The 72,089-nt window shown below is 36.9% G+C and overlaps 1 protein-coding gene across 1 annotated transcript; it reads right to left on the bottom strand.

Annotated features, from left to right (window-relative positions):
- Positions 1–11,210: 11,210 nt before the first annotated feature.
- Positions 11,211–47,631, bottom strand: LOC131051242 (ATP synthase subunit delta', mitochondrial). The gene is made up of 2 exons (XM_057985662.1): positions 47,181–47,631; positions 11,211–11,837 (listed from the first exon to the last, which is right to left on the bottom strand). The coding sequence occupies exons 1-2, from the start codon at positions 47,451–47,453 to the stop codon at positions 11,493–11,495; spliced, it is 618 nt and encodes a 205-aa protein (XP_057841645.1). The 5' UTR covers positions 47,454–47,631; the 3' UTR covers positions 11,211–11,492.
- Between the last annotated feature and the right edge of the window lie 24,458 nt (positions 47,632–72,089).

Consider the following 72,089-nt stretch of genomic DNA (forward strand, 5'->3'; position numbering starts at 1 on the left):
CACAAGTCTAATTCTGATCTCGGTTACAAATTATTTCTTGTCTTTTGTCTATGATGCGCTACAGAATACACTGTACGCGCTACAGAATTCCCTGGATGCGCTATCACACAAACCCGACGCATTGTGTTGTTTTCCAAATGCGTTGTATTGTTAGGTTCCCGCGCTGAAATCTACAGGAAAAATTTTTTAAAAATCCATGCGCTGAGGAAGGGTTTCTAAGCATTAGGAAATCAGTCCAACGCACCAAACAGTGTACCGAATGCGCTACAATGTTAATCGGATGCGCTAAGGAAGATTCCCCACGCGCTAATCCTCCTTTCCCACGTACCTGCAAAGATGGTCAAATTCAAAAACCGATTTGATTAATGGGGTTATGCCCCACGGTGGGCACCAGAAATGTATGCGGGAAAAGCGGTTCAATGAAATCCAAAATGTGAAAATATTTCAAGGACTTGCCCACACACCCATGGGACTCTTGGTGCAAGTTATGGAGCTATGAAGGATAGCTCAACTCCCCAAGGTGTGTTCCTTGGTTCTTTATCTTACAAGGTCCCTCAAGCCAATGCCTTTGCTCTCAGATCACTGAGCAAAGTGACTTAGGGATTACTAATGCAAGAATGAGGGATGCTTTAGATTAAGTCTAGCATGAATGCATCCTATTTATGCATGATTCTATCAAATGAGTTTAAACTAGATGATAAGATGACAAGGTTAGTAACAATACTATCCTAACATGATATACTAGTTATATGATTTAAGCTAATGATAATAGAAATACTCTAAAATGCTTATTAGATTAATTCCTATTGCAAAGAGAGGCTAAATGCTTGTTAAAATTGAGTATAAGTATGATGCTAAAGACTTGGATGATGAAAATGAAGAAATGAGGGCTCTATTTATAGAAGAAACAGGGCAATGGATGGTCAGGATTGAAGGATCTAATCAAGGGTTGGGATTGAAAGTTATCAATCAATGTTTGCAATTCTCACCAATGGAATGGTGACAATTGTCAACATAAGGTTGGTTGAGAGGAGGTGTAAGAAGCATTAAATGCTTGAGAAGACCTCATGGTTACCCTAGGGGGGTAAGGGCTAAAGTAAGGTTAAGGTTATCCATTGGATAAAGCTTTTACCCAAAGGGTAAACTCTTGTGTAAGGGTTAAAGGGATAACCATGGTCAAAGCAATGAATGCTTGATGAGACGCCTAGGTTAGATGAGGGTTGAGTTAGGCAAAAAGTCTCTAACCATGCCACAAAGGGTTAGTTAACCATTAATGGTTTGAATGACTTTGGGGACAAACTTGTAAGAGTCCGTCCAAATTTGAGGGTTTTGAAGGCATAAAGGCTTTAATACCTTTGGAAGACTTTACTCCAAACTTGAGAAGTGACCTCCTCAAATTTAGGGAAAGGGGATAATTGAAGGGTTTAGGTTAATTGATTAGGTTTAGAGGGATTCTGGAAGGATTTAGGAAGATGGTTAGGAGGCAAGTGGGAGATGTAGGAAAATGCAAGTGGGTGAGAGATTATAGGATTTAATTAAAATAAATTGCTTTATTTTAATTTGGTTGCAAGTTGGGGATCTAAATAAATTAGATTTATTTAATTGGGGTGAACTATTTAATTAAATGTAAATTTAATTAAAAGTAGAGATAAGGGATTTAATTAAATAAAATGATTTATTCAATTAAGTGATAAAAAGGTCTTAAGTGAATTTAAATAAATAAATTGAATAATGTATTTAATTAAATAGAAGAATGTGGATGATTTAATTTTATTAGATATAGCTAAATAGAGGAATGAGAATAAAATGAACATTAAATATTCATTTAGGAATATGGTCATTTTTATATGTCTACAGTCATGACTTTAAAGTTGCTAGTGTTGATGATGACTACCTAAAGCAATAAATCATGTGATGCCAAATCAACACATCAATTAAACATTGACTTAGTGCAAAGTATCGGTCTCACTTTATTTTTAGGTCTTTGAAATTTTCACGTAAGATTTTAAGAAGCACAAAGTTAAGGTGCTCAACTATTGAGTCTATTTTATATTCTTCATTTTCAACAAATAAATAATATCCATCAATGTTAAGTTATTGCTCATATGGATCAACTAGGAGTTGAACTTATTACCTTTCATTTGTTGTTGGAGTGCTCTATCAACTAAGCTATTAGCTCCTCTTTGACTAATCCATTGTTAACCCCCTTAAGCCACTATGTAGGTTCTTGGTGCTCCTAGTTTGGCTTTAATACCACATGTTGAGCTACAACTCATGTGGACCAGCTAAGACTTGAACCTAGGAACTTCCATTTGTTGTTGGAATACTCTACTAATTGAATTACTAGCTTGTATTTGGCCAGCCCATTATTAATTTGAATGTAAATTATTTCTCACAATTAGATTCCAAATACTCAATAAATCTAGATTGACAAGGATAAAATATATCTGTATCCAAATTCTCTTCATTATTTCTAGTGGCTGTGAGTTTATCATCCATTAACTTTGTTTGTACCATCGTTGGAAGCCATGATTGATGCAAAATGATCCTCACATCATAGTCCTCGTTCACATGATAGCTAAAATAAGTGCTCTTTACATCCCTTCCCAACAATTTTCTTCTCACTTTCATTGCTAAAAGTTAGCAAAAGAATTTTTATATCATGTGCTTCCTACCAAATTATCCCAGATGTTCAAGAACATTGTGACCAACCTGAAAGTGTGATATAAAATTGATATGTATTACTTTTCTCATGTTTTCGACATATTTAGATCATCTTGGAATTCCGACCAGGTTCCCAAGGCATGTTAAATCTCATCAAAAGTGATACGTTTCTTCAATGCTACTTTATAACAGTCCTTATGTATGCGCAATGCCCCCCAATTTCTATTACTCATAAATTTATGTATACAGGATAAACATGGTTTATGAAAATGAATTTTTTAAAGCATAATTTTAAGCCAATAAGGGTGGAAAGGGCCGCATTCTGGAGGACCTAAGAGAGCCATATTTATAATAAAATTAGGTGAATTATTGAATTTGTTGGTTTTCTATGCACATCATTCCTATTATTGAATTGCTTATTCAAATATGCCTAAAAGCTTTACATTAATTGATCTTAAATGATGATATCTTGTTGTGAGCTAGTTTCCTTCAAGGTTCTTTTATGTGTAATAAATATTTTGCAAGGTTATTTATTGGGGGTTTTCTTACATGTATGTTGCTTATAAAGTAGATCTATTAGGGAGGCTTGCATGTGGAATATTTTTCTTTCAAAAACATGTCACTTTCATTTGGATTAACTTATTGGTGCTAAGATGATGCTTTTGTCTTATGTTCCATGCTTTGAGAATTGTGTCAAATTCATCTCTCTTTGGTATCTAGATAAGAATTTTAGAGCATTAATTATGAATAAAATTGTTAAAAGAGGTATATTAATACTGTTGTAATGTGGCCAATGTGTATTGGTGGGTGAAACATGTGTGAATGAGAGATCAAGAGGAAAACTACCATTTCCCTCCAAGGAGAGATGAGAGTTTCACTACGGATTTCCCTTCAAACACTTTTCACCCAATTACATTGGAAGAGGAGAGGAGAATTCACTAGATTCAACCTTCAAAGAAGAAGATAGAATTTTGAGTGAAATGGGAATGATAAGCTAATCCCCTCTTCCTATTTGAAATAGAAAGGAATTGATTGAATTATGTAATGCAAAAGTGACAAAGAACTGATTATAACTTGAGATCGGAGTATGGGATGAAGTTGTGCACCTCGATTTGGCAGTAATATGTTGAGATGATTTCGCCCTACGAATTTGAGGAAAAGTTGTCCGGATCATGGCGGGAATGTACACGGTCCTCCGAAAAATCCGCGAAATGAAAAGGTTTTTTTTGCCTTTGCAAATGGAGCCTGAATCCGAAAGTACAATTGCGCACCTGCAACCTACACACAAAAAAGAGAGAAAATGGGTTGGGATTGAGGGTTTGCCTTTAGGTCAAACCCCAGTTTTGGAATTAACCAAGTAAAGAAATAATAGACTTGCAAGCAAATGTAAATGAAAGACTAAAATGTAAATCACCTCAAGGGAGGTTGTGATAGCAATGTTGATAGAAATGCTTGTGTGGAATTGAATGTTGGAATCAATCTCCTCTTCAATGGTTGAATCCTTGACTTGAATGCAACACCTAGCCTTGAAGGGAGACTTGAGAATGTTCAATGCTGGAAAAGAATGCTTGAATACTTGAATGCTCTTGAATGCTTGATCTCATGTAAACTTCCCACTCATCCCACTTATCCAACTTATCCAAATGAGAGGGCAAATGCAACTTAAATACTTGTCAATTAGGGTTAATAAAATTGATTTTCATCACAGGCCGACATCAAGGAAGTTTTCCCGCTCATTGCATAACCTACAATGCATGCTTAGAAAAGATCCTACGCCAAAATAGGGCAGGGACAGGGGCGCCACACCCCTGTTGCCACGCCCATGTCCTAGGAGGACATGCCCCTGTCCTACCCCTTTCTCCAAGGCAGAGTGCAGATAGGGTGGTGCGGAGGCCAAGGAAGAAACAAATTCTGAGGGTTGAGCAGTCTCTGGTCTCCAATCAGGCTAGAGGATTCAATGTTGTGTGTGTGAGCACCCTAATGCGGTCAAAAATTGCTAGGGTCGCAATTTTATGACACTACAACTGCATCTTAATATTGAGAAAGCTAAATATAAATTTTAGTTTATAGAGTTCATTTTTTTGTAAAAAATTATTGACAAAGGCTTTAATTAGCTAAAGTGAGTTACAATGGCTTTGACCTTTCTACAATATTCAATTTAAATGGGGCATCCAAAATGTATGCTCCCCAAATTACAAATGTAAGAGCATCTCTAATGTATAAGAGAGTTGTAAGAGAAAGTTACACAAGTTGAACAAGAACATTCACCATCCTATGACATGTAATTATGACTATCATAAAATATCTTGGAACTATTTAAATAAGATAGATTAGATCACCCAAATTGGGAGGATAACTATGAATGCTATAACAAATTATTATAATGGGTGTAAAGAATATGCTATATTTGTTATGAAGACTCTTCTTAGGATATGGGCATTAGAATTTGACCAAGGGATTTAGGTGACACTTTTTAGTGGTATTAGCTCATGGTTTTTTAATTCCCTTTTAGCAGTTCCATGTGTTAGTTTCTCTATTTAACATGTGTTTGGAATAGGGTTTGCATAGTGTATTTTTAAGTATTGTTATGTTATCAATATAACACACAATCTTAGTGTTGATCTTATTTCTTATGAAGGTCCATTGCCTAGATTATATTGTAACCAATATTCTTGTTAATTAATACATTGGTTTGGATTTTGGAGGCTAGGTTTTCATCTCAAATGTTATTTACCAAGATACATCATTATGTCATGGTGAATGATTTTATTCTTTCAAATCATTTTAGATCATATTTTTATATTTATATATCCTCTTAGATTAGCATAAGAAGTATTTTCACACCTTAGCTTCCTTTCTTTTGGTATTAAATCTTAATCAACTCAAGTCCTAGGTGGTAGGACTAAGGATTTTTGTACTAATTTTGGTTTGATTGGGAGCATTCTAGATAATATCTCTATTTCAAAAAATATAGCAAGCATTTCTACTCTAGAGAGAGAAAATCAATGGTACTAACTTTGAGCTTTGGAAGCTCAAGATGGAGGATTTGTTCATTGTTCGATCTCTATGAGCTACAATATCTAGATCCAAACTACTTGTAATGTGACCAAATGATTGGTCAATGTTGGAAAAAAAGTGAGAAGCCTTATTAACATTTTCTTGTAAAATTCTATGTTGTTGTATGTCTATGAAAATCTATGGAAAAAATATAGGAAAAGTTGAGGAACTTATATTAAGCTAAATTTCTAGTTAATTATTCTTTTCTACAAAATTTGTACAATTTAAGGATAATTGATAATAATTATATTGTTAAGTGCCTAAATATTTTTACTATAATCATAACACTTTTACAATTCATGGGTGTGAAGATAGAAGAGGAAGATAAATGCATGATCCTTTTGTGTTATTTTAAAAACTCGTGGGAATCTCCACAAAGGTTATCGGATGTATGTCTCCAAATTGGTGCTTAGAAAGGTTGTGAAATTCTTCTCTTTGAAGGTGTGATGAGAAAATATACTAAATCCAACAAAGATGCCTTGCTTGTTCATAGGTGAACTAAATTTAAAAAATGGAAAGGAGGACATAAAGAAAGACAAGAGTAGATTGAAATCTTGTGGAAAAACTATATCTCTTAGAAAGGATAAGAAAAAATGTTGGAACTATGAAAAGACATGTCATTTCAAAAGAGGTTGCAAGGAGAAGAAAAAGAAGAAAAGGGTCGAATGATAAGGCTCCATTCATACCCTCTTTATTAGATTTAATATTTTACATAAAATGATTTTAGTAAATATTATCAAAATGATGCAAAAGATGTCTTTTGCATAGCCTTGGTAACCCATGCAATTGAGGATACATGGATCCACATGAATATTTATTTTGGGAGACTTTTGAACTAAGGTTTTTGGAAGTGGAAAGATATATCTTGTTGCAAAATCCTGTCTTAATAGTGTTGGTTATAAAAGAGTTAAGATATCATTCTTTGACAAAAGGATCAAGGGTATCTCTAGAGTTATGCATGTCTCTAATTTAGTTTAGAACATATTATCTATTAATAAAATGAATGATGTGGGTGTGCAATTATCTTCAATAATGGAGGACATGAAGATGGTTCGAGGATCTATGGAGCTCACAAATAAGGTTAAAATTGGTCTTTTTTAGTAGATACAATTAATAGATCTAAAGAGGGTACATCTCAGTTGTCAAAACCTATAGCAAAGAAATATGATATCTCCAAGTTTTGATGACCAAGAATTTTGGGTACATATGTATGCTCTTACCTTAAAAAGCAAGTTACCCACTAAGAGGACAATGTCATAGCACCAACACATGGGCTATATTCATGAAAAAGGTTTACAAACATTGAAAAATAAAATCTTGCAAAGAGGCTTTTTGGTTGTCCTTTGAATTTGATTTTTGGTGAGATTAGTATTTATAAGCAAAGTTATGTTTAGTTTTAGTCTAGTTCTCATAAATTAATGAATCTAATTCAATATGGTGTCTTTTTCTAGTTGATGTTTTGCATCTAAATATTTTTATAGTATCTATCATTTATTTGTGATTATTTCAAAAGGACATGGGTATATTTTTTGAACTAAATTCAAGGACTTTAGTCAATTTTGAGAGTTTAAGGTTCTCTTGAAATATCTAGCTAGTAGAAAGGTTAAAGTGTTGGGAATTGACAATGGCGGTGAATATTATTCTCTCTTTTGATAGGTTATGCGAGGAGAATGATGTAGAAAGGTATAAGACAACTCCATGCACCCCTCAACAAAATAGAATTGCAGAACATATGAACATGTTGCTAATAGAGAGGGGTATGGCTATGCCTAATGGGCTCATCCTAGAACATAATTTCTTAGTAGAAATGGTTGTTATTGCATGTTACCTAATTAGTAGGTCTCCTACATCTATGGAAGTTGGGCTAGGTAAAATCTTCTCTTCAATATCCTCATGTACTTGGTTACAAGGTACATATGCTCATTTGGCTATAAAGTAGTCAAATTCAATCTAATCTTTAAAATTAAATGATTAATCATCTAATATGTTATGATAATTTGTTTATTAATTTATGTGCTAGAAAGTTATGTAGATGAGTTTTGCACCTAGAATCAACAATTTGGCAATGTAACATCTATTACAAAATTATTAGCTTACATTGTTGCTTTTGAGTTTTGAGTAAATGGACACAAACAAATTTCTTGTGCAATAATTTAAGAAAGATGTACATAACATAATTAGAGCACTACATTGAGAATGGTAAGGAAAAATTGGTTCGTTTGTTTAAGAAATCTATTTATGATTAAAAATAGTCTTGTAGAATGTGGTAGAAAAAGTTCAATTCAAATGTTTTGGAGTTTGGGTTTATCAATTCTAAGTCAGATCATTGTGTTTTTATAAATCAACATGTGATTATAATATCATTATCATTATGTCATTGATTATATGTTGTTGTTTGGTAATGGCAAGAAATTGATTAGGGACATATAATCTCTAGTTTCATTCTAATGTGAAAATGACTTCTTGGGATGAAAATTAGACAAAATAGGACTAACAATGTTTTTTAGATTGGTCAAAGGAATTATGTTGAGTTTGTTTCTTAGCATTTCAATATGACACATAACAAATCAATAATTGCTCCTATTTGATGGGAACTAAGCTTTTGATTAAATGGTTTCTTATGGCACCCATAAAGATAGAGAAGATGAGTTCAATGCTCTATGCTAGTGCAATTGGGAGCCTTATGTATGTTATGATCTATACTAGACCAAGAAATACCCAAGCACTAGGAGCCTTGAGTTATGTTGCAATTAAGAGGGTCTTCAAATATTTTAGGGGTACTTTTAAGTACTATATATGTTATTATAAGGATATTTCAAAGAATTGACACTTAGTGGATATTCAAGGGTATTTGAATAGAGATTGGGTAGGGGACATTGACAACAAGTCTTACCAATGATTATGTGTTTAGTTTATTTGGTGGTGCAATGAGTTGAATGGGTTTTTGACAAGTTGTGGTCATTTTATCCATGACAAAGGTAGACTACATGGTGGCTACCCATGTTTGTTAGGAGGTAATTTGGCTTTAAGACTATTAAAAGTGGCGCTAATTTAGAGAGTTATTAAAGTTCACTGTGATAGTCAAAAGTGTCATATGTTTGGCAAAAGATCTCTTTCACATGCAAACAAATCATTTTAATGTTTAGTACATTTTGTTTCAAAAATGGTAGAAAATGGAAATATAATGTTAAAGAAAGTTGACACTTTGTATGGTGTTGTGGATGCATTGAAAAAGTTGGTGAGCATGGAGTGCAAGATTATGAAACTCTCAACCCCCAGTTAGTTGATAGTGTCAGTATTCCCTTTTCTCTTGCAAGATGTTTGACAAATGGAAGAAGATTGGAAAATGTGTCTTGATTTTCCATATTAATGTTGAGAATACTAAAATATAATTTGTGCACTATAGAGGTCTTTTTTTGCTCCAAAAATTATTGCAATAGGTTTTAACTAACTAAAAAGTAAGTTATCATAACACCTTGCTAAGATCTTCAATTAAAAAAATAAGTTCAACAAAGTTTCATAAGTCATGGCCTCCACAAGTTAGATCTACCAAATCACAAATGTAAGAGCATATATGTCACATGGGATAGTTATAAGAGGGAATAAAATTAATTGAATATTACAATACATCTTTGAAGGTATTGAATAAAATTGATCGAAGCACCCAAATTGAGAGTATATCTATGACATGATTATAGGATTAACAAATATAATATATTTACCATGAGAAATATTCTAAAGATTCTGATATTGAAATTAAACTAAGGGTTTTGAGCATCACTTTTGGATGGGATTAGCTCATGATTTTGTGATCCTTGTTTGGTGGCTTCATTTATTGGTTTCTCTATTTATTGGATGTTTGGGATGTAGTTTGTATAATGCATTTTTCACATATTGTTATGCACTACCAGTGTTATCCTAGATATGAGTGTTGGTGTTATCTTATGAATGATTTTGCCTGGATTGTATTGTAAACAATATTATCCTCAATTAATAGAACGATTTGAATATTGAAGACTAATTTTTTTCTCAAAAGGGTTGTCATGATACATTAGTGTTATGATGAATGATTTAAATGTGTTGTTTTTTCTTGTAAATTATCTTAAATCATATGTTTAATTCATCAAGGAAAATATTTTCTACACAATCAAATCACATATAATTTCACTTTTTAAATAAGATTTTAATATTATATCAACCATTTTTATATTACTATAACTATATTGTGCAAAACATAGACTAAGGTCCTATCCATATAACCAAAGATATTATATAATGAATACATTCTATTTCGTTCAAATTTTTAGTTTAATTCCAAACCCTATAATTTCAACTCCAATCAAATGAATCTGATCCAGCATATAGAATTGAACCATGCCACACAAGCAATCTAATAGAAGAATAAGAAATAATGAAGATGACATCCAACAACATTCAAACAACCTATATATGCAAAAGCATCGCAATGCTTTGCTAATTGCTTTTAAAAAAAACGAATTAGTCAAAAATCCAACCTATATATGCAAAAGCATCGCAATGCTTTGCTAATTGCTTTTTTAGTAAAAAATTTAGTCAAAAATCCAACGTGTTAGTGCGACATTGAATGCCTTTAAATATCAAAAAATAGTACCATAACATGGAATCGTGTACAAAGATGGCTCATAATGGTTAGTAAAATGGTTAATTTGGAATTTGAATTTGGGTTTCACTAAAATGGCTAACATTTCCAAACATCCCGTACAATATATTTAAATTTGGGCCACTTTAGGCAATTCTGTTTTAATTGTATTCTGCTTAGAGATCGTATCTTTTTTAAAGAGAAGGCAATCAAAATAATTCAAAACCCTCACTCTATAGTTGTAACGTACTGCCTGTAAAATATAAATTAGGCTTACCGTTGTTAACTAGGTCCAAATAAAAGTAAACCTTATCAACGCTTCTACTGTACCCATTACAAACTAGAGTTATGAGCAGGCTAACATGAATCTAAGATTCGTTTAGTTTACTAACAACCATGTAGTCTTTAGTTTGACTCTAAAATTACAAAGAAATGGAATGAAATCATCAGAAAAAAATTATGTTTGCAGGCAAGTTTATCAAATTTGATGTGTTGCTTGCTCCTACGGATTTTAGCAAACATGAAAGTGAGTTAAAACATTCTCGTTTCTATTTACTAATAGGTTCATATCAGTGCAATGATCATTCCAATACTGCGAATGAAATCAGACCAAAGTCATATATCGAGTTGATCAAATTCATACATAAACTGCAGAGTCTTGCATCACCAACCGATACACAAAATATACTAGATTACTGGCGCTCACCTTAAGGTATTATTATTTCAGAGAACCCTGACCAAACAAGCAGACATAGTCAACTATACTTGGTTAAGGTGATTTATTGAAAAAAAAACTATAAAAAACAACAGCCATCAAATATGGAACTCATAATTGAGCCACGAGCAAGGAAAACCAATGGAAATCAATAGCTTGAATGGAACAAAAAATTCTTTACTTGAATGAGTCATGATCAAGGGCATTTATTTGAACAATGAATCCAATAAAAATACCTTGATTCCAACAAAAATAAAATTAGGTTTCCATGATGTCATACCTATTTCTCTCAAATTTCATAACAAAACAAGCATGTCACCCTTTGAACCTATTCAAAAATAGGCTTTTTGAAGCTTCAACATTACTATGGCTCAGTTTATGATAGAAAATCCAGGCATTCAACACAACAATCAGAACTTAAATTGTGAGTCCATTATTTCATCCTGTAAGGGCAAAATTTAATGCACTATGCACTTCAACTCCAATTTGCGCCTCTGCCTTCTCAAGTTCAGTTGACGCTGAAGCCAATTTCTGTGTATAATCAGCCAATCCTTTCTGGACTTCCTGAGAATCAATCCTGTCCAGTGGAACAGCTTCAACTGCAATAATATCAGTGTAGGAGTTTGCATGAATAAATGCAAATCCACTGCTGATAAAATATTTCTTAACATCATCTCCCACATGAACAGACATTACACCAGGCTTGAGCTCAGCAATAGTTGCAACGTGTCCTGGCAATACACCCATCTGACCAGTAGTCGCAGGGATTATTACCATATCAACCTGAAATTATCCAGATCAAAATGCAGCAAGGTTGTCAGTGCTGGGGTAAACTTAAGATCAAAGAGAAACGTTTCTGTACTCAGCAAGTGTGAAGAAAAGTAAATATATCGTGAATTCCGTGCCTTCATTAAATTAAAAATAAAATAAAATAGTAGTTCACAATATTGTCTGTGGCACACCTGCAACTCTGATTTTTGTAAGAATATATTTCAATGAAAGGGAGTGGCCCCAAACCAAAAATTTAAAAAATAATCCGTGGCAAAAGGACAGCCTACATTTTATACAGAAATCATTTTATTAATATACTTCATTCAAATTGATCAAGAAGAGAATAAGAGAGCAGCAAATAGGCTTCCAGGAATTTAAAGCACAATGGCTAAGTCTTCAATCATAACACAAATGGAGCACCTTCAGAAGGTAAGCTATTAGAGCATAAACTCCATGATTTATATCAAAAAAACATATACTAGTAGAACATGGAATATTCTATGTTTCTTATTTCTGACAATCAGTAATCACATTCTCTAATAATGATGACAAATCTAAACACAGGAAGATGGAGTTCAGAAAGAAAGATAAGCATAAAACAATAACGCAATTTGATGGAATAAAGATCTTAGATAGAGACAAAGAAAGCATTCAATTTAGAGAGACTGTAGCCAGAGATATAACCAAAAGGGAGGAAAAGGCAATTAGATCAGTCAAGAATTGACCAGCCATAACCACAAGACAAATAACAACAAAAATCATTATGCCAAAAGACTTTGAAAGGACTCTATTGGGTAATCAGATTATAAATTTTGCAGGTTTGAATTGGGCAATAGCCATGAAAAGAAAAGCATTCTTCAACACTATCAGTTTCTGTCAATTTGAAAGCTATGTGGATATATTTCCTCTAAAGATTACTGATGAAGAATATGCGGAAACATTTCATTAAAAAAGTATTGTTCAAAAAGTATGGCAACATTGGAACACTATCAAGATGTGTACAAAGATCTTGTATTAGCGAACTTGAGCCAAAATTTCAAGAAAGATCTTTTAGTATTATGTACTGGCATGGACCTTGAACTATTTACATTCTATAAATATTATTGAGAAAGTAAAATCTATTCACAGTAAATAGACTTCCAGGAACTTGAAGCACAATGGCTAAGTCTTCAAACATAATGCAAATGGAGCACCTTCAGAAGGTAAGATATTTTAACATAAATTCCATGCTTTATATCAAAAAAACATAAACTAATAGAACATGGAATATTTTATGTTTCTTATTTCTGACATCTCAGTAATCACATTCTGTAAGTAAATCTAGATATTGATTAGAAGCGAAATAAACATTGGCATGAAAAGAGGACATCTGGAAAGAACTCCCGAATTTCAGAGTGAGGTGGAGAGGATGCAGACCAAATAACATATAGATTTTTTTTACAAAATAAGGAAAAAAAGTTCTCTTAATATATTGGTTATGAATTTTTACTGAATTTAAAAAAGTGATTTATATAAATTTGAAGTAAAGCAATCATTGAATTTAATGATGCAAAAACTATTTTTAATATTAAATTTTATCTGATTTTCTAGAACACGACTGATCTTTTAACTATTTCAAAATCTACATATATAACATACTAAAATCAAAAAATCATTTCCTTGAATAAACGTTCAGCAAAAATTCAGATTTAACCTTTTAAAATAAAAAATCTAACTACTTAAAAGTGATAACATCACAGCACAAAACTAGACAAAAAGTCAACCATTAAAGCAGAAAAATAAAACAAGGATTTCAGCATTGCACAGAACTGAAAGAGCGTGACTAAATTATAATGCTAGAAATAATATACAAATTTAATAAATGATTTTGTTTTTGGTGGACTGACATTCTTGGGGCTCCCAGGACCCAGACATCTCCCCAACCCACAAAAATGCAGGGATGCACCCTGGGCCCCATGAAGATGTGTTTCCAATGGAATGCTATGTTAGAAGAAAATGCCCATTTTACCAGTGTGGTAGTATACAAATTTAATAAATGATTTTGTTTTTGGTGGAATGACATTCTTGGGGCTCCCAGGACCCAGACATCTCCCCAACCCACAAAAATGCAGGGATGCACCCTGGGCCACATGAAGATGTGTTTCCAATGGAATGCTATTGTTAGAAGAAAATGCCCATTTTACCAGTGTGGTAGGAGACATAGAGAGATGCGTCTCCTACTCCTGGGACATGTGCAGAAAGGGGTATAGAAACATTTGCCACCAGAGACTCCTTGTCCACATCTATGGGGGCATCTCTATTCTGGCATGAGCTTCTCATGAAAAGACATTACAAAAAGTTTTTAAGCTATTAAAAGCCCTGACAGAACTCTAAAGCATGGTCTTCAATATTTCTAGTTTTCAGGGTTTTGCAGGTTTTTAATAGTCTTTTTTTAAACTTTTAGGGAAACATCCACACGTCAGTATGAACACACCAGCAGAGATGTCAGGTGACATGGACAGAAGTATCTGGTAATAGGAGACATCTCCATACTCATCTCCCATCTGTACCTCACAGCTACATTGAATTTCACCCAACTGAAATCTTAAAAACCATGGATTCATTACTCCTGAGAATTGTCAAATAAGTTCTCACAGTGCAACATGAAAACATCCACCACAAATCTTGTTTAGGTATCAACTTTAGCAAAATGTAGTTCCCATATTTTAAAAGAAAATAATCATGGGTTGCCATTAATTCTATTTTATCTCAAAATTCAAAGACATCAAACATAGCAGTAGTTAGGGGACATGGGACGAATCTGCCCAAATTTCAGGGATATCATATCACATGTACCACAATATGTATATAAGAGAAAAAGGATTTAAAAATGCTCAAGCGCTATTATTCTTTGATTGACAACTAAAAAAAGCTCAAACATTATTATTTTTTAATTGATAACTAATCACTCCTAAAAAAAAATTAAAATGTGAATCACTTAGTCAATATTGGCAGTGAACCATGGGGACGCCTTCCCCCCACCTCTCCAAGACGGGGGGACAGAGACGAGGCGTCACCCCACCACCACCAAGACATCCAGAGATGCCAAGGACGTCCTGATGTCTCTGGGATGTCTCAGGGACTCGTAGGAGTTTCCTGGTCGTCTCAGGGATGCCTAGGAGTCTCCCAGAGCCCCAACTTAGAAATTCTAACCCTAAGGAAAAGTGGTAGTCTTCAAGCCAGTCTCATTCTCTTCATCAAATATATACATGAATATAACGTTTAAGTATATTTCTTATACTTTAAGTTATATTTAATGTATACATTGGCAGGATGTTTGAGAGTGGTTTCAGATATCTAGGAGTTATAATGCAGATTCTAGGTTTTAGAAGATTTAAAAAATTTCATACTTAGTCAAGTTTCAGTAATCAGCAACCTCCCATTAGTATCTTTTGCTCTCTCTATCTTACTCTCTTTGTCTCCCTTCAACTCTAGGCCTATCTCTCTACCTATCACTCCTCTAACCCCTCTCTCTATCTCACTCTCTTCTCTTTTCCCCAAGATCTAGACCTATCTCTACATCTCTCTCTCTTACCCAAACCCCTGCCAAGGGTGCTACCCTCAACCTCGTTTTGGTGTTGCCCCAAACCCCCATCAAACTATAATTCTAAGCAAGTAATAAGCCAATGATGAATCATGATCATAAATCATATTTTTGATATTATAGAAATCTCCAATTTGACAATTTTGTTTGTCAAATTTTATTTAGTATTTAGTATTTGCAATTTTGTTATTTTATTAATTTGCTGAAGCTTTATTTGAAATATAATTCTTATACATCTTTTCATAACTAGTTTTTCAAGTACTATACGTATATCGACACCCACCCCCCCCACCCCGCCACCCCTTGTCGTCCCCCAACTTAGGGCCCTTTGTCCCCCCATCCCCGAAACTCGTCCTCAATGGCTGTGGAACATTGGATATTAGTCAATCATTACATTTAATGTTACTAATTAAAAAATGAAACAAAGTAACCCTCAGCCTTGTTCCCCTCCTCCACTCCCCCTTAATAGGGTAATCAACAATTACAAAAGAAGCAAGGCTTTACAAAACCCATCTCTCGATGGCTTCCTCAAACTAAAATGTGATGGGGGCTTCAAAAGTTCATTAAATCATGGTGAAAGTGGGTGTTGTGATGCAAGCTTCTCAAGGTTTGTTTGTCAAGGGTGGATCTTTTTCTTATAGGACCAAGCATGAATAATGAAATTAGGATTTGGTGCTTTTAGAAGGGATCAAACTGTCTTCTTCAATGGGATGCAAGCTTTTGTAAGTAAAGGGTGATACTCATGAGTGTTGTTCAAGTGATACCCTTAACAATATCTTAGAAGATTTGATTCTAGTATTTTTCGATGACATTCTTATCTACAGTTGCATTTGGGCAAATCATGTCAAGCATGTCCGACTTTTTGCTTAAGTGCTCCAAATGCATATTTGGTGTACAAGTGGAGAATAGGTGTACACATTGATCTGAAAAAGCCAAGATTGGCCCCGACCCTAGTCCATCAAGAGTCTCTATGGGTTCTTAGGCTTGAAAGGATACTACCATAAATTTGTCAAACATTTCAGTAAGATTGAAGGAACCATCACAACCCTACTTAATAAGAACTATTTCTTTTGGAATGAGGATGCAGCTGCTATGTGTTTTACCCCAATTCTAGCAATGCCTAGCTTTATGAATATGTTTATCCTAGAATGTGATGCCTTACGGACAAGAAAAGTAGCAATCTTAATGCAAGAGGGTCAACCTCTAGCTCTCACCAACAAACAATTGATTGAGAAGAATTTATTTAAAACAACCTGTAAAGAGGCGAATATGGCTATCTTAAATGTTTAACAATGGCATCCAAACCTTCTAGGCCATTGATTCCAAACTGAATCCAATCATAACAACATCAAATATTTCATACAAGCAGCGTCCTCCCCAAAACAACACAAATAGGTCGTAAATGGGGTATAACTATAAGAGAATGTGTATAAAAAGCAAAACAGAATGTATTGGCTGTTAGTTTTATTACTTTCAAATTAAATAAAACTCAGAAAATCAGAATTTGTTTCTAACTAGGTTAATTAGATTTATTGTTTTCCAGATTTAAGCATAGTAAGAAATGAATGCATAAAGACAAGACAAAGTTACCCTGGGAAAACCTCCTAGGAGGAAAAACCCAGCCAGAAAAGATCCTCAGATCTGATTATGGTTTTAGATTCAATTGATAATTACACACTTATCTAGAATATAGATGTTGCAGTCACAAGGAAGATGACATAGAAGTCTACACAACTAGCATACTGATAGAGATCATGATTTGCAGTCCTTCTAATCTGACTTGTTGTGCATAACAAGGGTTAGCTGCACCTTTCAACTAGTTCGCAGTCCTTTTATGGGGTTCGCTTGAGCCTTCAATGGAGATCACTGTCTTTAATGATAACATGCTGCCTCTAATGAAGTTCGTTGTAATCTGGCTGGTAATTTGCTGCCTTTTAATGAAGTTCGCTATGATCTGCTGCTTCTAAAGAAGTTCGCTACCTCCATATGTATTTCGCATTTACATAAAACTGAATGGATGAATATCATGTGAAGTATATGCCTTATTTATAGGAGTGGCAATACTTCTAATCAAGTCGGCTTGCCTTGCAAATGAACCTTTTAATTTATCTTTTAATTTATTTAATTCCTTTTGTGCGAAGTGGATAGGGTCAGCCCTATCATGGTGGCGTGTTGGGTTTGTAGTGTGGGGACCTTTTAGGAGTAGCCAAGAGGTATAGGGCTTGGCACTATATGTTGGAGAAGGGGCTAGCCCCCTTAGGCGGATTCCAATGTTGCCCAAGGCAATTGGAATCCACCAGCCCTAATTACAAACAACACTCCCTCTTAATTAGGGAAGAGAATCATAACCATAATCTTCCATCTTGCACACAAGCAAAGTATGGAACTACATAATCATAATCTTTCAGCTTGCACACGAGCATAGACTGGATCCACCTTACATTGCCCGCAGAGGGTGGAGAGGATCTTTTCTACCATCTTACATTGCCCTCAGAGGATGGTCAACAATTACACTAATACCATCTTACATTGCCCGCAGAGGATGGTTTAACAATTACACTTCTCCCTAAGAAGATTTACAATACCATCTTACATTGCCCGCAGAGGATGGTTAATAATTATACTTCTCCCTGAGAAGTCTACAATACGTCTCCCTAAGAAGTTTACAATACCACCTTACATTGCCAGCAGAGGGTGGTTTGATACAACACAATGTATCACTGAGATTGAGAATCCCTCTCAATTAGGGTTTCATTTTCCATAATACCAAGTCTGTCCCTGAAGTACACAAACTTCACTTTGGATAGAAGGTTGGTAAGAATATCTGCAACCTACTCATCAGTGCTAACATACTTCAGCTGAATAGCACCTCTTTGCACCATATCCCAAATGAAATGATAGTGGGTTTCCACATGTTTTGACCTGTCATGAAACACTGGATTGATAGACATTTTAATACAACTCGGGTTATCACAGTGAATAACTGTAGAATCCCAAGGCTGACCAAACAGCCCAGCAAGAAGCTTACGAAGCCACACTGCTTCTCTGGAAGCTACACTTGCTGCAATATACTCAACTTCAGCAGTACTCAATGCCACTAAGGATTGTTTTCTGCAAGCCCAAGAGATCACTGCAAATCCCAAGCTAAAACAAATACTGGAGGTGCTTTTCCTGTCTTTGACGCTTCCAGCCCAATCTGCATCTAAATAACCTTCCAAGGTTATTGAAGTGTTAAGTGGATACTTCAGCCCAAAACCAACTGTGCCTCGCAAGTATCTTAGGATATGCTTGGCTACAACAAGATGAACATGTTTGGGCATGCTCATAAACTGGCTGAGAGCATTCACAGCAAAACATATGTCTGCTCTAGTGTTAACTAGATACATCAGTGATCCAATCAACTGCTGGCACTCGGATGGATCTGCAAAATCAGAGTTAGCTGCAGAAACACTTAACTTCTTTAAGTTAGATTCCATAGGAGTAGACATGGGTTTACAATCCATCATTCTAAATCTTTTCAAAATGTCAATAGTATACTTTCCTTGACTTAGAAAAATTTCGTTGATCTTTGCGATACTTCTAGACCTAGAAAATAATGCATTAGACCTAAATCTTTCATTTCAAATTTTGAAGCTAGTTCTTTCTTGCATTTAATAATAAGTTCATCTTTACCAGTAAGGAATAAGTCATCCACATATAGAACTAGGATTAGCATTTCATCATTGGCTACCTTAAAGTATATGTTAGAGTCAGCATCATTTTTAAAAAAACCTAGACTTAGCAAGTATTTATCAATTCTTTCATACCAAGCACGAGGAGCTTGTTTAAGGCCATACAGAGCTTTCTTCAACCTGCACACATGAGTTAATCTATCCTGAATCTCATAACCCTCAGGTTGCTCAATATAGACCTCTCCCTCAATGACACCATCGAGGAAGGCAGTCTTAACATCCATCTGATGTAGTTTCCAACCCCTAGCAGCAGCAATAGCTATTATCGTTCTAATAGAAGTATATCTAGCAACAGGATCAAATGTTTCTTCATAGTCTATGCCTTCCTTTTGAGAAAAACCACGAGCTACAAATCTAGCCTTATATTTTTCAATACTACCATCAGCATTATGTTTAATTTTAAATAACCATTTAGAGGAAACAACAGATTTACCTTTGGGTCTGGGCACAATGTCCCACACATCATTCTTAATGATTGACTGATACTCTTCATCCATAGCAAGCTTTCAGGCATGATGAATCAAGGCTTCTTCAACATTGCAAGGTTCAGTTTCAATGAGATTGCACATCAATGCAATGTAGTTGGAGAATACCTGAGGTCTCTTAGTTTCACGGAAGGTGCCACTGGGAGCAGCAAATCTTTTGGCTTCTTGAATGGTGTTTATTACCCAAAGAGGCCTCTTTTTGGTAATGACAATGTCACTAGGAATATCAGTGGGATTCATGGGCTCTAGTGGATCATTATGTTCTTCTTGAGGTGGAGGTTCAACCAGCTCCCTTTGAATCTCAGGGTTAGTATCAACGTTTATATCTTGATTGTCATTAGCTTCATCAATAACACAAGAACCTTTCGATTTCTTAAAAGCAATGTCTTCTTCAAATGTAACATCCCTACTTACCTCAACATACCTTTGACTCAGGATGTATATCTTGAATGCCTTGGAGGATTCACTGTAGCCGACTAGCATGCCTTTCTTTCCAGAGGGTTCCAACTTTGATCGCTTTTCCTTGGGCACATGAACATAAACGGGACTTCCAAAAATTCTGAGGTGACTGATGTCTGGTTTGGATCCTGTGAAGGCTTCTTCCAGGGTCATGTTCTTTAGAACACGGTGAGGACATCTATTCTGGATATACACTGTTGTTCTAGAAGCCTCGGCCCATAGGAAAGTCTGCAAGTCTTGATCGTGAATCATAGCCTTTGCAGCCTCCACAATAGTCCTGTTCTTTCTTTCAGCAACACCATTTTGTTGAGGATTGTATGGAACACAAAACTCCCTCTTAATTCCTGACTCAACACAAAAATCATAAAAGCTACCGGAGGTGTACTCACCTCCATTGTCAGATCTTAAACATTTAATTCTTTTACCAAAGGAGTTTTCAGTTAATGCTTTAAACTCATAAATTTACTTCTTTAAATTTACTTAAGACTTCATCAGATTCTTTAGATTTCAAGAAGTAGATCCAAGTTTTCCTAGAGAAATCATCTATGAAGATTACGTAATAAAGAAATCCACTAGGAGATGCTATAGACATAGGACCACATAAATCAGAGTGAACAAGTTCTAGTTTGTCTTTAGCTCTATTTTCACTTTTATGAAAAGGGATGGAAGAGCTTGATAATGCAAGTGTCCAAGTCTTCTATGCCATAGCTCACAGGATTCAGGAGCCTCATTAATGAGGGCTTGAATAGGGTTAGTAGAGAGCTTATAAAGACTATCATATCTATGACCAATTATACGAGCATATTTAAAACTAGATTTTTTAGGCCAAACAAGAACTTTTCCCTCAGAAAATGCAATTTGATAACCTTTATCTTCTAGAGCAGAAATGGAAATTAGGTTTCTTTTAATTCCAGAAACAAACAAGATATCACTGAGGTGCAGAGAAATACCAGAGTCTAAATTTAGAGAAGTAGAGCCAGAACCTCTTACCAAATAACGAGCGTCATCACCAATTACCACGTGAAGGCTGGTATCCTTTTCTACTAAGTCTAAAAGATGATCACAGTAGCCTATGATGTGTCTGGAGGCACCACTGTCAATCAACCATGTATTGCTATCTGAAGGAACACTGCTAGACAGAGCGGAGATGAATAAGAAGTCATCATTTTGTTCTGAGACTTCATTTAGGTTGGCTTCACTTTGGTTAGGGTTATTTTGATATTCTTTAGCATAGTGACCAAATTTGTCACATCTAAAGCATCGGACACGCGAGGTATCTCTTGGTTTCTTCCAAGGGTGTTGGGAACTAAATGGTCTGAATTCCCTATTTCTTTTTGGATAAGGCTTCTTCCAATTTCCCCCTTTCTTGCATTAAGCTGCAAGCATGTGATGATCATCTACATGGGGACTTTTGGTTTGCCCTCTTGAGATGAGGCGAAACTCTTCTTGGATGCAATCATTCTTAAGGCGATCAAGGGTAAGTAACTCAGTCCTGCCACTTATGGTTTGGATAAATGACTCCCATGAGTGAGATCATTCTTAAGGCGATCAAGGGTAAGTAACTCAGTCCTGCCACTTATGGTTTGGATAAATGACTCCCATGAGTGAGGTAGACCATTTAGGGCAATCATGACAAGGTCTTTGTCTTCCATGTTATGACCAATTAAACCTAGCTGATTCTTTAGTTCTGAAATTCTCATAAAGTAGGAAATAACAGAATCTTCTTTTGCCATTTTGATATTAAGTAGTTGCTGTCTTAAAGTAATTGCCCTACTGAGATTGTTAACTTCATATGTACCTTGTAGATGGCTGAACATTTCCCTTGCAGTGGTGAATGAGGCAATAGAGGTGACTAGGTGGTCTTTGACTGAATCAATGAAAATCTTCCTAACCTTGACAGCATCCTTTTTGAATTGTTTTAACTCGGCTGCATCCGTAGGTTCAATTAGTTCTTTCGCTTCCATGAATTGGAGAAGGTCTGCTTCCTCTAGAGCCAACTTGATTCGAACCTTCCATGCAGTAAAATTAAGATTCCCATCAAGCCTATCTTCAACTTTCAGCCCCATTGACATAATCTACAAATGCGACAACAATCTGGAAATAAAGGAGTACTGAATTCTAAAATCCGAATGTTTGATCTAGCCTATAGCTCTGATACCATGTTAGTTTTATTACTTTCAGATTAAATAAAACTCAGAAAATCAGAATTTGTTTCTAACTAGGTTAATTAGATTTATTGTTTTCCAGATTTAAGCATAGTAAGAAATGAATGCATAAAGACAAGACAAAGTTACCCTGGGAAAACCTCCTAGGAGGAAAAACCCATCCAGAAAAGATCCTCAGATCTGATTATGGTTTTAGATTCAATTGATAATTACACACTTATCTGGAGTATAGATGTTGTAGTCACAAGGAAGATGACATAGAAGTCTACACAACTAGCTTACTGACAGAGATCATGATTTGCAGTCCTTCTAATCTGACTTGCTATGCATAACAAGGGTTAGCTGCACCTTTCAACTAGTTCGCAGTCCTTTTATGGGGTTTGCTTGAGCCTTCAATGGAGATCATTGTCTTTAATGATAACCTGCTGCCTCTAATGAAGTTCGCTGTGATCTGACTGGTAATCTGCTGCCTTTTAATAAAGTTCGCTATGATCTGCTACCTCTAAAGAAGTTCGCTACCTCCAAATGTATTTTGCATTTACATAAAACTGAATGGATGAATATTATGTGAAGTATATGCCTTATTTATAGGAGTGGTAATACTTCTAATCAAGTCGGCTTGCCTTGCAAATGAACCTTTTAATTTATCTTTTAATTTATTTAATTCCTTTTGTGCGAAGTGGATAGGGTCGGCCCTGTCATGGTGGCGTGTTGGGTTTGTAGCGTGGGGACCTTTTAGGAGTAGCCGAGAGGTATAGGGCCTGGCCCTATATGTTGGAAAAGGGGCTGGCCCCCTTAGGTGGATTCCAATGTTGCCCAAGGCAATTGGAATCCGCCAGCCCTAATTACAAACAACATTGACTAATGCACTCTCATAAATATGAAGGTCAACGTTTATCCTTTCAGTTTTGGTCAACGTTTATCACAAACTTCGAAATATTTATCATCTTACAATTGGAAGCAAATCCTCAATCAATGCAAGGATTCACATGGCAAGGTTTAGTGTTGAAGTATCTTAATAGAATTTACTTGTGTTGCAACTCCCAACTCAAGAAATAGTTATTCACAGATCTCCACTCATCCCCGATGGCAGATCACCTTAAACTTTACAACTTATGAGCGTGTCGAGAAAAAAAAATTGAGATGGACTTAACCAATATGTCAAAATATTTGTCATTGAATGTGATATATGTCAATATAACAAGGGTGAAACAACCAATACTCTAGGATCTTTACAAGCCCCTCCTATTCCACACATTGTGGGACGGTAAACAAATCATTTTGGTGATTGTGTACCACCCCACCAAGTTGGCTTATTTTTTTGCCCTATCACACCACTAGACTTTGCAATAGTAGCTTAATGTCATGTCGCTTTTTCAAAAAAAAATCAAAAGTAGTACTTACTGTAAATAGTCAGCTGTCCTGACCCAAAATAGAAAATTAGGATCCATTTTTAGTTTAAAAAATATTATAAAATTTGGTGTCTAGGGTTAAGCCATGGATATCATTTTCCCACCAAAGATATTTAAATTAAATATTCCCCTAATTGAGATATTGGAAATCGGAAAGCCTCTCATGGCTTATCTTTTTGGCAATTAGTGGCTTTTCGCAGTTTTTGAGAAGTGGCAAGTTTTCTTGGGAGTTGTAGGAATTTGGAGACACTTGAAAAGAAAAAGTTTCCTTTCCTTGGGAGTGGGATTTTGGCATCCATACTTGGGTTTTGAAAGTGATTTATACATGTTTTTGGCTTCATTTCTCATTATTCTTGTTGCAGATTTTATCAAAGCTTTTGCTTGTTTCTTCACTAGCTGGTAAACCAGTAGAGAAGAAGACTGTAGAACAGGAGTTTGAAAGTTTCCAGCTGATCTAAGGACAGGAGTCAGAAGAATACCAGGTGATCTAAGACGGGAGTCAATGATCACCATAATATAATCTCATACAGAGGTTATCATCGTGCTGAATGATTTGGCTTCTTCAGATTTGCAGTTTGTTTGTAATAAGTTATTGGGGTGTGAATAAAATATTTGTTGCAGATTTTAATGAGAGAGTAGAGGTTGTGTTTTGCTGCTATTTCATTGTTGATTCAGTCATTGTATCATAAGAAACCCATTTTGTAAGTTTGGGAAGTTTTCCTGAAATTTTGTGAGCTTGCAGTACATTTCAGACTTGTCATTAGCTCATTGCTTTAGGTTAGTTTGTGGTAGAAGTTCGTTGCTGTTTATATCAGATTATGACAGCAAATATGATGTATTCCATGCCACAAATCAGTAATATTTTATGAAATAACAGTTCTATGAAGTTTGATGCAAATTTGGGGTGTTATAGTGTCCATTCCTGGAAGCTGTTTGCTAATTTCTATTAATTTGCATAAGTTTAAATTAAAGAAACTTAAAAGAATTTCAGATTTCGTTAAAATATTTATCAAGGGGCATTACACACAACACTTCTTAGGCACTATTGTCAAGCTACATGGTTGCCCCATTCTATTAGGAGTGACCAAGATGCTACCTTCACCAACAACTTTTGACGAGAGCTATTTATATTGCATGACACTCAGCTGAAAATGAGTCAGCAAACCATCCTTAGACAGATGGTCAAACAAATATTGTTAATAAATGCCCAGAAACTTACCTTCGTTATTTTTTGTCCAAGCATCAAGGTCAATGGGTTAAGTAGTTGCCTCTAGCAAAAATGGTGGTAGAATACCACTTATCACATTGCAGCCAAAATAACCCCAAATCAAGCTTTATATTGTCATCCTCCACCTTCTATGGCTTCTTATAGTTCCTTATCCAACAGAGCACAAGTTCTCAAAAAACTTAAAGGAGAATTTACAATAAGCACAAAACCATATAATGCAATAGATGGATCAACACAAATCCAAGCTGAGGTTTTAAATGTGTGATTTTGTCTTTTTGTGTCTATAGCTCTACAGTCCTCTTTGCAAGATAGAATGGGCCATACTCTGGGTCACAAAATTTGCAGCCCTTATCAAGTGTTCAAACACATCAAGTAGGTGGCCTACTAACTAGCCTTTCGACTGCTACAAATATCCACCCAATACTCTTTGTCTCGTCTCAAGAAAAACATTGGCTTGACCACGCAAGTGCAAACGTCCCTTCTAATGTTGGATGAGGGGCCACTATTTTTGGAATCTAGAAGAAACTTAGATACCCATGAGAAGCAATTTCTCGCTTGCATAATCAAGTAGGTCTTGGTGTAGTGACAAGGAATGTAACCTTAAGGTGCAAAATAGGAGACAACAACCATTTTGTCACAATTTTTAAATCTCAAGCTTCGAGGACTAAAATTTTTTGAAGCAGAAAGCAATGTCAAGACCCTAGTTTCTCATTTATGTATTATCTATTATTAAGTAAAGGCTTGGGTGTATATGCATTGCAAGTCACCCTATTAGTTAATTAAAATTAATATGTTTATCCCATATTAATGGGATGTGTTAGTTGATACTTATTAGATATATGTAGTTGTATTTAGGCAAGACAGAGGCATCTTGAACACTACAATTAGATATTATGCTCTACTGAAAGGAATGCCACCTCAGAGTGGTACCAGAAATTTGCATATATCAGTGTATTGTCCATATTTATTTACAAGTTCATTGCAGGTTCTAAAACATATTTGTTGAGGCAAGTTACCAAATGTGAGATCGTTGATAAGATTCTCTTTATTTTCAGAAGCGCTATGGAGTAGGTAGAATCTAGTGGCATGGTGGGAGGTGCTTTAATGGAGGGATGATGAAGCACCATTGACTAGGCAAAGCGTTTCTCTTCAGAGTTAGACATAAACAATAGTTGTGTTGAACTCTCTACGATGAAAAACCATGATTCTAGAGATGCTGCATGGTATTATCTCTGAACAACATATAGCATTAGCAAAACTGAGAATGATGTTAACAAGTTAATTTCTGGACTTTGCCTCAAAATTGTACATTTAAATTAGTAATGTCCTTACAGCCTTATTGCTTCATAACCCTAAACATCCTTAAGCTAATTGATATTGATTGCATCCTCTGTTGCTCTAAACATCTTCTTTGTAGCATTTTTAGCCAAAAGGTTGATTCCATATTCCTTCTCTTCAAGCTTATACAATTTTGGTGTGCATACCTTAAATGTATTGGTAAGAAGGCTTGTGGCCAGTCCTTGGACACTATGATCCATTGTTGCCATTGTAGTTTCCTTCTTGCATTCTTCAAAATTTCTTGCAATTTGCTTGTTCTTTGTAGCAATTCCTTTTAAAGAGCTCAACATATATACCATTTCTTTCTAAAAATGTGAAACTTTAAGGATCTAGTGGCAAGGGTTTCAAGGGAGCTTGTTTTTTGTGACAAGTGACAACAGGAAGTGGCTGGCAAATACAAGTATGGGTGAATTTTCCTATAAAAAAACTGATGAATTAGAGAACATTCATCAGCTCTACAATTTTATAAAAAATCTAGAAAAAAGAAGACACTCATCGAGCTCAAACTTCAATAAACTTCAATAACTGTTCTTATTTAAAGTATAGTTTGGAAGGCTTCAAGGATCTCTCTTTTGTCTAGCCAATTCAAACTAGTGTCACAATTCCTCCACGTAAGGCTTCCGTCGCTTTAGTTGCATAAGCAAATACTTTAAGTGAAACAAACTAAGGGATTTTCTTCAAAGCAAATCATAAGATGATTAGCAACCACATGTAACAAAGGAGGTATAGCAACTCGTTGTTTTATCCCAAAATTTATATTGAATGACAAAAACATGGATCTTAGACAAATCTTCTTTATGGGATAGGAAATTATATCATAAATTGGGGAAGCATAGTGTTGGCAACTACCTTAATGGTACACCCCACTTTGTGAATTTTTAAGTCCATAAATCATAGAGACCTCCTTGTTTGTGATATGTTGCTTCTTTAAAGAATCGCATAGAAAGCTTACTTGATAATTCCCATTACCTTTATATTCTACTCAGCCTTCTATCAACTGCCACTACTCAAAAGTGATCCTGCAATTTTGTAAAAGAATATACCTTGTAGATAAACATTGTTGCATTCCTTCTTTATGGGTTTTTATTGAACCTCTTAAAAGCTAAAGATTCTTTAAATGTCATGTTATTCCTCAAAGGCTTTGACATATCATAACATAACAAAACATTTGTCTTATTTTTGCCACTACTTCCTCTAAAACATCCTTGACAGCACTTTCCATGCAAAACTTAAAATCTTCCATATGAATATTCCTAAGGGCAACGGCGAAAAAAAGACCCATCTCTATCAAACTGATTGTGTGAAACATTATAAATTTTAATCCATACAATTTAAAATAAATTTCTCATGGTAAACCTTTTACCCTCATTATCTTTGATAGTTAAAGCATGAAAGCTTTGGCTTATATGTATCCTTCAAAACATGAAAAACTTAGGCCACCCCTGATCACATAAAAGGAATACCATTTACATTAAAGGAAACTTCATTTTAGGGACATATCTAGCACATGAAAGTTTTGGATCAGCATATTTGTACACAATGTGAAATTTTTAGGTTAAACTAAGCTTAATGTTTTAGGAGGGGTTTTTCCCTCAAGGTTTGTGATTAAAAGAATTAGTGTGCTTGTTTTCTTTTGGGTTCTCAAATGTAGATCACAATAGCAAGAATTACTAAAGAACAAAGATGAAGGTGATCACAAATAAATGATGGAAATGATCCACCAATAAAATCTTGAAAAATTCCAGCAATCGCATAAGCTCTATCTTAATATAGCCATAGCAAAGCCCCCATACTACAAAACAATTTTAATACATAAATTCCAATACAATGTGGACCTTCAACTACCTTTCTTTACATAGTTGATTTATACAAGTTCTTCAAAGTGTGGTCAATCCAAAAAGTCTCCAACACAAACATTGCCCCTACCAAAAACGAATTTAAGAGAAATTGAGATTTACATGTTAAACACTCAAGCTAGATAAATGCAAGGGTGGCCTTTTGTGTCTAAACTTCAAATCACATGTTTATGAATGTTAATATAGAGGAGGCAAAGAAGTCCCAAATAAATATTGCAAGCATGTGTCATAGCAATTCCAAAATGCAAATTGTGTAAAGCATTCTCAAATCACATACATGAGGATACAACCAATACCTTCAGGCACTAGGGAAAGGTGTTGAACCTTGTTAAGTTGGTGTAAATGACTTCATAAGAGTTGTGAGAAAGCAAAAAAGGGCAGAATAGGTACTACCGCATTTTAGTTCTCATGCATCAGCCTCTCCCTCAACTTGGAATACACTTGGAGAACATTCAAAAATAGATGTGACTTCCAAGGTTGTAAGACATTTGTATGATGCCAATATTGAGACACTGGGTACACAACACAATTAGAACATTGACCAGAGTGATCAAACCTGGTTATTATACAATGATAAAACATGGAATGAAAATAATAAGAGCAGTAAAAAAATAACAAAACACCAAACATTATATGTGATGAAACCCTTTTGATAAAAATCCACCCCACCAAAAAGAGAATAAGTCTATTTTAATCTAAAAGAATTGTGTATGCCAATATATCAAATTTCTCCATTCAATCTAACAACATTTTGGCAAAGAAACCTTGACTCAATCTATAGGAAATCAGAAACTAGAAACCATAAATGGTTTCCCAAAACAAGAGGCAAATACCATGGGCCCAAAATTGGCACCCAACTCCCCACACAAAAAGCCAACAGCCCATGTGCACATGCAAGCATCCCATAATAGAAAAAGCAACCTCCACCAAGTATCTTTGGCTTACACTATGCAAAGTTGGCAAATGTAAATCTCAAGCACTCCATGGGGCACTAATTACACCCGCATGAAAACTTAATAATAGAAGATGCTTTGTAACTGCCAATTTGACATTTGCCATGTAACTCTCATTAGTCAATAGCTTGGTGCAACAATATTTCTAAGTAATTGGAAAATAAATAAATTATTAAATGACCCCATCCTCATATGGGCATCCAGTTTGCCCATTCCTCAAACTCCTTAAACTTGGAGAAAATGACAAATTTATATTTCAAAAAATAGAACCAAATAAACATTTTGAAGTCATTTGTAAATGAATCATAATACCAAGATTTAGTAATAAAGGGCACATTCTTAGGACAAAAACATCAATGTGAATAACCTCTAAAATTCTCTTAGCTCTAATAATTCCAAAAAGAAATTTTACTCTATTTTGTTTTGCAAACACAACGCGTGCAAAAATCAAAATCACAAAATAACTCAACAAATCATAATTATAGTCTTTGGACCACCAATGTAGCCCAACATTCGGTGCCACAACATACATGAATGAAAAATTAGATGTTTCTAACTTAAACAAAGTTCCACACCAAGAGCTCTTCGCCAACAAGTTCCCTCTAGCCAACCTACAAGACTTCTTATTTAAATTGACATGCACACCAACATCATTCATCTAAGATATAGAAACCAAATTTCTAGTAGGCTCTAGAATGCCCAACGCATCAAAGAGAATTTCCACTTTCCCACCATCGTGTAAGTGTAAATAGTGTCATTACCTAACTAGTTAATTGTTAACACTTTCTAGGTTGACCTCTTCGTACATAAGCTTAATTTTACTTAGGTATTTTAGTCTTTTGTCTCACTTAATCTAGTTGAGACATGTGTACACACCTAGTGGGACACCTCTTGCAAACACTTATGCAACTTGCCTACACACTTGTCAAGTTATTCATAGGTGTCACATAGGGGTAGTTAGTCATCATTCTCTACATTCTCACTCCACTTGCTTGCCTCTATGTACATTTTACTTAACTCTTTGATAATATCAAATAGGCTTTTTGTGTGCTAATGTTTTATGGTTTGGTCTTTGCTAGTTGAACTTGATAAACACTAACATGGTAGCAGGGCCATGTTAGCAAAACCCTTCCCAATCTCGCATCTAAAAATCAAGAGTTCCTCGTAGAACCATTGTTGCATTAAATGCTGATTCAATTGTTTTTGAGAGTTAAATTGTAACAAAAAATTGCCTATTTAGCTTCTTTGCAAGAAAATTTGTGGCTTTCATCAACCTGTTCACAAAGGCTTTTGGCCAATTTGGTAGAGTTTTTTGGTTATTTTCGTGCAAGGTTTAGTTGCAATTGTTTTCCCATTGAAGATATTTTAAAGGTTTTTGACTTTATTTGGTTTGGGTATTGACACATCTGTGGAGGACAAAACCTATCTTCAATCACCAACATTATAATCTGCATCCAAGCCCAAGTCTGCTTCCAAGCCAAAGCCCATTGGGAAGAAGCCTGCTGCAACTGTGAAGAAGCTTGCTGCCACCTAGCCTAAGAAGTCAAAGTGTATGAAAACAGCCAATAAGGCTCTATCTAACCTTGCTCATACTCTCAAGTGCAACTTATCTCAACTCCAAACATATAGTGTGAACATGGGCAAGCTATGGCACTCACAAATGCTTAAGTCTGAGCAGGATATGTGGAAATGAAAAGTGGGGCAGATAATTATCTTTCACAACATCACAGACGTCATATGGAAGGAAAGGGCAAAGCTCTTGCAAAGAGCGAATGGGGACTATGCTCTTGTCTTTGACAGACTTATAGTCATTGGAAAGCATTTTTCGTGATAATTCCAACAAGTGGTTGGACATATGGGTTTGATCCCATCTTAGAGCAACTTTTTCAATTTTAGTGCAGATATAATTAAAAATGGGCCACTTAAAGAGAAACTGAGCACTATTTTTTGCAAAAGTTAATGTTTTGGCATTTTCTACAAAGTGGACCTTGATGCATTGTAAAAAGCACTAAGTTATAAAATGCCAAAAATTTGGGCGGGGTCACCAAATATTACATCAAACGGGGGTTGTCAGTGCTTCTCATTTCCTTTTATCTTCCAAGTTTTGCAATCACAAACCTTTAGGGTCTATATGCATTTATTCCCATTACTTCTAATTAGGCCTTGAAAACACCCATTGGGAAGCTCTAACCTTGAAAAAACCCATTGAAGCATTTGCAAAGCTCTACAAGAATTTCAAACAACTAAGTCAAAAGGTAATAAATAAATCATCAAGATTACAACTACGAAAAGTTTGATGATATCTTCAAAGAGGAAAATCTATAAATGGCAACTACACTATATGGAGATAAACAATGTAGTCCTATGGCATTGATTTGCAATCTCATTAATTGTTCTACATATGAATCCAGAAATGCTTCATAGAAAGCATGAGTGCTTCCTTACAACAAGATATGCATACCAATTTTCATCACTGCAGGTTTGGAAACTGTTGTCAATTTATGACACATTGGTCCATCCCTGAGAACGGATCAGAGATACAATCCATGGACCAACGCTGCCCCAGTTGATCAAGGAGAAAAGTAGTGGTTTATGAAGTGTGAAGTGTTGTCTTGTATGGAGTAAGTTCCTTCCTTATTCGCCTCTCTCTCTTCCCTGGAAATCCGTCGGGGTTCCGAAGTTCCTCCCTTTCCTTCCTCCTCTTTAGTTCCCCGGAACCCCGAGCCTCTGAGTTTCCTTCCTTTCCTTGTCTCCTCTTCTGTTCCCCGGAACTCTGGAACCCCGAGGTTCCGAAGTTCCTTCCCTTTGCCTTCTCTTCTTCCCTTTCCCAAAAATCTAGAACCTCGAAAGTTCCTCCCTTTCCTTCCTCCTTCTCTTCAGTTCCCCGAAACTCTGAAACCCCAAGGTTCCAAAGTTCCTTCCCTTTTCCTTCTCTTCTTCAATTTCCCGAAACTTCGGAACCCCGAGGTTCTAAAGTTCCTCCTTTTCCTTCCTCCTTCTCTTCTCTTCCCCGAAACTCCAGAACACCGAGGTTCGGAAGTTCCTTCCTTGCTCCTTTTCCAGTTCCCTAGAACCCTAAGGTTATGAAGTTCCTTCCCTTGCCCTTTTCTTTTCCCGAAACTCTAAAACCCCGAGGTTCCGAAGTTCCTTTGCTAGGTCTCCTCTTTTCCTTTCCTTGTCTTCTTCCCTTTCCCAGAACACCAAGGTTCCGAAGTTCCTTTCCTTGTCTCCTTCCCCTTCCCCGGAACTCCGAAACCTCGAGGTTCCAAAGTTCCTTCCTTGTCTTCCCCACTTCGGGAACCCGAGTTTCCGAACTCTTCCGACTTCCTTCCGGCTTGCAACACTTCTAGAGGGCGTGATCAACACTCAAAGCTTTAAATGCTCTGACGACTCTTGTGACTTGTGCACCTTCTTTTGTGGAGCTACAGGGGTGCATTTAATGATTTTTGTAAGATTTCCATCGAGAGGTACAAGGCCATTCTTATTGTGGTTACTTATGCCATGCCTGCATGCTCTGACTTTGGAATGTAGGTCAATCCACCTTGTAGAAGTGCCTTTCTTCTTGGGATTGAGTTATTAGGGTATGGCCAGGTTGCTTGCATGTACACAACTAATAGAATATTAAAATATGTTAATTTTAGTATTAATGCTCATTCAGTGTACATTCTATTTTAGAAAGATCGTCTTCGATCTTCTCAGATCTTCTCAGCAATTTCTTTTTAGAAACTTGCTATTCTTGTAAATAGCTTGTATTATTTATGAGCGTTTTGCTCATTCTGATTTATTAATCAATTCTTTGAAATCCATTGCGTGTTTTCGCATTGTTTTATGGTATCAGAGCTACAGGAATTTTTTCGAAAATTTTTTAATCCTAATTTCCAATTAGTGGAAATTTTCGAAATTATTTTTTTTGAAAAATTTATCAAAGTTTTTTTGGCTGGGGCGGAATCGTCGTTTTTTTTCGTCGATTTTTTTTTCGGCGTTCGCACTGTTTCTGGTGGTGTTCGCGGCTCTATGCAAAACCTGGGCGCGTTTCTGACCTCGGCGCCGCGACCTCCGCCTGCAACGCCACCCGCGCCTGTTCCCGTGATCTGTTCGGTGACCTGCAACTCGCGCGATCTGTTCGCGTCGCGACCTGTTCGGCTCGGTGACTGGTTGCAGGGAAACGAACTCGGTCATTTTCCACCAACTCGGCTCGGTGACTGTTCGGCTCGGTGACCTGCAACTCGTCATTTTTGCATCATACTTTCTGTCTGCAAACAATGGCGCCGACTTCTGCAAACTTCGATTGAAGTTCTTACCTCCAGTTTTTATCGCAGTTCAGTTTTTCTTGCAGAATCGTGGTGGGTTTTTCAAACCCTCATCTGGGTTGTTGTCCAATTTTTCTGGGTGCCTCGATTTTCGAGCCCGCGAATCCAGATTTTGACAGGAGAATCCTTCTGGGTTTTTTGCACACTTTTCTGGGTTGTTGTTGGATTTTTCTGGGTCAGCCAGGAATTTTTCTTGGGAACCGTGCAAATGGCTTCTCACCAATCTGAAGTTAGAAGGCAGTCAACGCTTTAATGGTCACAACTACAACATCTGGAAACAGCGTATGTTGACCATTTTTGAATATAGGCGTCTTGACCAGCTTGTTTTGGGCAAAGAACTCAGTCCTGGTACACCTGGTGCAGATCAAGATAAGTTTGATGAACGCAATCGGGAGGCAGTCATGCTTCTCAAACTCTCAGTAACTGATGATCAGTTACCGCAAATTCCTTCCAGCAAGACAGCTTCTGACATCTGGAAGCATCTGAAGGAATTGCATGAGACATCCGACAAGAGCCGAGCATTCTTTCTGAAGAATCAGTTGTTCTCCATTATGATGGACGAACGTATGTCCTTACAGGAGCACCTCACGAGGATTAAGGACATTCGCGATCAACTCGAAGCTATTGGTCGGACTATGGAGGAAGAAGACATGGTTGTAATCACTTTAAAAAGTCTTCCGAAATCGTATGAACACTTCATTGAAACCCTCAATATTACTTCCACTAATGTTGATCTGAAGTTTTCAGAACTATGCACCAAACTTCTCCAGCAAGATCGCTGGAAACAGCAATTTGGTAGTAGTACTACATCAGCCTCCTCGGAAAATGCCTTCACAGCTCAATCCTTTCAGAAGGATAAAGGCAAATTTCAGTCCTCTCAGTCTTCTCAGCAGAAAGGCTCTTCTCAGACACAGGATGGAGCTAAGAAGAAAAATGTGCAGTGCAATTACTGTCACAAGTACGGCCATATGAAGAAAGATTGCCGTCAGAGGCTCGCTTCTGAACAAAAGAAGCAAGGAGGGTCACACCAGAAGGTGCATGTTGCGGAACATTCCGAGCAGAAGGAGTCCGCCTTTTATGCTTTTATGGCTAAGAGGTCTTCAGATCATGCCAGGTCTTCTGCTTGGTACATCGACTCTGGTGCATCACGTCACTTTTCTCATCGGCGTGACTGGTTTACAGACTTCTCACCTTTCAGTGATTCCGTTGTATTTGGCGGAGGTGAGGAGTATACAGTTGTTGGCAGAGGCACTGTTCAGATACAGTCTGGTGGCAGGACTCTTCTTTTTCTGAATGTGTATTATGTTCCTGGAATGGAACTTAATCTGCTCTCTGTCAGCCAGATTATGAGGAATTCTCCTCAACTAGATGTGGTGTTCAGTGCTCACAAGTGCTCCATCATTGATCGGGAGACTCGTCTTACTGTTGCTGTTGGTCTAGAGGATCATGGCCTATATAGGCTCCTTGACACTGGTGATTCTCCTGAAGTGGCTCTGGCAGCTCGTGTTTCTCCTCTTAGCACTTTGTGGCATCAGAGATATGGACATCTCAACATTCAGTATCTCTCTCAGCTGTCTCGGGAGGGACTTGTTTCAGGGTTACCTGATATTCAGACTCAGCATCTTGGAGTATGCAGCACCTGTCAAGCTGGCAAACAGCATCGGACTTCATTCCCACATGGAAAGTCTTGGCGCGCATCTAAGGTACTTCAATTACTTCATGCTGATATTTGTGGTCCTATGAATACATCTTCTGTTACTGGTTGCAAATATTTTTTGCTTATTGTAGATGATTTTAGTAGAAAGATGTGGGTGTACTTTCTTAAACATAAATCAGATGTATTTAGTATCTTTCAGAAGTTTAAGTCCTTTGTTGAAAAAGAGTCTGGACAAAGTATCATTACTCTTAGGACAGATAACGGGGGGGAATTTTGTTCTTCTGCATTCTCCAACTTCTGTGATACCCATGGCATCAAACGCCAATTGACTACACCCTACACTCCTCAGCAAAACAGTGTTGTCGAGCGTCGCAATCGTACGGTTGTTGAGATGGCTCGTTCTATGTTACAACACAGGAGTGTTCCGAATAAGTATTGGGCTGAAGCAGTATTTACTGCTGTCTACCTTCTTAACCGCTCTCCTACTCAGGCTGTTAAGGGGAAGACTCCAGAAGAGGTTTGGTCTGGTCGGAAGCCTCAGATCAGCCACCTGAAGGTTTTTGGCTCTATTGCCTATGTTTGGATTCCCGATGCTAAGCGCTCCAAGTTGGATTCCAAAAGTCAGAAACTCATGATGACAGGATACAGTGATCACCATAAGGCCTACAGACTGATAGATATAGACACTGAACGTCTTATCTTCAGTCGTGATGTTGTATTTGATGAAGACAGAGGATTCTTTCAGTCCCCTTCTTCTGAGCAGAATTCTGAGGGTCAGCCTCACAGTGTTCTTATTCCATTAGGTTCGCCTGATGGGAGGGATGATGCAGAATCTATTTTCGATGATGCACTACCTGAGTTCCCTCCGGAGAATAATCCTCCTCTTGCTGCTCCTGTTCCTGATCCTGAGCCTCTTCCAGCTCCTCCAGATGTTAGCACTTCTACTCTCCAGCCTAAATGGTGGGCCAAGACCATTGGTGATCTCAGGGATACTGAGCTCATTGAGGGTAGAACCTCCCGTAATAAGAGCAAACAGCAACATACAGTCAATTTTGCTCTCATGGCTAACATACATAGTGTTTTTGAACCTCAGACATATTCAGAGGCTAAAGGTATACCTGAGTGGGAACAGGCTATGGAAGCTGAGTTCCAGAGTCTTCAAAAGAATCACACTTGGGCCCTTTCTGATCTTCCTTCAGGGAAGAAGCCCATTAGCTGCAAATGGGTGTACAAAGTAAAATACAAAGCTGATGGAACCCTAGACAAGTATAAGGCTCGTCTTGTTGCTCGTGGGTTCTCACAGAAAGAAGGCATTGACTACGAGGAGACTTTTGCTCCTACAGCCAAAATGAGTACCATACGGCTCGTTCTTGCCTTGGCAGCCCAGTTCAGTTGGAAAGTCCATCAGATGGACGTAAAGAGTGCCTTTTTGAATGGTGACTTACAGGAAGAAGTCTACATGACGCAACCCCCAGGATTCAAGGTTGCTGGTCAAGAACAGAAGGTCTGTAGACTAGTCAAAGCACTCTATGGTCTGAAACAAGCTCCTCGGGCTTGGTACATGAAAATTGATAAGTATCTGACAGATCATGGCTTTCAGCGGAGTCCATCTGATGCAAACCTGTATATCAAGCATACTAGTAATGATATTCTGTTTATGGTTGTCTATGTGGATGACTTAATCATTACTGGCAGTTCAGCACATTTGATCACTGGGATCAAACAGGATTTGTGCCACACTTTTGATATGACAGATTTGGGACTTCTACATTACTGCTTAGGAGTTGAAGTCTGGCAAACTGAGACCAGTATCTTTCTCTCTCAGTCCAAGTATGCTAGAAGTCTTGTGGACAGGTTCAGAATGCAGGATTGCAAACCTGCCTCTACTCCTATGGAACCAGGGCTCAAACTTTCAGCTCAGTCATCCTCACCAGTTGTGGATGAATCTCTGTTCAGGCAACTAGTGGGCAGCCTCATCTATCTTACTGCTACTAGACCTGACATCAGTTTTGCAGTGAGCTACATTTCACGCTTCATGACAGCTCCCAAGGCTGATCATTGGTTAGCAGCGAAGCGTGTGCTGCGTTATGTGAGTGGCACTTCTGATTATGGACTTCTGTACACTCGGAGTTCTGATCCTATACTCAGTGGTTACACAGATTCTGACTGGGCAGGTTCGGTTGATGACCGTAAGTCTACAGCAGGGTATGTGTTTAGTTTGGGATCTGGTGCTGTCACATGGACTAGTAAGAAGCAGCAGGCAGTGGCTCTCTCCTCGACAGAAGCAGAGTATCGGGGAGCAGTTAAGGCATCTTGTGAGGCGGTTTGGCTTCGGCGAATGCTTGCGGATATGCATGTCTCTCAGGCAGGTCCTACTCCCTTGTTCTGTGATAATCAGGGAGTGCTCAAACTCGCCAAGAATCCAGTCTTCCATGAAATAACCAAGCATGTGGAAACGCATTGTCACTATATTCGACAACTGGTTGAAGACGGATCCATCCAGTTGCTGTATGTTCCTACCTCGGAGCAGCCAGCAGACATATTCACCAAGCCCCTTGGTCCTGATAAATTTGTAAAATTCAAGGGGTCTATAGGTGTAGTTAATAGATTGAGCATTAAGGGAGGGTAATAGAATATTATGTTAATTTTAGTATTAATGCTCATTCAGTGTACATTCTATTTTAGAAAGATCGTCTTCGATCTTCTCAGATCTTCTCAGCAGTTTCTTTTTAGAAACTTGCTATTCTTGTAAATAGCTTGTATTATTTATGAGCGTTTTGCTCATTCTGATTTATTAATCAATTCTTTGAAATCCATTGCGTGTTTTCGCATTGTTTACGTCAAGTGCATGCACTTCCCTGCATTCCCTGACTGACATTTCCCTGTACACACAAGGGTCAAGACTTCTCTTCCTTGACCAATGGTCTCTCCTCTGCAACTAGTTTTCTATATGAAGGTTGTTATGCCTCATTGTAAAGGGTTCTCTCTCTATTGGCTTGAGCTATTCTATGCTCTCCCACTTCTCTTGTAATTATCTTGCATTTATCCAACTGTAAGTTTGGCCATTGGCCTTATAATGAATTGAAATCACCATTCTTGCCTTACTTCAACTTATGAATGTTGTGTATGTGTTCTTACCTTCATTATAAGTGTATGTTTGTGGCTTTCTTTCACATATATGTTGTGTTAACCTATTTTTGGGTGTGACTTGTGGGAAACCTTCTCCCCTCTTGACATTCGGCAAATTCTAACCTCCATATGTGCGTCGAGGTCATTCATGCAGCTGAAGTTTGTACATCTCCTAGGTGTTTCAGTTGATTCTTTGTGCCATTTCGGGTGGGGAGAGAAACATCTCTTATCTTGGTGCATCGCCTCCTTTTATTTTAAGCATTTCTCTCTTCCCTTTTCCTCTGCAAGTTGTTAGGATAGGCTTAGAAGTAAAATTTGAAGTGTTGAGTTGGCTCAACACCTGCACCTGGATTGAGAAGGAAGTCGGCCTTCTCCGGAGACTCAACCCCCTTGCGTAAGGTCCCACACTTCAGGGTTGTTTCCATGTTTCACAAGGTTGTTGAGTTGATAGCTCAACAAGGGTGCAAACTTTTGTGACAACAGAAACCAGTGTGTCAACATTCAATCTTTGGATCATGTGCAAACTTCAAAGACATTGATATTACTTCCTACACATCCAGAATGGGAAGTCATCTTGCACACATTTGTGGTGTTGACTTCAACGAGTGTGGATCATATTCAGCATGCAGTGTCAAACATCTGCAGGCATCACATTATTGGGGGGCTGCAGAGTCCCTCATTTCTTTCCTATGGAGAGAATATTCACTGTACTAGTGCATAGAAGTAGTCCTTGGGGGGTATCATGAGTTCTTTCTTCTATGACCTATCTTCTTCACTTGTACATTCATTATTGTATCATTTCTCGTTTTGGAGAGGAGTTTTGTTCCCATTGAATTTTCTCCTTTACTCCATTTTATGAGAAATTTGTATATGAGTACCTAACATGGCCTTGTAGTTGGGACTCATCCTCATGCATACATTACTCCCTAAGTTGCACTTAAGAGGGATTATTAGTGTAGATAGTGTCATTACCTAACTTGTTAGTTGTTAACACTTTCCAGATTGAACTATTCCTACAAAAGTTTAAGTTTACTTAGGCATTTTAGTCTTTTTTCTCATTTAATCTAGTTGAGACATGTGTACTCACCTAGTGAGACTCCTCTTGCAAACAATTATCCACTTGCCTACACACTTGTCAAGTGTATTCATAGGTGTCACATATTTGTAGGGGTAGTTAATCATATTTTAATTAACTCTTTGATAATATCAATTAGGCTTTTTGTGTGCTAATGATTTCTGGTTTGGTCTTTAATAGTTGATCTCGGTAAACACCAACACATCGAATACCAACTTTACTTTCCCTTGATCAATAATCATATGTAAATTGTTATTGCCAAGAAACACCTCACCACAATTATATGCTCTATCTAAAAGAAACACTCCATATTAGGAGTCGTAATGTGAAGCACTAAGTCAATCAGCCATATCAGCAAAAATAAACAATATATCACTAGCATCATCATCAAAGGATTTATTAGTAGAAAAATCATCCAAAAAGGAAATCTTATTTCTACACTCCTTCAAATGATCTTGTTTCCCACAATTCCAGCATTTTAGTCTACTCTTGCCAAGGGTTCTAGATCTAACCCTAGATATTTTATCTTCCAATACCCCACTTTTCCTTACCACTATTTTCCTTGGGTATACCTATTGTGACGTATTCACACATCGCCCCATTGCAAATGGGGACCCTACTTTTTGCTTTCTAGGGTTAGTTTTCTTGGTCTTTTAGGTTCTTGGCTATTAGTCTTTGCATTGAAGGGTCACCAGAGGGCTCGTTAGGATGGGATGGTCAGCTTAGGCTCAAATTGGTCAGTAGATGGTCCAGGTCAGGGTCTCTGTTGAAAGCCTCCTCTTGGTTAGGCTTGGGTCTTGCTTTGAAGGTCGAGTCTTGATTGAGTTTGAGGAAGTCTTTGTATCATGCTAGGAGTCTTACCTTTTGAGACCTATGTCTTTGAGTTTAGGAAGTGAATGGAGGTATGTGAGCAAGTGTTCTCAAGGATTCTTCCCTTTGAGGGTTTGAGATTGGTCCAGTTGATGAATGATGTCCTTGTACTCTAGGCATTGATTGGTATAAAATTGACCTATTTATCCTTAGGAAACACCTAACGACCAAGCCTAGACTTGAAAACTTGAGAGTTGAATAGGAATTTGAGCCAGATTGTCAAATTCGCTCCTAACCCTTCCAAAGGGACAAGAGCGAAATCCTCCTTAGCTCCCTTCAACTCCTATTTTGGACAAAAATTCACTTTAAGGCATGAATTAAGGGGAAATTAGCTTGAATCCACCCTTAGGGACATCTTGGACAAACTTAGACATGGAGATTTGGAGAAAAGGTCATGAATTTGAGCATTATTGCAAAATTCGCTCCTGACCCTTCCAAAGGGTCCAAAGCAAATTTCCTTTGATCTCCTTGTTTAGGTCAAAATTTTTGGCGTGATTGAGGCAAGGTTAATTCATGCATACCTTTGGAGTGAGTTGCAACCAAGTAAGATGAAGCTCTATGAAGAATTTGAGCCTAAAACATGAATTTCACTCCTGACCCTTACAAAGGGTCCAGAGCGAAATTCCTAGAGAGGTCCTGTCCTTCCAAGGGTACATAAGAGAACTTGTCAATAGTTGCCTTTTGATCCAAAATTTGAGCAAAGTAAAGCCTCAGGATGCCTTCCTAGCATGGACCAAGGTTAAAACATAAGTAAGATGAAGGATAAATTGAGTGGAAACATGAATTTCACTCCTGACCCTTCCAAATGGTCCAGAGCGAAATTCCTTATATCTCCCTTCTTGGTCCTAATTTGCATCACAAACCTTACTCCCATGGCATCTTTGAAGAGGATAAATACACTTGGAACATGAAGAAATGGAGAATTTGGGCAAAAACACCAAATTCGCTCCTGACCCTTCCAAAGGGTCTAGAGCGAAATTTATCCAAGATCCTAACCCTTCCAAAGGGTCCAAAGCGAAATTCTCTAAAGGACCTAATTCTTCACCAAAGTAGTTAAATGGTTGTCATTCTGAGCAAAAGTAAAGGCAAATTTGCAAGATCATGGAGAGAAAAGGATCAAAGATCAAGTTTAAGACAAAGTTAAGTGAAAAAGGATGAGAATTGAGCCAAAAGGAGCGAGCAATTTCGCTCCTAACCCTTCCAAAGGGTCTAGAGCGAATTTCTTCAAAAAGCATTATACCTTGCTCAAACCCTTGAACTAATCCATTCCCAAGCAATTTTGAAGGCAAAACACTTGTTTTTTATGAGGAAAGGTTGAAAATGAAGTCAATGATGGAAAATTGAGCCTAAAATGTCAATTTCGCTCCTGACCCTTCGAAAGGGTCCAGAGCGAAATCCTTAGAAAGACTTATTTCCTCACCAAGAGCATTGAGTGGACATCACTTTGAGAGCGAGTTGGCTTGATCTTGATAAGATAAGGGTGGAAGGACAAGTCCTAGGCAAGTTGAGTGTGGATAGAGTCTAGAAATGCAAATTTCGCTCCTGACCCTTCCAAAGGGTCTAGAGCGAAATTCCTAGAAAGACTCTCTATTTTGCCTAATGCACTAAAAAATGCCTTGTTTTAAGCTAAATTGATGGCAAGTTGACTTGATCATGGTAAGAGGAGGTTTGATAAGACAAGTTTAAGGTGATTTAAGAGAAAAAGAAGTGTGAAATGAGCCTAAGGAATAATTTCGCTCCTGACCCTTCCAAAGGGTCCAGAGCGAAATTTCTTAAACCTCTATTCATTCCTTGATTGAAGACCAAGATCTTTGTTCATATGACGTGGTTGAGAGAGGGTTGATATATACTTGCCTTGAAAGTAATTTGGAGCAAAGGAAATGATAGAATTGAGACTAAATCATAAAGTTCGCTCCTAACCCTTCCAAAGGGTCCAGAGCGAAATCCTTAGGACTCCTTATTTCACCTTGTTTCGAGCTAGGATGGAAGCTAGTTGCATAATCATGATGGAAGGAGGTTTGAAAGGTTAAGTTCAAGGCAAAGAGATGATGAAAATGTGAGGGATTTGAGCATAATTGTCAATTTCGCTCCTGACCCTTCCAAAGGGTCCAGAGCGAATTTTATTATAGGGCCTATCCCTAGAGAGGATCCAGAGCGAATTTCATTATAGGGCCTGTCCCCAGAGAGGATCCAGAGCGAATTTCATTATAGGGCATGTCCCTAGAGAGGATCTAGAGCAAATTTTATTATAGGACCTGTCCTTGGAGAGGATCCAGAGCGAATTTCAGTATAGGGCCTGTCCGTTTAGAGGGTCTAAAGCGAAATTAATCCTAATACCTTCTTGTTGATGATTTAAGGTAAGAAATGCTATGTTACAATGAATATATTATGTAAAATTAATCATCTTTTGTTTGTTTTGCAGATCAAGAAAATCAAGGTGGAGGAAGATCAGGCCAGGACAGGGGCGACCTCTTCAAGTTTCATCATCATCAAGGACACTTCAAATGCATGGAGGAGGACTCAAGGTGCTTCCAAGTTGGAGGACTTCAAGTGTTCAAGGAGTTGCAAACAGTAAAGTTAACCATCCTCAAAGACCTCATTCTACCACATGGAGAAACCACAAGATATCAGAAGAAAGATCTTATAAACATTTCAAGGCGAAGTGAGCTACCAGAGGAGAAGTGACTTGACCGTAAAGAGGCCTCATCAAACGCAGGTGAGCCAAGGAGAGGTACATCATTCAAATACAAACAACATCAACAAGACTATTGGTTTGGTAGATTTCACATATTGCTTTTCCAAAAGTAAATGTGCTAGTTTCCTTAGAAACATTCCAAAGAACAAAATCGAAAAGACATAATCCAATGGTTCCACAAGCTTTCTTGTCAAGCTCTCTCCAATCTTCCAATACACCTGCAAGCTTTTCTTTCAATGTCACAGATATGCATTAGTCTCTTCTCTTAAAGGTCCTCTATCTTCAACTTCCAAAGTTCAAAATTAGACCCATTCAATTTATCAATCTCCAATTGGGATGTGAACTTAATAATACAGATCTGATTTGCACTAAATCACCAAATGCTCCTACTAAAACCACAAAAAAAACCACAACATCCAAAGAAAGCCATCCCTATCTTCCAATCAAGCTAGTGTAGCTCTAATACCATATGGTAAGAAACCAAGTAAATAGCACATTAACCATAAGGATCAAATCTGATTAACATATAGTTATAAATCATGAAATGGAAATAATATGAGCAGCAATGAAATAATGTGACACAACAATAACACCAAATATACGTGGGGAACCTTTTTGAGAAGAAAAAACCACCAAAGAGAGCACAAGTCTGTATTAGTCTGAAAGAATAGAGTACAGAAATTCACCAAATTTCTTCTTTCAATTTGACAGCATTCTAAAAGTGTCACCTTGTTTCAACCTACAAATTCAACGTAATTCCTCTATCCCATGCCTCCAATATATTAGGAAATCAGAAACTAGAAGCCATAAATGGTTTCCCAAAATAAGAGGCAATAACTATGGGCTGAAACTGGACACCCAACTCCTCATGCAAAAATCCAACACCCCACAAGTAAATAGCATCCTTGAATACAACAAGAAACCTCCAAGCAAGCATCTTTGACCTCTACTATGCAAAATTGACAAATATAACTTCCAAGTGTTCCATAGGGGGCACTAATTACACCTGCATACAAATTTAATGATGGAAGATGCTTTGTAACTCCCAATTTAACCCTTTCAAAGGAACCCTCTTATTCAATGTCTTCACACAACAATATTTCCAAGTAACCAGAAAATAAAATATATGATTAGATATGACCCCAACCTCACAAGCATCATATTTTGGTCATCCCATGATTCTTGGAGCCACATATATTTCTTACCATCTACAAACAATTAAGTTACAATAGATCCTGGGTTTTGTAATGAAAATAGCACATCCAATCCTAACAAACAGATCATCCCATAACAGACCATTGGCATCAAACCAAACCCTATTGTGAACATGTATTTAATGAGAGGCCTAGGTGAAATTGAACAAAAAATTGATTGTTTAATGTGAATGGGATACCATTCAATGTTGCATGATGCCCTTATTATGAAATGGTTTTGTGCTATAAATAGTCAAGTGAAAGGATGTAAAACTCTTGGGTTTAAAAAATCTCCACATGGTCTTTATTGACATGAAGAAAACACTTGTCAAGCAAAGAACGACCATAATAATACCATATATGCTGCAGATTGGTGGAGCATTGTGATGGAAAGTTGGAATGATAGTAGAAACCACTCAATTCCGAATACCAATGTCACTTCCACTGTAGGCCCTTATTTTTTAGGTCAATGATCGTTCATATAAAGAGAACAATGCACACTTCCTCAGGGACCAACTATGCAATACCATGGAAGAGATAAGGGCATTACATGCAATTCAAGTTATTAAAAATGGTAGATAAACAGCAATGTAATTGATTTTTCAAAAAAAGTTGTTTAATGTCTTTCCAAATGCATAATTATTATCTTAATTTGAATTCAAGCAAACACTGCAGTCACTTTGATCAAACTACTATTATTTTCAAAATCAGTCACAAAAGTTCCAATTTGCACTGTTTTGTAACTTTTGTTTCATTGTCAGCAAAACAGAAATTCTTGAACTGAAATCTCAATGTGTAACGTCCCCTACTGGGACTTAACTCAATTTGCCCTAGAATTCCTAAATGAGGTATGGTTGATGTTGGGAGATGTAAATTGTCAACTCAATACCTTGAATTGGAGCCTGCACCCATGTTAGTTATCAAAGTTAAATAAACATATAAACCAATTTTTCTAATCTCCATTATAATATTCAGAATGTACATATGGGATTCCTTTAAGGTTCTACCCAAACAACCCATCATCATTATGGAGCACCAGTTTGGAGATCATACAAGGTGCCTCGAACCATTCCATCCAGCCCAGGAGCATGGACTGACAACCGTCATTCGGCCTCCCAGCCCATTTGGGGTGTCTCTACCAGAATGGCTTCCTAGCTAGTTGCCTTCCTCGTATGCATTATCTCCCCTCCATAACAGAATGACAAATTGGATACAAGCTTTTTAGAAATTGACATATGTATTTTATTATGCAGAGCCTACATAGTAACGAGGATAACAATATATTTAAGTACATATATAACAGTAGTCATTTGTTATCTAAATAATATTCTTATTTCATATCAAATAGAAGACAGTAAAAGTTCAGCCTATTCAAAATGTTGTGCATTATAAATCATACCAAAATCTGCATTATATATACTGCTGTCTTAATTAATGATGAAGAGACTAAAATTCCTTGCTTTTCAAATGCTTCTCTTTTCTTATCCGATGATGATCCCTTTTGGATGCCCCTTACTGAGTACCGATCTGCATTATATATCTATCCATTGGTAATGAAGAGCCACGTCTTTCCTATAGCCTTGTCTGCCTTCTAAATAGGTGTTTCTTTTAACTGTGACCATTGCCCATTGTTGACTAAACTACTCTGAGTTGAGTTAAATAAAATCTTTCCCCAACACCCATGCCTCTTAACTAATGACCTGTGGCTGCCTTGGCATAATCGTACTCCTTTATTAATAAAAACATACCCTTGTATCTTATCGTTTAAGTATATGCATCAGTGCAAACTGGGATAGCATGGCTGCATCTTGCCGAATACATTAATTTCTGGGATCTAAAAACTCAGAAAATCGTGAAGTCTCATAAATGAGACGATTTTCTGATCCATGGTGTCTCTATTTGTTTATTTCTGCTAGAAGGTGGGTAAGAAGTTGTTGATAGGCTGGGACATGAAAGAATGAAATTTGAGTAACTGTTTGACATTTTCTCGACAATGTCTTCCTTGGGCTTGGACAACCATTGCTGTCAGAGTTGTTCACACTATAAATTTTCCTTAAGCAAGCACAATGTTGACATTTTCCACATGAAATTGATTATTGTCTTGCTTGGACTCAAACAACCAATGTTGTCACAGGTTTACTTCAAGATCACACCATAAATTTTCACAGAGCAATGACATTAACTGATTTTTGTGATTCCAGAAAAATTATAACGACTTATGTGTAATAAAATACTGAAAATTACAAAAATCGATCTCCTTAAAGTTTGCAAATACTTGACCCAGACAAATGGTTATTATCTTGCTTGGACTTTAAACAATTGTAAATCATGGTGTCCACACTATACACTTAACTAAAGCAGCAGCAATGCCTGTACTCTTTTGGGTTTTCCTTTGAAAACATTATCACCAATATGTGAATACACCGCAGGCTACGAGATCCAATCAGAAGTAAATGTTTAACATTTTCTCTAACAAAAGGTTTAACTGGATTCAAACAATGTGCAAGGGCACATGGAGTAACCATATGTCTACGGACTGTTTGGTGTTAGGTACTGAATTAGAGTTCTGTAGTGTACACTGTTGTATTGGTTAAGTTGGTCCTTGAGATGAGGCCCCTCATTTGTGGCCTCGCCAGCTGGAACTAGTTAATCCCCAAATCTGCTGTTTAATCCCAAAATTTATTGATTTAAAAATTAAAATTAAAAAATTGCGAATTACACAAGTCACTGTTAAAAGGATAAAAAAAATGTCAGACTCCCACAATTAATCAGAAACCATTTAGAAACGCTTCTAATTCTGCATTTCTTTTCTTTCTCCATGCAAAAGGAAATCAAATCAATCTAATTTCGTCCACAAAGGTTAAATTCTAGAATTTTCAAGTCCCCGATCAAAATATTCAAAAAGGGCAAGGGTTTCTCTAAAACGTTTTATCCCAGCATGATATGAATATCCCTTGGCTCTGAGCCTTATAAGGCCGATCATCCGTGCACCCAATACCAGCAGGATGTTTAAAATGTTCAATAAAAAATAAACAATTATCCAACCGGTGTCAAAACTCGATCGACGGACCAATGGCATCAAAATAAATATACTAATAATAAAATGAAAAAAAAAAAATACAATAATGACGTAATACACAACATGAACAGGTTACAAGCAATAGCGAGGAAAAATATGAAAATGTTGTAAACCCAAAGAAAACTGAAAAAACTGACCTCTTTGGCGGACAACTCCGTTTGATAGGGCAAGACGAAGTTAAGAGTGACCTTAGTGGGAATCGATGTGGGGACATCGGGGCGGGCGGCCATGAATGAGAGCGGGGTCTTCGGAGGTTCAACAAAGGGCGCCACTTTCTTCCATGCCGCGATAAATTCTTCGTGTGCCGCAGGCGAAGCATTGGTTGGCGCATCTGCGAATGATCTTCTCCATATTCCTCCTCCTGCACTTCCTGATCTTAACAGGGATCTCAGTGCCTGACGGCCCAGCATTTTGTTCGAACCTTCTTTCTAAAAAAACCCTATGACTGTAAGAGCGGATTTGGGATGATATCTTCAGAGAATCGAAACCCAGACCACCTATTGTGTCGTTTGCTCCTTTGAGAGTCCTGGGGATTGGAGGTTAAATTTTTTATATGTATTTTGTTCCTTCGCATGATTGTATTCGTTATGAGGTAAAAACTCTTCACGTTGATACAAATTCTCTCTCTAGTGATGTGGCACAATCTAAACAGCGTCATAAACATTTTCTCTCTAAAATAGCTCTTTAGATAAATTTTAAAATAAATAAACCAGTACGCATGTCATAAATATATTAAGTATCAAACAAGTTTATAGATCTTTAGTCTAGTGGTAAAGTTGAATGGTTGTGAATAAATTTGTGAGGAATAAATTTTGGTGAGTGCAAGGTCCCAATACTATGATCAATAAAATCTGACATGTCAAATCTATGTAAGAATGAGAGATTACCTAACATATGTGTTGTCATTGTGTACCTTAGAAGTAGGCAAGTTACTCTCAGTCACGTGATAATAGGTATTGAAGCAAGGGAGTTGTTAGTTCCTAAAATTGCCAACACGCAATCTTATAACATTTATCCTTCAATACTAAGGGTTGAACGGAGGTTGCGTATTTCGTATTGCTTTCTTCAGACCGCATTTACTGCGGGATTTTTGCGTTTATTATGGCTTCGGCCAACTTTAGCCCAGCAGTTGATGCTAGTGCTAGAGTTGTTGCAACAAAACCCCATGGCGCCTTAGAACAAGCGCCCTCGCAAATTTGTTTTGAAAGTGTTTCATGATGTATGTCCTCGCCTGATGTTGTACTTCTTGTTCAGGATTTTGATAATGCATGCTTCATGATTGGGCCACCAAAGCCTGGTCTCCTCATGGAGTCCGGCTTTATGGTGTCCAAAGTCTCACGAAGGGATTTTTTTGTTTCACTTTTCAAACCCTTCCCATGTTGAGGCTATCCTCTCCCATGGGCCTTGGACCATTCGGTCTTCCCTCCTGGTTTTTTAGCGCTGGTCTTGCGACTTTTCTGTTTTAGATGACAAGAAATTGCAAGTACCAATCTTGGTTGAGTTCCCTGGTCTTCCTTTGCCTTGTTGGCCTTTCATGCAAACCATTGCCCAGTCTGTTGGCAAAGTGGTTTGCCTTGAGCCAGACCATTTTTTTAATGCTCGCCCTCAAAAGAGGGTTTGTGTTGAGGTCGACCTTTCTCGTGACCTAAAATAAACTGTTGATATCCAAGTGGGAGGCAATACCTTCACCCAGAAGGTGCTTTATTTAAACCTACCCAGCAGTTGTTATCAGTGTCAGTCGGTGGAACACAAGATCAGGGATTGTCCATTGGCTACTCCAAAAATAAAAACCCCTGTTAAGGAGTCTAGCTCTTGACCTGTGGAGGGAGCTAAGAAGGATGAATGGACCACTATAGTTCGTAAAGGTAAAAACTTTGCGGCTTCAGCCCAAAAGACTCCCGTCGGTTCCAGTTCTCAGCCGACAACGGAACCTCCTATGTAGACACCATCTTCCCAAGCAGTTTCTACTTCGGTTTCAAACCCTGACCAGCAAGGGAAGGACTCTTCTGAGAGTATCGCTCGCCCACCTTGGGTGAGCACTCCTTAGGCTACATCTATGATTTCTGCTCCACACTCTCTACGTCGCTCTCGCAGCCCTTCTAGGCATGCTGAGATTGTAGATGGTGGTTCAGAAAAATGACAAGTTGTCTCCAGTGGGGACCCAGATTTTTTGCGCAATAGCTTCTCCTCACTTGGGGACGAGGAAGATGTGCAAGTTTTGTCATGAATTACATCTCATGGAATGTTCGAGGTCTCACAGACCTCACAGGAAAGTATTACGTTCGAGATGCTTGTCAACATGTTGTAAGCCTGGATGTTCTTTGCCTCCAAGAAGTCAAAATTGTTGGTTTCATGCTCAATATTGCATGTCATGTTATTTGGCCGGATAGCCTTGTTTTTGCCTCCCAGCATGAAGCTAGTCAAGGTGGAGTTGTTACACTCATTTCACCTCGTTGGCTCTCTGCAGTTATTTCTCATGGTTTCGATCCCATGCAGCACGCCATATGGGTTTTGTTGTCAATTGATAATCATTCTGTTGGGATCGTTAATGTTTATGCTCCCAATGATGTGGTTGATAGATCATATCTCTAGCGCTGGATTGCGGACAATCTGCCACCTGCAACTTGGGTCATGTGTGGGGACTTCAATATGGTTGAGGTGGCATCCGATAAGGATGGAATGTTGCCTTTCCGCTGGACAACTGGTGAGCGGGAAACCTGGTACTATATGCACAATAAATTGGGTCTTTTCGACCCCAACATCAACCGTCGCCGCCCTAGTGGGTCTGGCACACTTGGTCTAATTTCAGAGCTAGCTCTGACAGAATTCTTAAAAGGCTTGATCGTGCTATGATAATTGTGCAATCTTTTTTTTCCTTTTCTGAAGATCATGATCTGCCCATCACTCCTCTTGTTGATGTGGTGTTGTCTGGTCACTTCCCCATAAAGTTTAGCATTGAATGGCAGCCAGCTAGGTAGCGTCCTTCCAAAATGCAATTCTACCTCAACACGTCTCTCCTACATCATCAAACCATGATGGCCCACATTCAAAGGGTTTGGAATTTAGAGCCAAGGCCTCATCATCACACTGGTTGGATTACGTGGTGGCATGACGCCATCACCCGCTCTACGAGGTTTCTGCGCATTTATGGTAGATAGCTTGCCATGTACCGCAAGCGGTCGTATGATGTGACCACCAAAGCTCTATGTTCTGCCACAGAAGCTCTGGCCTTGAATCCTTTTGATTCTAACCTACAACTTCGTTTAGCCCAGCTCCACCATCAGAAACAAGTTGCAGATAGCCACTCTGCCAAAGGAGCTCAAATCAAAGCAAGGTTACACTGGCTCAAGGTGGGCGATAGGGCCTCTAAGGATTTTTTCCTGGCTTTGCATGCTCGTCATACCTCTGTAGGGATCAAGAAAATCAAAGAGGGGCAGGCTCTTCTCACTGAGCTGCCAGACATTCTACAAGCCTTTGTTCATCATTATGAGAAGGTGTTCACAACGCAGGGAGACTCTCCGGCCATAGCCCAAGCTTTGCAAGACTGCTTAGTTGTTGTTCCCAAATGGCTTTCCAAGTTTCAACAAGCCTTTTGTGATCTCTTACTGACCATTGATGATCTCAAGGAAGCTTCTTTTTCTATGGCAGATGATAAAGCCCCTGGTTGTGATGGTTTCCCCAATGAATTATACAAAGCTCTTTGGCCTTGTATTGGTCCTGACCTCCATAAGGTCTATCTAGAAGCTTTTCATTCCCAATCCCTCGAAAAATTGATTAACCGAGGCAACATCAAATTTATCCCTAAGGTTGGGGATCCAGAGGACATTTGCAATTGGAGGTCTATTACCTTGCTCAATGTCTCGTATAAGATCATTGCAAAAGCCTTGGCTCTCAAGATTCGTCATCTCCTGCCTCTTGTTGTTCGTCTGGAGAAGACTAGATTTATCAAGTACAGGTTTATTTTGGACAATATTATTATCATTTGGGAAGGGATGGACTGGGTCAGACTCTCTAAACAACGAGCAATCTTCCTTAAGATTGACTTCGCAAATGTGTATGATCGCATTGAGTGGCCTTTTATCTTGGCTATGACTTCGCAAATGTGTATGATCGCATTGAGTGGCCTTTTATCTTGGCTATGCTTAAAGCCCTTGGCTTTGGTTCCCAATTCATCTAGTATGTCCAGATGTTATTCGAAGATGCCTCAGCCTGTATCACCATTAATGGTCGGCAATCTGAGGCTTTTAGCCTTTCTTGATTCATTCGCCAAGGATGTCATGGCTCCTGCTTTATATGTTCTTGTGGCGGAAGGGTTTGGTTACTTACTTGCTAATGCTATCTCTGTTAGGCATGTTCGTGGTATCTCCCTGCCTGAGTCACCTTATCAACTTGTCAATGGCCACTTTGTGGATGATTCCTTTCTCACTCTCATTGAGGAAGAAGACAATGTGTAGGCCGCTCTTCATTGTTTGAACACCTTTTTGCTTGGCTTCTGGTTCGGTCATTCAATGACACAAGACGCAATGTCATAGGAAGTCTTTTTTGCCCACACCGCCTTGGATTCTCCAATATGACTGGAAATGGCTTCATCATGATGAAATTTTTCGCTTTTTGGGCATTCCTTTTGCTTTTCAAGCTTCGCCTGTGGATCTTTGGAATGCGGTTTTATCCAGGATTGAGAAAAAGTTAGCCTACTGGATCACCAAGCCTCTCTCTTTGGCTAGTAAATTTCAAATTTGCTCCAAGGTGTTGGCTGCCACCCATGTCTATTATTCCTCATGTTGGGCTCCTTCCAAGGCCTCTTACATGAAGTTGGAAAGAATTTTGCAGGCCTTTCTTTGGGCCTCTGGGTCTGACCATCAAGGATTCCATAGGGTTGCTTGGGAATACTGTTGTCTTCCCAAGGAATCCGGAGGGCTTGGCCTTATTTCTACCCCAAAACAAGGGCTTGCCTTATGTGCTAAATGGATTATCAGAGCCTTATTGGGCGACGAGGCCTGGAAAAATCTTCTTCAACATTGCATTTCTTCAGGCTTTCCTACCATTAGGCCAGCTTGGAAGGGGATTGGTTTTCAAACCCTACTCATTATGAAAGACCGTGTTCAGATCCAGGGTACTTTTGTGGTTAAAAGCATCTAGTGTGCTTGGCAAGCTATCAAGCCTTGGCTTCGATGGGTTGGTGATGGTTTTTGGGATGGGTTATCCATGAATCAACACAACCTATGGTGGTCACCTCTTTTTCAGGTGCAAGGGTTACCACTGGCCAAAATCCAGGGTGTTAGTGCTCTACGTTTTCACAAACGCAGCATTAGAACACTTAAGGATATGTTCTCTAGAGCTTCTATGAGCCTCTAGTCATGGGAGGACCTCCAGGTCCAGTTTCATCTGTCTTGGCCAGATCAATGGACTTATGACCTTCTGGTCTCGGCCTTACCCTCAAATTTGTTACATAATCTTGGCATTTGGTATGTCAAACCTTGGTTGAAAGATTGGAAATGGTATCCTTGGACTCCTTTCACCAACTGCAAACCCACAATGGGTTATCTCTGGTTGGTTCCTCATTTGCCTATGGTCCATATTCTCAATCAACGGTGGCACTTGCAGTCTTCTCAAACTTCCTGGAGATTCAGGTTTCTTATTTTCTGGTCCACCACCACTGAACCCAAGATTTCACACTTTGCTTGGTGTGTGCTTTTCCAAGGGTTGTCTTTGGGTTCCAGACTTAAGCATTTGGGGGTTCCCGATCCCCAATGCCCTTTTTGTGGTCACCCAGAAACTTTTATGCACATTTTTTGGTTACGTAGAAGAGCTCAACAGTATTGGAGCTAGATTTATGATTTCTTTCGGTCTTTTCAGCTTGAGACATTTTCCTTGCATATGGCTCTTCTGGGAGATTCACCTATAATCCCCTTTAAATTTTCCCAAGTATGGCATGCTTTTAGAATGGAGATCCTATTCACTCTTTGGAAGGATAGAAATGCAGCTATTTTTACTCACAACTTTTTGGATATTAATGTCTCGCTTTATGCTAAAGCTTGCATTTGTAATAATGTATTAATGCAGATTCAGGTACAAGCTAACAAGGTGGCTCTAGAGGCAGGCCACCTTCAGGAGCTCTTCCGACACTGGGGCAACACCCCTTGTGCGGTTGCCAAAGTGTCGTCGGATTTTGTCTCTATCGACCACACTTTGCCCCGTGGCCACTGCCACGGTCGCAGTTCCTCTGCCCGTCACTCTCAAATCTCGCGGTCCCAGGCTCCTCGTCGCTCCTTGGGCGGGAGAGACGATGCTTGGAGGCATCGCTCAGCTTTTCCTCCGCGTTGTGGCTCTGCCTTGGGTTGGCCCTCTGTTGCTCTTGTGACTTTTTCTCCTCCCGCTGGTGATGGTTCTGGGTAGCCCTTTGCCACCACTTCCAAGTTTCCTCACCTGGCTCTAGCGATCTCGCCTCCTAGGCAGGAGGAAGGAGAAATTGATAAAGATCTTGAGGATGGGTGGTCTGTGTCAGACCCGACTCCTGACCCCGTTGATGTATGGGGCAAGAAAGATGATCTTGATCCTCCTCCCTCAACTGCCTCTGCTTTGGTTGCTTGAGGAATTTTTTTTATGAATAGCTTGTTTTTTTTCTTCCGATCGCTGGTCGTGTGACTCTCGCGGGGTGATCTTGTATCCCCCAACCTTTTTTTGTGAATATGTACTTTAATATTTTAAATTAATAGAGAAGGCCTATTCATAAAAAAAAAATACTAATTGTTGACATCAAGAAGGTAAAACAAAGGTTCGTCAATAAACTATGGAGGGTTAAAGGCCAACAAATGGGAGTGGGTGGTCTCTCCTGCACTTTGGCCTCAACATAGACCTGGGAGGATTTCCCAAAGGTATTCTTAATAGGCTTTTGAACCAATCAAGATATAACATGGTTGTAACAATCAAAAATTGTACTCAAATGTACACTTGACCCTACTATTTTCCATTGGATCAAGATAAGCTAGCTACATAAGACCTCTATTAATTTGAATTAACACCTTGCACGTGCACCTATAGATGACAACAATATTATATCTTATCGGATTATTTCATGCATAGTGGTAGAGAACAAACATGCATGACATGATGCTCTAGTAATTTATCCATTAGATTTTCTCGAGATTAATTATGTAGTTAATAACATTGAATGATGAACACCATGCATATCCTAAACTACTCCAGGTATACTCATATAGATAACAAGTATGGAGAGTGTTTTAAATGAAGATTGGTCAATCCTTCACTGACATGGATTGGTGCTTACTCCATTAGGAAACAAAGTCATAAATAGTATAGAGGAAATATATGCATTCATATAAAAAGTAGAGATTGTAAAACATCAAAAAAACCATATTTACATTCATATCAAAACTAGAGATTATACCATATATAATGACAAATTGAATAATCCATGACCATAACTACAATAACCCACGTAGAGGAAAGGAACAAGCATTGCAAAGCATGTGTAATGCATTCGATGTTGTCATGCATACATCAAACCCTCATTATATCAATGCATTAGATTTTGCCATGCATACATCAAACCCTCATTATATTAATGCGACTATATATTTCCTTGAATCACTACAAATAGTTATGGAGACCTACCATTGTATGGAGATGTACATTACAAACCCCTCCTATATTTCATTAATGGCCACATTTATGGTACCATGGCTAGTCGTGCATTTTTTAATACAATCTCCATTTGAAATCATGTCAACCATTGGAACAATGGATTCACTAATTAGAAAATATAAAATGGTGGTTGCATGGTCAAATCTGAACTACATGGAGTGATGGGTGAGTCATGGGAATAGGTAAAAATGCCATTGTAGAGGGTTTTTGCAAGACGATAAGCCCTAGCTTAAATTTTGGAGCTTTTGGTGCTTGGTAGGAATCCAAATCTAGATGGACTTGAGGAGCCACATTAAGATTGAGGATGATCAAAGGCTTTCTTTAAGAGTAGGTAAAATCTCTCACACTTTGGACTTATCTTATATTTGAGGGGATGTTCATAAATGGAATCTAAATATGTGTATACATCAATCAAAATATAACTTTAATGTAACAAATAGTAGTTGTACCCAATTGTCCACCTAACCCCAATCTAGATCAAAAGTGACTAACTATTGTAGTGTAGTAAATTGTAAACCTCTACAAATTTGCACTCACTCTGGATCCACTTTGGTGGTTATGCATGGTTCATGTCTAATTGCGTTCAGTTTTAGGATTGCTTTTGGAAGCTCAATGCAATCCCCTACTCAATGACCTTTTTTGGCTTAAAATGTTGTGATTAGGGCATCTAGCACCCCTTTCCTCCTAGACTAGGATGCCTAACACACCCATCCAAGCATTTTTGCCCCAAATTTGAAATCATAATGGTTAGCTTTGCAAGTAGTGATAAGGTGCTCCCTAATGTTGACCTTCCTCAAAAATTAAACCCTAAAAGGTGTAAGTAGCATATAAACACAACTCCCTCTCTCATTTGAACTCTCATCACTTATCCATCAACACAATTAAATTCCAAATGAGAATTCAATCAAGCATCTTCAAGGCAATTGAGCACAAGTCTATAAATGAAAGAATTCAAGCATTCAGGATTTAGCAATCATGATCAAGTTTTATGTGCTTTTCCTCGATGAAACCATGCATTAGCATTAATCGAGAAACACCAAGCTTTATGTGAGACTTCAAGGCAATGGTTTCATATCAAAGATAACATTTGTGATTTCAAGCATTTCCATTAAGGTTTGTAGCCTCTATCCTTTACGAGGACAAACTCTCTTTTCATCAACCATTGTTGCAGTGGAGGTGGAAACACCAACATAGGGTTTGACTTAGGCAAGCCCCTATACAACACAACATTTTTTCCTTTTTGTGTGCATAGGTGTAGATCCAACAACAAACAAGATTATAGGAGCACATTGTTGATAGCGACAAACAGTCTCAAACTTTGAACAAGCAAAAACCCTTGGAATAAGGCACCCTAATCCAATGTCCAACACTTTTGGATGATTTTTAGAGAGACTGAACTATATAGTTATGATTTAGAATCTAAAACCTTCTGCTGATGAAGGTACTCTCAGATTCAGGAACCTTGCTCCCATGTCTGACATATTCTGCTCTATATTGTAGCTACAAGTTCCTCTCTATGTCTCATTTATAGATCTTCCGTACTGTGTTGATTTCTAATTCTATATCTTATTGTTCATGTTGAAAGTCATCAATTTCTTATCATTTTATCTAAAGCTTGTGCATTTGTATCAAATTACAAACCTTCAAAAAGGGAACAATTAATCAATGTGTTTAACTTTCCTTTAGGATTGAAGATGAACCTTGTTGGTTGTTCCCCTAATAAATAATGAATGAATCATAAACCACTAGAGCTCAACGAAACCAAAAAATTATAATCTCAAATCCACCTCAATAAAAGAATCATAAACCTCTAGTGTTAAGATCTCCTATTACGATGGTAGCTAAACTTATTTATGATTGCAATGATATGCTAATTGGAGATTTGAGATCTTAATTTTCATTCCTAGGGTAGGATCTTATTTCCTAATTACATGGATAAAAGCACAAATTTGTGTCACACTTTTATAAAAGAAATGACGAGTGTTGATTCAACTTTTTGATTTGAATCAATACAAGTGAAATATATGTTTTGAATTTTGAAATGATATAAACTAATAAGATGTATATTGTTTTTGTGTAGTTTATGTTTATAATTTTTTTAAAAATTAAACAACTATTTGAATATACTTACTTATAAAGTAAACACTGTAATTTAGTTGTTGATAAAATGCTGAAATTGAAGTTACACAAGGCATCACACTTTATATAGTGAATTTCACCTATTTTTCTTCAATATTTTTGGTTATATTGATAACTTGAAACTTCAGCGCAAAAATATATTTTAAACTATTTTTTATGTACATATATTTTTCAATAAATTTGAAAAGTTGTGTATTGAAATATAACTCTTTCCATTTGGCGTCACCTTTTTTCCTTAATTATTTATCCAAATTAGAAAATAATTATATCATCTTGACATAAACTCTTTTCTCTAGTGCATCATTTTTTTTCAAAAATTTTAAACAAATTTAAGTATTTTTCCTTTAAAAAATAATCAACCTTATATTTTAGTGTTGATGACCTACTTTAAATAAAAATAAAATATAAAATATAAAATATAAAAACTAATTAAAATATTAAAAGATATTTATTTTAGAAAATTCACTTATAGATCTATATAAGGGTATTTTTACATTTAATATATATATATAAGAGTAGGAGTTGTTGAAACATCGAGTTTTTCAAATAAAAATAAAAAGTAGTAGTTAGACTTAAAGTGGTATAAAATATACATTTAGTGGATAAATTCCAATTGGAAAATTTGTGGCCCATATATAAAATAGCTATCATTAATCTTTATAGAACATTTACATTTGACTAAAATTATTTTTAGTTAGAATTACTTAAATTCACTTGTGTTGATCCCACATATCATTTTAGTGGAACCCAATGCATCTCATGCTTGCATATTTTATAATTCAATTTATCAATCCTACATAATTTGATTGGTTTGCACTGTCACATCTTATTACATTGTTAATTACTTACATTGATCAAGATTATTTGTTGAAAATTGGCATATTTCATTTCTTATTACTTGTATTGATTCACTGTATCTTCATGCATGGAATAATGAGGATTTTAAAGATTTCCATGGCATTTATTTCATTTACAAGAGCTTTTATAAACATTTCATGTTGTTACATATTGAGAATTTAAAAGATGTATGTGGCATGATTGTCTTTCATAAAATCTTGGCATATGAACTTCATGTTGTACCTTTGATAATACTCTTGTAAATGATGTTAAAATGCACCATACTTTTCTATCTCTCAAAGTTCCCCTTATTCATGAGGATACTTGGCACAAGAAGATGGTATCATCCTCAAATTTTCTTAATGTTCTTTCTCCTAGAGATGAAGCATTGAATAATGATGATGATTCTTCTCCCAAGACTCGCCTCCTTTATAAGGATAATTTGGTACAAGAGGAACATGAACTTTAAACATTAATAATCTAAATCTTAACATATTCAAGGGTCCTTAGATGCTTATTATTCTCCTGGAGATTATTTCAATCATCAAATATTTTAATCCAAGAAGATGTTATCCATTTCCTTAATGGCATGTCACCTAGTATTACATTAACTAGAGAAGGAACATCGAATGATAGAAGCACTTCATTCCATCCAAAAAACCTAATGAAAGAGGACTCCTTTACCTCCCAAATGGACATGAATTATAAATATTTGCATCCTCCCACATAGATTAATCCTTATTCATTTATTCATCCTTTTAATGCTTCAAAATATGCCCACACCACTAATTTTAGTGAGGCTTGTGATGAAAGTCCTTCCTTATTAGAGTTGCATACACATTACAATGCTAGTATTGACATGATTTCTAAACAAGGATATTGTGGACAGGGTCCCAGACATATGCATCAAGGAATTAAGATACCTATAGATCCCCCTCACTATAATAGAGAAGTCACAAGATTTCCCACTTCTTCCTTACCTTTATTGTTTCCTTCAAAAACTTATAACCATCTCCTGCACATTAGGGAGGACTTTTACCAAAACCTTATCCCTTATCTAGAGAAGAGAGAATCTTGTTAAGACTTTTAAAGGACAATTTAATCTTTCTTCCACCTATGAAAGATTATGAAACTAGAAAAGGTGATCACACACATCTCTTCTTTTGTTCTTATCATCGCATGTACGCTCATATGACTACTGATTGTAGAGCATTTAAGAAATAAGTTAGACAACTTGTTCATAATGGTATTGTGCCAATAACATGTGATATTCACCTTTTTCTTAATTCAATTTCTCATATAATTGGATAATATTTTTGGTCTATTATGTTTCTCCTCACTATGTGGCATTCCCTTGGGGACTCATTGTCATTCATAGTGGTAAAATTTCACATGCAATCATAATTGGGTAGCAACATAATAGCCTAATAGATCTTGTCTATACACCGGGGGGAAAGAGTATATTAGAAATATTTATCCTTCATAAGGATTTACTTTCCCCCTTTAGAGATTTATATTTATAAAGTCCTTCTTCCTTGCATATAATTGTACGTCTTTCATGATAATTTCCTTCTCGCTTGGAGGTGTGCATCCTCGATTAGGACATCTTTCTTTCTTTCTTGGAAGTGTATATATATTTACAAACAAGTGTATTTATATTTACAAACAATCTCTCCTTGGTGTTGAAAGTGTGCATCCTTCACCAATAATCCCCTCTCCTAGCACTTGGGAAGTTGCATATTCTTGCCAAGTATCTCCTTCCTCTTTTATTATTAAAGATGTTATCTTTGTCTAAATATCTCTTTCTTTATGGAGGTATATTTCCATAGACAAAAATCTCCCTCTTCTAATAGTTATGTATCCTTGATAAGGATCCCTTTACCCTTGTTTAAATATGTTTCCTTTACAATAATCTCTCTCTCATTTGAATATTTGTATCCTTTATAAGGATCTACTCCTATCTTGGAAGCATTCATTTTGTTAAGTATATCTCCTTGGTTTTGACATCTCAAGGGGGGACATATGAGGCCTCATTTTTTCTTGTTGTGTTTATTGATGCGCCCCCAAAGTGATGGTTTTGTGTTGCATAATGCCCCCTGAGTATGCTTATCACTTTTGCATAATGCCCCTTAAGTGTGGTTATCACTTTTGCATAATGCCCCCTAAGTGTGGTTATCATTTTTGCATAACGCCCCCTAAGCATGCTTATCACTTTTGCATAACACCCCCTAAGTGTGCTTATCACTCTTTTCTAGCAACTTTCATGGCATCTTACCTTTTTTTTGATCATCTAGTATATCGTGACTTACTAATTTGATCCCTTAAAGTGTGGATGATTTATGGGTCACTTAGTATAATGAAAGTTGCTATCCATTTGTTTTCATATGACTCATCTCGATCATCTAGGATAACACAAATTGCTAGCTTGTCAACTAGTATAGTGATGCTTACTAGTTTGATCGTTATTGTTGCTTACAATCCCTAAGGTGTTAATTGCCTGGTATAGTGATACTTGCTAATGTAATCATTTGTTACAATATAAAAATCACTCAATATAGCACAACTTTTTATCTAGTAGAATTTGTGCCTTTCATGGATCACCCAACATAACACAACTTGTTGGCTAGTGGAATTCATGGCTCATCTATGGACCCCTAGCACAACCTAAATTACTAGTTGTTGGACCATGGAACCTCTTTTCTTATCATGAACCAATGCATGCTCTTAACTCTTTTTAGAATTATGCTTGTGATATTGCAATAGAATTTTGAGAATGATACTTAGCAATTAAGACAATCTTGATATCAAGGTCACTTCAAATAGTTAACTTGATTTTTTTTTTGGTACCAACTCCCCTTTTTGTGTCCTTTTGTTTGGTTTGTTTTCTTTTTGTCTTATTTTATTTTTCTTAGAATTGTCTCATGTTTTGTGTATGCTGCTTTGGATGTTCTTGTGTTAATTCATTAGATTCTAAGCTTGGGGGCTTTCTCCGCTTGATTTGGTGACATCTTATCCCTTTTATGTCTTTCTCTCAACTACTTTCTCTACTTTACCATGATTATGAGCATAAGTTCATACTCCTACTAAAGTGGGGGCAAGATGTAGTGTAATTATTGAAAATCTGAGCTATGTTGCCATTGATGTCAAACTTGTTGTTCTGAATGGATTTTGGTTCAATTATGGTAGATTTCTCTATTTGGTGTTGCTGTTGAGTTTGATGCAAGCTTCTCTATCTAGCATTGTTGTTGAGTTTGTGATGTATGAAGTGTCTCTGGAAGGTTACAGTTTTGGCAAGTTTAATATGCAGGAAAGAGTATTTAATGTCCCAATGGTAGAATGATTTATTTTCCTCCGAGATGTAAAGAGTATGGTGTGTAGATTTATCATTCATACGGTCTAATAAATTCTTAATTAAATTTTAATTAATCGAGCATTATCAAGCAAATACTTCTTATATGAGTATTTATAATATTGAGAAACAAGGTACAAAAAGTTACTTTCAAGTACAATTTCATGTTGATTAGGTTTTGTTATCATGTAATTGCAATAACACTTGGAGGAATTTTCTAAAGAGCATTGCATCATCATCATAATCTTCATTCCTAAGGTATAATAATTTCAATTCAGTATTTCCATTATCAATTTAGCCTGCCCCGTTGAGGATAAGCTCTCTTTTTTTATTAGTCATAGTTATTGTGGAGGTGGGAACACCAACAAGAGGTTTGACTTAGGCCCATTTTTGTGTGTGCAAATTCAAATATGAATGCAAAGAGCACTATAGGTGTGTTGAGAAGATGATGACAAAAACCCCCAATTTTGAACAGGTAAAACACTTGGACTAGGTATTGGAAATCTGAGTTTGATTGTCATTGATGTAAAACTTGGTTGTCCAAATGGAGTTTAGTTTGGATATGATCCCAAACTATTGCAGGTTTCTTTGTTTAGTGTTTGGTGTTGTTGTTGAGTTTGATGCATTGGTGTAGGTTGTTGCAAGTTCAATATGTCAAGGAAACGCTAAAGAAGTTTGAAATGGAAAATTGCAAATTGCTTGCAACTCCCTTGGTTGTTGGCTGTAAGTTGAGAAAATATGATAAATCTATGAAAGTTGGCCATAAAAGGTATTAGATCTATGATCCAAGGAGGACTGTTATATATAGCTACTTGTTTAGACCAAATATTATGCAAGTTGTCTATTTAGTTGCAAGTTTTCAAGAGAGTCCAAAGCAAACACATGAGCAAATGGTGAAAAGGATTTTTAGGTATTTGAAAGGTACCCCGGATTTTGGTCTTTGCTATAAAAAGAATGGAGATTTTATGCTAAAGGCATACACAAATGTAGATTGGATCAAATGTGTTGATGATAGGAAAAGTACTAGCAATGGTGCATTCTTCTTGGGAGACAAGTTGGTCTCATGGTTAAGTATGAAGCTCAAGATTTAGTATATCTATCCACTACAGAAGTAGAATATATTGTAGTAGCATCTTGTTGTACTCAAGTTATGTGGATGCAACCAACTTTTTAGGATATCAGAATAATATACGATGAAGCTATTCCTATTATGTGTGATAATATTAATGCTATAAAACATTTCAAATAATTCAACAATGCATTCAAGAACTAAACATATCTCAATTAGGTATCATTACTTAATAGTGAAGGTTGCAAAGAGGGAAGTCAGATTGGAGTATGTTTCTACAAAAGAATAGGTTGTAGACATTTTACTAAAGCATTAGCAAAGGATACTTTTGAGTATCTCAAGTTGAAATTAAGGGTCATTGTCCCTCATTTCTCTAACTAGATGCATAAGTATGGTGCATCTTTACAGGGAGAGATTCAAAGCTTATCCTTTGTCTCCTAGATTGATGTAATTGTTTCTCTCAAGGGGAGAAATGGAGTATGTGGTGTCTGTTGGGTGTTGGATGATGAGTATGTCACATTGTGAACTTTCTTTTTTATGTCAAAGGAGGAGATAATTATTGAAGAAGGAGATAAATTTTTGTTTTTCCATCAAGGACAAAGGGGGACATTGTTGGGAATCTAAGTTTGGTTGGAATTGATGTCAAACTTGGTTGTCCAAATGGAGTTTGGCCCAAATATGATATTGAATTGTTGCAAGTTTATTTGTCTAGTGTTTGGTGTTGTTGCTGAATTCAATGCATTGGTTTTGGTTGTGGCAAGTTCAATATGCGAGAAAGAGTTTTTAATGTATGTAGGAAACATTATTTAATGCTCTGGTGGTGGAATGCCTTGCTTACCTCTAGATGGTGAGGTGAGATTGTTTGTCAGACTAGTCTGAAAATTCTTTGGTGACCTTTGAATATCTGAAATCTTATGTTGTGGTTTCATGGACATTTTTATATAGTTTGTGTAGTGTTTAAGTTCAATTCTTTGGTGGGGTTTTCGTTTCAAAAGTGAGTTGTGTTGGATTATGTTTAATATGTTCAATTTTCTATGTATCCAATTGGATTATTTATTTGGATCATATATTTTTGGTTTGAATGTGCATTGGAGGTTGATTTAGAATATTTCTATGGGTCTCACCATGGTGTGTGGAGATCCACATTAAGTAATTTACATTAAAATATATATTTTGGCCAACTAAGTGCTAAACCTTATTGTTTATCTACACATTTCATTTGGTGGTGACTTTGGAGGATGTGTTAGTGTGTGTGATTCATTGGATTTGACTAGAAAGGATGTATTGTGATGTTTTTGGGTCCCCTCTTTCTCTTGGAGTGGACCGCTTTAAGTTTTTGGGTCTGGTGGCTTATTTTGTGTAATAATATTTATTATGTTTTTGGTCGACCCTCAATTAGGATTTTGATGATCTATCTTATTTTTAAGGATTATAGATGTATGAGTTGAGTGTGTGTTGTATGGGATAGAGTATGATTTAACGAGAAACAAATGTGAATGATATGCAAGCAAATTTAAGACTGTGGATGTGTGAAAGCCAATTTGTGAAGGGCTTTGGAGAGGATACATTCAGTGAAACAATGTGTTAAGACAGTGATGGTTATCAAAGATTTTTCCATGATGTTGGTCGCTTGACACAGAGGTTCAAAGACAATTTCATGATCAAGATATTATTCTCATATCAATTGTGCTATTCTTTATGTTCTCGAAAAACAAGGGTCTCTTGGTAGCTTCTTTTGTATCTTACCCTGAAGCAGTGTGCCTCAATTGAGCAAGTCCATATTTCTTGCCCTAAGGTAGTGCGCCTTAGTCTTGCAAATCCATCAGGTGCATGTTGTTCCTTGGTAGTAAGCCTAAAACTTTGTAATCAATTATATTTATATTGAATATGATTTTTGCCTTACTGGGTTTTCCACATAAATCTGGTGTTCATGTGTTGATGGTTGATGTTTTTAGTGTTGTTGTAAATATTGTTTAATATACATATTAGATTAGATTTCAAGTGTTTTGGACTAATTCACCCCCCCTTTCAGTCTTGTTTTGGGTTTAACACTAGGTCACCCTCCAACCATGTTCAATTTTTTTGGCTGAATTTTAGAGAGACGAATCTATAATGCTTCTTGCTCATGAATTTAGAAATTTCTCGAAACACGGATAGCCTAGGACTAGGATTCCCTCCATTAATGTCTAGAATTTTTAGGCCAAAATTATAGTTGCAGATTCCTCTCTATCTCCTCTTTCTAGACTTGGGGTACAATGTGGGTTTTCTATTATGTATTTCACTATTATGGTTAAATGTCAACATTTTACTATCATTTAACCTAGTTTTTTCATACATAGTTTATAGTTTCAAATCCACCTCAACAAAGGAATCATAAACCACTAGTGTTCAACTCTCCTATTAGGATAAAAATTGAATCCATATATAATTTTAGTGATATGCCAATTATAGATTTTATATCTTAGTTTGCATTCCTAGGCTAGGATCTCATTTCCCAACATATCAGATACAATGGTTTAATTTGAATGTGTGTATATATTTTTGGATATTCCCTGGTACTACATGATGTTGATGACATTTGTTACACCTTATTATGAGAGATATTGGTGGACTTTTGGATGCCTTGATTGATTTTATATATGATACTCCCTATGTAGTGGGAGTTATAGTTTATATGTCTCCTATGTTGGATGTTCTCATTACACTATGATATTGAATGTATTAGGGTTGTTTATCATACATGTGTATTTGTGTTGTGAGGACTTACTTGTGGAGTATATAATGTATATACAAGTAATTGTGATCAAGATTTACATTGGGTAGGATTATTGATGGCGTAAGGTCTACTTTTTATGATGAGTATCCTTTGGTTTTGAGGTGTGGTTAGTTGGATGTGTTGGAAACTAGCTATGATTTCTATTATAACCATGACAATTAATTCTTGGTAGCTAATTGGGCCTATTTGTTATCACTATATTAGTGTAAATTGTATTTGAATATTGAGTTGAAGTAGGATGAACATGCCCTTCATGAAAACTAGTGTATCTCCTTGGACTGGATCTTGTCTTTTGTGCATGGGCATAATGAAGGGTGAGAGATTTATTGTTTGATATGGTGGTAATATTGGTTACTGGTGCAATGAAAATGAAAATTAGTGGAAAATCAATATGAGTTCATCTAAATAACATCCTCAACCATAACCATAATGAACTCAAACCCTTTCAAAACATATCAAGAAAGATTAGTAAAGAAGAAGCAAGTTAGGAAAAATAAACAAACATGAATAATACTTCCCTCATGAAGCTCCCCTACTTTGACTCTTCCTTGTCCTCCTCCTCTCCAAGATCTCGTTACTACATGAATTATGCCCTTGAATCTTGAACACTAGCACAAAAGGATGTCGAATGGAGGATGGAAGAAGGTTGATTATGTGAAGTGTTGAATGAGATTGTAAATGAAGTATTTAGATGTCAAATAGAAATTCCAACTAGTGGGAGAGCTAAAACATAATACAAATCCTTCCTACAAAACATTCAAATTCTAAGCAAAGTAACAATGCCTATGCATGATTCTTGTGACCTCTAAAAATGAAGGAAAGAGCTCTATTTATAGGGAAAATGGGCAAATAAAGGGTTGATATTGAATTGATTGAAAAAGGGTTAGGATTGATTAAGGAAGTGTTGATCCTAAATCCACGTGCTCTCCTTTAAGCCAATCACACATTGACAAGTCTCAATAAGGGAAGGCTTGAGAGGAGAGGGGGACAAAGCATTAAATGCTTGAAGACTTGAAGGAAGCCATTAAAGGCTTAAGAGGAATTTTAAGGAAGCCATTAAAGGCTTCAGAAGACTCTAGAAAGAAGCCATTGAAGGCTTGAAGACTTTGAAGGAAGCCATTAAAGGCTTGAAGACTTTGAAGGAAGCCACTAAAAGATTGAATTGATGATTTTTGGGTTAACCTTTGGTTCAGGAATGTGAAAACCATTAAAGGGTGATTAGGCTAATGATAGGGGGCTTAGAAATGAATAGGAGGAGGGTTAACTTGCAACTTGCATTTTCTAGAAGATGCAAGTGGGTGAGGAATTTTAGGAATTTAAATAAATAATTATTTATTTAAATGTAAGAGATGAGATTTTAATGAATTAATTAAACAAATATGTCCTATTTATTTAATTAATAGTTAAATGATGGTTAAATAATCAAATATCTATTTAATTAAGTGGACATAAATGGGTGTTTATAGTTATTATTCTAGGTATCTTGAGAGAAAACATGAATCACTTGGATGTTTCGATAACACATCTTGGATTTAGGGATTGTTGATGAGTTGAGACATTGACATACTTTTATCCTTGGAACTCTTAAGCTTTTGTCATATTTTGATTTACATAATAGTAATGATGTATCAGCAATTTACTATATGTATTTCAGATGTTAGCTTGAACCTATTAAAACATGTTTTTGTCTTTGCCAATTTATTCTTGCAGCCATGTTATTCATTCATGTTGCCATGTGGATTGTTTAAGGCAATATCATGTGTGAAATTAATAGATGTCCTAATTAATTAAAATATGTATGTATGTTCTTGTATGTTATTTCTTCTAAAGTGCAGGGAATAAATGATGTTGCAGTGGAAGATCACCTATCACGCCAGTTGTAGGAAGAGATATTCAAGGAGATGACTGAAAGATCGAACAACAGAGATGTTGAAGAGCGTAAGGAATGACAGGGGAGAAGTAATCACGTGATACTACTGATGTCTAACTCAAGTGGACATTAGTGTTATAAATATGACCATAGTATATTATGACTGTGGTTTGGTTTAGATCCGCATTTTCTGTAGCTTAACTCCAGCTATCTCCTTTCTTGTTTAGTTATCCACCTCTTCTCTTCAGCGTGATCCGTGTTGTTTAAAGTAGATGTTTTCTCTTAAAATAATCTCTTCATTTCTTCTCAAAGGTTAGAAAGAAAAGAGAGAAAGCAGAGCAAAGGATTTTGGAAATAAAGTTACAAGTGTTTTTGAGTTTCTTTTTATGTTGAATCATGTAATGACTTCCGAAGAATAATGAATAAAAATATGTTATTATGAGCACTTAGAGTTGTTTTTGGGAAACCTGGAATCACTCATCCAAGGGGGCCCACTTGGTGAGTGTTCTTGTGCCTTTGTTAAGACTAGTTTTCTTCTTTAGCTGCAGTAGATGTTCTTGCATTGACTGTTCCTGCAACCATTGGAAACAGATCTACTGACTGTTCCTGCAGCCAAACCAAAACAGAGTATTTTTTGTTTATCAACATTGAACTTAGCCAGTATTGCTTGAATGAATTTATGTTAATGCAAAAGTTTTCTTGTAGCCTTTCAATAGTTTCAATTCTTGCTTATCTTTTCCGCATAATGTTAGTTGCTGTAGTAATGCACAATAGCTATTGCAAGAACTTAGTGCATATATGGTGTAGACCCATTTCAAGTATTACATCCCTAGGTTGACAATCAAATGAACACTAGCTATAGAAATAGTGACTTTACCAAGTGAATGTCCAAACTTCGGGTTGAGACTTCAATTAGAGTTATTATTCTTATTGTTGGGTTGACCATTTTTGGCACCGTTGTTGGGGATGGTGTCAAACTAAGAACCTGTTATGGTTATTGTCTTTTCGGTTTTGAATTAATTATTTTTCTGGCATACCTGATTGTTCAAAAAAAAATTACGAACCTGAATGCATAGGTGAAGAAGAGATGTTCTAGGTAGATTTCTACCCACTCATCCTAATCATACAAAAATTAATTCCCCAGATATAAATCCTTTTGCTGAACTTTATCAAACCCCAGAGAATTTGAACCACCCCGAATTTGAATTTACAAAAGGCAGTCTTCAGTTCCTCTTTGGACCCCCAGAAGAATAATTTCATTTGGTAACTCCCCCCACTAGTCCAATGCAAGGAAACCCACCTCCTGGTGGAAATAATCCACCACCACCACCTTTGGACCCAACGTTTGAGCTTCCCATCTCCGATCAACATGATAATGCTAATCTCAAGAACATTATGGCTTCTTCCCTCCCTAAATTCTATGGATTGGTGACAAAGGATCCAAACACATTTTTGTTTGAGTTTGATGTTCTCTATAGGAGTTTTGATTATAATACAGATGCCCATAGACTCAAAATATTTCCTGCCACTTTGAAAGAATCATATTTAAGGTGGTTTATGAGCTTGGGTAGTAGCACAATCAATACATGTGATGAGATGAAATGATTGTTTCTTGCAAAGTATAAAGATTATTGTAGAGGTACTGATCACCATGGGGATGATATTTTTAGAATGATATAGAAAGAATATGAGAGTCTTGAAGATTATTTGAAAAGGTTTCTGTTTAGTGTCAAAAAGTCCAAGCATAGTACTCTAAATGAAGATTCCCTCAAGTTGATATTTTTGAAAGGAATCAGTGATGAATGCATTGATGCTTTGGATCTTATGGGAGGAGGTGACATTACACAGTCTACGTGGAACGAAATAGGACAAATTTGTAAGAAGTATTCCATATATGCTTCTAAAAAGAACATGTGTTTCAAGCCAGGAGTGCCTTCATCAACATCTAGTACTGGAGTTTCTAGAATGGAACTTAGCCATTTGTTGAAGGAATTTAAGGAGGACATCATAAACAATATGGCTACTTAGTTGGATACATTCTCAGCTAAGAAGAAGCATGAAGAAGCTGATGCATTTCTTGTAGAATTTTGCCCTCATTGTAGACAAAAAAAAAAAGACTGCAGATGTAAAATGGTTGCAAATCTTGAGGTTCCTGACTTCAAGCCAATTCAAGGTGAGGATGAACAAGTTTTATATGTTTCTCAAAGAAGGCCAAATTTCTAAAGACAAGGTATGCCTTCAGATCCACTTTCTTTTTCTGGTTATAGTGGAAATTCTCTTGTACCAAATAATCAATGGCAATCACCATATGCTCAAAATTTTGGTAATCATCCAAACTTGTATGGTTCTCAAGGCCAATGGCAGCATTTTGCTAATCAAATGCCATAGTGGTAGCAGCCACAAGGAAGTTGGTATCCACCTCAGGGCCAAGGGAACCAGTTTCAAGGGAATTGGCAACCTACTCCTCAATGGAGGGGGAGTCAACCATGGACTACCCAGTCTTATAGATATCAACAGCCTATTCAACAACCACAACCGCCTGCAATAATGCCTCCCCCTATAGCCACTGTTGTTCCACCTAAACCAATGCAGTTGCCCACTCAGCCAATGCCAAATCCTAATATTAAATCTCAACAACAACAACAAGCTTATTCAACTGACCCTAATCAATACCCAACCTATTCTCTATCTATAAGTGATATTCACCTCAGATTCAGGACAACTCTGCCTAATCCATCTCCTCCATATATCACCGAGGTACAAGAAGAAAAAGAAATCTCTAATCCAATAGCCACAATACTTCAAAAGAAGATATTACCACCATTTCCCCAGAGATTGCAAGAAAATGAAGTTCTTACATAACAGGAGCAAGGTTTTGATATCATAGATCAACTGAAACATGTATGTGTTAAAATTTCATTGTTGCAAGCAATAAAAGATGTTCCTATATACAGTAAGGCACTTAGGGAGGCATGTCTAAAAAAACCTGGCAGGAAGAAGAAGGATTCACCAACAGTGCATGTGATGGGTCAACTGGCAGATATTATGCTAGAAAAGGTTTCAATTCCTAAATATTCTAATCCTAGTAGTCCTGTTGTGAATATAGTCATTAATGACACCCAGATAAGGAATGTTTTAATTGATTTAGGGGCAACCATTAATGTGATGACAAGAGAATTAATGCAGCAGCTTGAAATCAATAGTCTCAGGCCTACACCTACAGTCCTACAGCTTGCTGACAGCTCTACAGTGCGACCTGATGGTATGATTGAAGATATGGTTGTTATTTTGGATTCCTGGGAATACCCTGCAGACTTTATGATTTTTTCTCCAAAGGCGACATTGGGAGGACATTTGGTGATTTTGGGAAGACCTTGGCTTGCCATGAATGATGCATATATTGGATGTAGATCAGGGGATATGACTATTTCAGATGGGAACTCGACAAAAATATTAGCTTTGTATTCTCCTGCTTAGCCCCAGTTTGATCAACAACAAGTCGTTTGGCCTACTTTGGGAGAAGAATCTGAGGGAGTTGACTCTATTAATCACCTTATGACGATTAATCGAGGTTCATTCATGCAATTACATGATGAAGACTCAATTCTTTATAAAATTCTGACAACTGAGTTAAAACAAGAACAACAATTGCAGGAGTTGGTACCAAATATTGCAGATTTAGACTTTCCTGCAGCCACTGATATATTGCATACTCTGTTGCCGCAGGAAGTCTGTACTTCTCATTTTTCTGATATATCCTAGATTGATCTTACTATCAAAATATAAGTTGATTTGAATAAATATTTGAATATCAATAGTGATCTTGCAGATACTTAAAAAGTAGAACTCATGGACTTGCGTAAATGTCATAAACATGCCTTTGCATGGGATTACAAGGACATGCATGGAATAGATCAACAATTTGTACCCACTATATCTATATAAAATAAGAATGTTGCCCACTCAGACAACCACAAAGAAGAATCAATCCTACATTAAAAGAAATAGTTAAAGAGGAATTGCAGAAGTTGTTAAAGGTTGGGTTTATCTATCCTATCTCTGATAGCCAATGGGTATCACCTTTGGTAATAGTTCCTAAGAAAGGAGGAAAATGGAGGGTATGTGTTGATTATAGAGCTTTGAACTTAGCAACAAGAAAAGATCATTTTCCATTGCCATTTGTGGATTAGGTATTAGGCTCTTTGGCTGGGAAGAGATACTTTTCATTTCTTGATGGATTTAGTGGTTACAATCAGATTCAAATAGCCCCAGAGGACCAAGAGAAGACCACATTTACTTGTCCTTGGGGAACATATGCATATTTTGTTCTTCCTTTTGGATTGTTTAATGCTCCAGCCACTTTTCAATGAGCATTGATCAGTACATTTTCAGATATTTCTCAAGACATCATGAAAATTTATATGGATGACTTTACAAATTATGGTTCTGAATTTGAAGAAGCATTAGGGAACCTGAAGAAAGTTTTGCAACGGTGTGAAGACTATAGTTTGTCATTAAACAGTGAGAAATGTTTCATAATGATGCAGGAAGGAATATTCCTTGGTCATCATATCTCTATAAAAGGAATACAGGTTGACCCAACAAAAATTGAAGTAATTCAAAATATCAATGCACCGGTAAAACAAAAAGATGCTATAAGTTTCCTTGGTCATGCTGGATACTATAGAAGGTTTATCAAAGATTTCAATGAAATTGCAAGTCCCTTATATTCTCTACTTACCAAGGATATGGAATTTAAATGGATTTCTTCATGCAATGAAGCTTTCTTGAAGCTTAAGCATGCTTTGACCCAAGCACCAGTTCTTAAAGGTTCGAATTGGTCTTTACCATTTCAAATTCATACAGATGCATCTGATTATGCAATAGGAATAGTCTTACGACAAAAGATTGATAACTTGGAAAGTGCAATATATTATATTAGCAAGAACTTGCAGGGACCTGAGTTAAATTACACAGTCATTGAAAAGGAAATGTTAGTAGTTATACATGCACTCAACAAATTCAGGCACTATAAAACAGGGTATCCCATATTTGTGCATACTGATTATACTACAATTAGATATCTCGTGAATAAGCCTTCAATTACTGGTAGATTATCTCTCTGGTTATTGTTGATACAGGAATTTGATATCACAGTTATTGATAAACTAGGAAAGTCTAATGTGGTTGCAGATTATCTTTCAAGACTTCAGTTACAGGAAGATCCTATAGCCATAAATGATGCTTTTCCGAATGAACATCTATTCCTTATACAATCCCACACTCCCTGGTATGTTGATATTGCCAACTATTTAGCTGTTGCTAAAATGTCACTTCATTT

Source organism: Cryptomeria japonica, chromosome 5, assembly GCF_030272615.1.
Source record: "Cryptomeria japonica chromosome 5, Sugi_1.0, whole genome shotgun sequence".
NCBI classification, from domain to species: domain Eukaryota; kingdom Viridiplantae; phylum Streptophyta; class Pinopsida; order Cupressales; family Cupressaceae; genus Cryptomeria; species Cryptomeria japonica.

Excerpts from the sequence above, each read along its gene's own strand:
- LOC131051242 (XM_057985662.1), bottom strand. The coding sequence starts at position 47,453 with ATGCTGGGCCGTCAGGCACTGAGATCCCTGTTAAGATCAGGAAGTGCA. Across the intron at positions 11,838-47,180 it reads CGGAGTTGTCCGCCAAAGAG|GTTGATATGGTAATAATCCC; the intron begins GTCAGTTTTTTC and ends GGATAATTTCAG.